The 72089-nt window shown below is 36.6% G+C and overlaps 3 protein-coding genes and 2 long non-coding RNA genes across 6 annotated transcripts; 1 reads left to right on the top strand and 4 right to left on the bottom strand.

Moving 5' to 3' along the window:
• Window positions 1–22679: 22679 nt before the first annotated feature.
• On the bottom strand, window positions 22680–25466 carry LOC11442440 (uncharacterized). Its single transcript, XM_003622566.4, has 9 exons — window positions 25410–25466; window positions 25064–25325; window positions 24077–24687; window positions 23809–23985; window positions 23623–23727; window positions 23467–23530; window positions 23270–23365; window positions 23067–23169; window positions 22680–22959 (listed from the first exon to the last, which is right to left on the bottom strand). The coding sequence occupies exons 2-8, from the start codon at window positions 25142–25144 to the stop codon at window positions 23110–23112; spliced, it is 1194 nt and encodes a 397-aa protein (XP_003622614.2). The 5' UTR covers window positions 25145–25325; window positions 25410–25466; the 3' UTR covers window positions 22680–22959; window positions 23067–23109.
• Window positions 25467–25552: 86 nt separating this feature from the next.
• Window positions 25553–29066, bottom strand: LOC120576865 (uncharacterized). Its single transcript, XM_039827457.1, has 3 exons — window positions 28597–29066; window positions 27498–27553; window positions 25553–26524 (listed from the first exon to the last, which is right to left on the bottom strand). The coding sequence occupies exon 3, from the start codon at window positions 26513–26515 to the stop codon at window positions 25664–25666; it is 852 nt and encodes a 283-aa protein (XP_039683391.1). The 5' UTR covers window positions 26516–26524; window positions 27498–27553; window positions 28597–29066; the 3' UTR covers window positions 25553–25663.
• Window positions 29067–35311: 6245 nt separating this feature from the next.
• On the bottom strand, window positions 35312–37636 carry LOC112418485 (uncharacterized). Its single transcript, XR_003006517.2, has 2 exons — window positions 37310–37636; window positions 35312–35591 (listed from the first exon to the last, which is right to left on the bottom strand). It is a non-coding gene; the product is annotated as an uncharacterized lncRNA (long non-coding RNA).
• A 680-nt stretch (window positions 37637–38316) lies between these two features.
• Window positions 38317–43750, bottom strand: LOC112418493 (uncharacterized). Of its 2 annotated transcripts, XR_005642940.1 has the most exons (4): window positions 43423–43750; window positions 42196–42582; window positions 41929–41977; window positions 38317–38516 (listed from the first exon to the last, which is right to left on the bottom strand). It is a non-coding gene; the product is annotated as an uncharacterized lncRNA (long non-coding RNA). The 2 variants fall into 2 exon arrangements; XR_005642939.1 differs by lacking the exon at window positions 43423–43750 and having other exon boundaries at window positions 42196–42627.
• Window positions 43751–59835: 16085 nt separating this feature from the next.
• Window positions 59836–67211, top strand: LOC112416606 (uncharacterized). Its single transcript, XM_039827914.1, has 3 exons — window positions 59836–61230; window positions 61285–63258; window positions 63639–67211. The coding sequence occupies exons 1-3, from the start codon at window positions 59836–59838 to the stop codon at window positions 67029–67031; spliced, it is 6762 nt and encodes a 2253-aa protein (XP_039683848.1). The 3' UTR covers window positions 67032–67211.
• The last annotated feature ends 4878 nt before the right edge of the window (window positions 67212–72089 follow it).

Below are 72089 nucleotides of genomic sequence, written 5' to 3'. Positions count from 1 at the left end.
AGCGACCTAGACGACTCAGTGAGGCAAGGCTACTCACAACAACAAACTGCACACTTAAGCACGATCACCTGCAAGTTACTCACACGAAGAGCAACATTTTCAAGCAGAAGGGGTGAGATTTCATAACACAATAATATTAATCAATATAGTTCAAAATCATAATTAACATCATAATCAGTCTTAATCAACATTGCATCTTTGATAAATATTTATCACATAATCACAACTTCAATCATCATCAACAACATAAAACATCTTTAAACTCGACAATGCGACAATGCAACTTAGACAATTATATGCATGTGGTACCAATCGTCATCATAGTATTAATATACTTTAATCGTGCGGAGGTCAAAGCTCCTATCGTGTGGAGGACAAAGCTCCGAACATGGTGAGGACAAAGCTCAATGAATGCTAATGCATGGGCTCTAACAACAAAACATCTTAATCAACTTATCACTTATACATCCAATAATTTGGAGTTCCTTGTCAACTTATTTCAGACTCATGCAACATAGTTTAATAACAATTGCAGCATAATCAAATCACATCAAGCTTAATAACAAATCATTTTCAACAATTTCTTGATCATTCAATAATAATTCAAGTAAATACAATCAATCCATAATTCACTTCTGTTATACCCTGATTTTGGACCTAAAAATACTCATTCAAATTTCTTTTTAACACTGATATTTGTCAATTTACTGTTGTTTTACTCTGGATCTTTACTCTCTTTACTCTCTTTTCATCTGCATATTTTACTGTCTCTGTCTCAAAGTATGTTCAATCATGATTTTCTTGCATAAAACTATCCAAAGTGTTTTTCTTGCATTACAAGTCATTTGAAAACTCTCTGAATCATTGCATTACTTTTCTTGCATTTTTCATACAAAAAGGGTATTTTGGTCATTTCCTGCATTGGAGCCCATTTTAGTCCCTGTAACTGTCTCTGAGTCTCTTTAATTTGTTTTACAAATCACTGTTGAGTCTTTGTTAAAAAAAACCCATTTCAAAAAATTGCATCTGAGTCAGTTTGAGTCAGTTTAGTCCCTAGGGGCATTTTGGTCTTTTCCTGTCAAAGTTTCGGCAGAGAGGTATTTTAAAATACCTCATGTCAGTAATTGGTTCATTTAGTCCTTTTGTTGATTTTAATTTTAGGCTTCACTTTACGTTTCTTCCAATTTACCAATTTTAGTCCAATTTTTTTTTTTAATTGCATTCTGGTCCCTCAAACAGTTTCCAGAATTGCATTTTAGTCCAAAACTTTTTAAATTTGCTTTTTAGTCCTTTTTTCTTATTTGCTGTTTAGTCCTTCAAGTTTCTTATTTTGCAGAAAGGTCCCATGTTCATTTTTTAGCCCAAGGCCGAGCCATTTTTATCCAGGACAGATGTCAACTTTTCATTGGATTCTAGGCACACTTGGCAGCCTATAAAAGGTCCATTCAATGCACAAGTCAGAAAAAAAGAATTCAGTCAATGCCACATCACAAACAAAGTTCTCAGTTTCTCTCTCTTAGAAGTTAGATCAAAACAGAAATTCACCAGAAAAATCACAAACCCTAAAATTTTCCAGAAATCAAATTCATCACAAATTCATCAAATTCATCAGTTTCTTTTCGATTCTCAGAGATTCATCAAAGAATCTTCATCATTGAATTGTGTTGCTCTGCAATTCAAGTGCGAATTCACCACTGAAAGCGGCGAACTCAAGCACGATCGCAAAGTCTTTTTGAGGAAGAAGAAGAGAGAAAGAAGATGAAGATCTAAACCGGTGAAGAAGAAAAAGGGAATCAAACCAGCAAACAACATCGATTTATTTTCGATTTCAAGCAAAAATCAACAAACAACATCAAATCGAAGATTTCTGAAGAATCATTGATTCAAAATTTTCCAGAAAAATCAATGGTAAACTCAAACCTCATCTTTTCTTTCTTAAGAACAACAACGAGAACGAATCAATGTAGATCTTAGGGTTTCATGAAATTTCTTTCGAAAAACTGAAAACCCTAAAAAATGTTTTCAAAATCGTAACCCTAGGTTTAGATCTATAAAGATTCAAGCTTCTTATGTAAAAACCAGTGCCGAAATCATGCTTAGAATAAAGAGACGAATCGATTGGAGTGAAAATTTTAGGTTTCTGGAAATTTAGGTCAAGATTCTGGGTTTGCTCACCGGAGAAGATGAAGATTCCGGCGAACCTTGAAGGTTCCGGCCGATCTTCATCTTCCTCAGCCGTTTATTTCAGAAACCGGCGAAGGTGAGAAGAGAGAGGCGAGAGAAGAGGAGCTTAGAGAGAGAAAGATTTGGTGCAAGTGAATAAATCGGCGCATTAGGCTTTTATATAGAGCGCTAGACCGGACCGGTTCAAGACCGGTCCAATCCCCTTGCGTTGTGAGCCTTTAGATCTAGGGTTTGGGATCTTGGATCAATCCAACGAACCCTGAGCGTCTCTGTGAGATCCGTATCCATTGGTGTTGGGCTTGGGCCTTTGCATTTCGTTTTTCTGAGTTTTCTTGTTTTTTTGCTACCTGCACCTTATTTTCCTGCTATATGAACCTCTATTTGTTCTAAAAATTTCCTAAAAAATTCTATATGTTTCTTGTTGCATTTTTGACATTTTTTTTTTGTGATATTTCTACCTGTTTAAAATGGTAAAAAATATATGTGATATTTTCTTGATTAATTTGTTCTTTTTGGTCTAAGTTTGTGAATTTCTTGTCATATTTTCTTCATAAAGTTTTGGCATATGATGTGAATGATTGATGTGCAATTTCATGATGAATATATCCCTGATTATATGTGTGTTTTGTTGTTGGTGTGATGTGTGTTTTCATTCCTTTATTTTTGCCAATAATATGTGTTTTTTTTTGTCAAAGAAAAAGTGTAAAATATCCCTATGAATGTGTTATAATGCTTGGCTTGAATATGTCCTTGTTATCCTCACATTATAGCTTAAAATCAAACCTCTTTAAAATTGCTATGATGAGAGAATTATAGGTCATGTGCATGTCTAAGTGTTATAACAAATTTTAGGTATATTTTGCCATTTTATTTCACTTCATTGCTCTTTTCTTTTTTGCTATCCTATTCAATATTGTTTACTTTTTCTTACCATTTTATGCCTTATATTACTAACCATTTCATTTCATGTTTCATCCATCTCATGAGCATCTTACCTTTTTCATCTCAATTTCTCATAGTTTAGGCAGTTTTACCTTTTAATTTCTATGTTAAAATGTCATGTAATATTTTAGGTAGTTTAAATTTCCTTTTAATTTCTTGCAAGACCATAGAATGTAAATTAGGGCAAATGTAAAGGACAACGGACTCTCTATAGTGATGTACACCGACACAAGCACCGACACGCACACACGTTACGCGATACTTAGAAAAACATCAATTTTCCAAAATAAGCAAATTCCATCACTTGAAAATTCTTTCCTAATAAACCTTGGAGTCAAAACTCCATTGAATTTTCCCTTTATTTTCTTAATCAAACTCAAATGAACTCTAATTCCAACTTAGACCTTTTTTAATAATAATTGAACCAACCATTCACCATTTTCTTCTCTCATGCCTTTACGGCCTCTTTCTCTTCTTCAAAACTATTTTCCAAAACTTAAAATCAATTGAAACACACAAAAACATTTTTTGAAAGAGAACTACATGGAATTTTGATCCCTTAAAAGGGTATGTAGGCAAGAGGTCAAAACCTCTCCAAGTCCAATAAAATAAATCTCAAACACTTCTCCCCCCATTCTTAACATAAGCAACTTCTTTTTTAATAAATAGCATTAAAAATAAAGCGTAGACATAAAATTAGGAAAACGGTTCCTATAGAGTACTATAGTCGTTGTGGGTGCCTAACACCTTCCCGTAACGAAAGCGACCCCCGAACTTAAAATTTCTAAGGGTTTTCTCAATTTTACCCTTCCCAAGAAAAAATAGAGATTATCAATGATTGAAAGGTTCAAGCCTAATTAATGACTTGATACCCCAAAATCGAGATAAAAGAAATGGCGACTTCACTTGGGACGCTTTAAGCGGGTCATACCTAGTTTTCCGTAGTTTATGTTTACGCTTTGTTTTATTGCTTATATATATGTGAATACTTGTTTATTTTCCTTTAACGTGTGGGGTGAGAATATCAAAGTCCTATACCCGGGCTGAGTGAACTTATGAATAGGTAGAGATATATCGACAATTCGATCCGAGGGTTGCCTCGTGTATTGGGTTATGCGATCAATCTCACATAGCTGAGGCATTTTGGAGGCGATGTTGTCGGCGTGTGTTGTCATGCTTAGGCACTTAGTTTCAATTGTTCGACGATGCTATGGACCGTAGTTACCAAACCCATCCCTGGCCTTTTTAGGACGTAGTGCGGTGGCTAAATTGAGTGTTGTCTCAAGTTTTAGTCGTCACGCGATACTACACTCAAACTAGACCTTCTTGCGAATAATCATGGAACGGACGTTGTCCTGTGCCACCATGATATACGTAAGAGAGGTTGCAGTTTGGGAACTTTATTAGAACCTTGGTTACCATTATCCTAAGCCTTAGTTTATCGACATCGTATCCACCCGTGGCCCCTCGACTTTGAATCTCAACTCTCCATGTTTTCTCTGTAATTGAAAAACAATCATGCATACATGCATTCATGCATAAATTTTTCTCATGCATTCATCGAAGGACTAGACGAATTAAAAACTTTGTAAACATTACAGGTATGAAGAAGACTAAATCCTACAAGTTTAAGGAGGTTGATTTGGTTAGTTTGAGAGAATTGGCACTCAAGGTTAAGAATCAAACAGGTTTCCGACTCCGATATGGTGGTTTGCTTACTATTCTCCGGACCAATGTTGAAGAGAAGCTAGTGCAATTCTATGACCCGAGCTTCGGTTGCTTCACTTTTCCGGATTTCCAGTTAGTCCCTACTCTTGAGGCTTATTCCTACTTGTTAGATTCACCTATAGCTGAGAAGACGCCCTTCACCGGTCCCGGGACTTCTCTTACTCCTTTGGTTATTGCTAAAGACCTCTATCTCAAGACTTCCGATGTCTCCAATCATCTTACTACTAAATCTCACATCCGAGGGTTCACTTCAAAGTATCTACTTGAGCGGGCTAATCTCGAAACCACTTGTCAGGACACACTCGAGGCTATTCTCGCATTACTTATCTATGGGCTCATTCTCTTTCCGAATCTCGACAACTTTGTGGATATGAATGCTATTGAGATATTCCATTCCAAGAATCCGGTTCCTACCATGCTATCCATGATCGAACTCTCAAAGGTCGTGGGTACATCTTTTGTTGCGCACCTCTCCTATATAGGTGGTTTATTTCTCACCTTCCGAGTTCTTTCCATGACAACTCGGAGAATTGGTCTTACTCACAGCGGATTATGGCCCTCACTCCTAATGAGGTGGTCTGGCTCACTCCCGCCGCTCAGGTTAAGGAAATTATTACCGGTTGTGGGGATTTTCTCAATGTACCTCTTCTTGGTACCCGTGGAGGAATCAACTACAATCCTGAACTTGCTATGAGACAGTTTGGGTTCCCAATGAAGGCAAAGCCCATCAATCTTGCTACATCTCCAGAATTCTTCTACTATTCGAATTCCCCCACCGGACAAAGGAAGGCTTTCATAGACGCTTGGTACAAAGTTCGTAGGAAGAATGTGAAACATTTGGGTGTGAGATCCGGTATTGCTCATGAGGCCTATACTCAGTGGGTAATAGATCGAGCTGAAGAGATTGGTATGCCCTACCCTGCTATGAGATATGTGTCTGCATCTGCTCCATCTATACTTTTACCTCTACCTCTCACAACTCAGGGGATGTATCAGGAGCATCTAGCCATGGAGAGTCGTGAGAAGCAGATGTGGAAAGCCCGATACAATGAGGCTGAGAATCTAATCATGACTTTGGATGGTAAGGATGAGCAAAAAACTCATGAAAACCTGATGTTGAAGAATGAGTTGGCTAAAGTTCGAAGGGAACTTGAAGAAAAAGATGAGTTGCTCATGCGGGACTCCAAGAGAGCTAAAGGACGACGTGATTTCTACGCTAGATACTGCGGTTCAGATTCAGAGTCCGAGTCCGAGGACTACCCCACCTCTTCCTATGCTTGAGGATTTCATTTGTCTGTTTTGTTAAAATTTCAAAGTCTTCCCTTGGCTTAGTACTTCAAAGGGGTTCATCTTATAAAAATTCCGTTTAGTTTTGATTGTTTACAAAGTTCCTAATTTGTCTAAAAAACCCTTCGATGAGAAAAAAAAGCTTTTTACATCTGCATTTGTACATATCATGCATCATATGCATCATTCATCAAGTCACAAAAGGTTTCCAAGTGCTCACTGCCTCCCGGTTCTTCTGCCACAGTTTGAAAGGTGGCTCGTGCTCGAAAAGTCTACGAACCTGACAGAATCCATCGGACTAGATCATATAGAAAGAAGAATTTGGAAGCTATGGAAGAAGAAAATGTGCAGCTCCGTACCGAGTTAGCTTCTCTGAGGGAAGAATTGGCTAAGGCCAATGATACCATGACTGCTCTGCTAGCCGCCCAGGAACAATCAGCCACAGCTATCCTTGTAGCCACAGCTATCCCTATAGCTACAAGTGTGATCCCAACTGCATCTACTGATGCTCGCTTCGCTATGCCAACTGGGTTTCCTTATGGACTTCCACCGTTTTTCACTCCTAGTACTGCAGCAGGCACTTCTGGTACTGCTAACAATGGCCTGATTCCTGGGACGAACCCTGTCTCCATCAATACCACCTTGCCTCAAACAACGGCAACTGTCACTGAGCCTATTGTGCATGCCATATCTCAAGGTGTTAACATCAACGCGCATCACGGAAGCATCCCCGTGATTAGAACCATGGAAGAAAGGATGGAGGAACTTGCTAAAGAACTCCGTCGTGAAATCAAAGCTAACCGAGGGAACGGAGACCCTGTTAAGACTCATGATCTCTGCTTGATACCAAAGGTGGACGTCCCTAAGAAGTTCAAGGTCCCAGAGTTCGACCGATACAATGGGCTGACTTGTCCCCAGAACCACATTATCAAGTATGTCCGAAAGATGGGTAACTACTCCGACAATGATTCGCTCATGATTCACTGCTTCCAAGATAGATTAATGGAAGACGCTGCAGAATGGTATACTAGCTTGAGCCGAGACGACATTCACACTTTTGATGAATTGGCTGCTGCTTTCAAAAGCCACTATGGGTTTAATACCAGGTTGAAACCAAACAGGGAATTTCTCAGATCCCTCTCCCAAAAGAAAGATGAAAGCTTCCACGAGTATGCACAGAGATGGAGAGGGGTAGCTGCCCGCATCACTCCCGCTCTTGATGAAGAGGAGATGACTCAGACATTCCTGAAGACTCTGAAAAAGGATTATGTCGAAAGAATGATCATTGCTGCTCCAAATAACTTCTCTGAGATGGTCACCATGGGGACTCGTCTAGAAGAAGCTGTCAGAGAAGGCATTATTGTATTCGAGAAAGTTGAATCCTCTGTAAATGCATCAAAAAGATACGGTAACGGTCATCATAAGAAGAAAGAAACAAAAGTAGGGATGGTATCTGCCGGAGCCGGTCAATCCATAGCTACTGTTGCCCCTATTAATGCTGCCCAGTTACCTCCGTCGTACCCGTACGCGCAGTACTCTCAGCATCCCTTCTTTCCACCATTTTATCATCAGTATCCTTTGCCATCGGGTCAACCTCAGGTACCCATTAATGCCGTCGTTCAGCAAGTGCAACAACAGCCACCAGCTCAACAGCAACAGCAGCAACAAGCTAGACCTACCTTTCCTCCGATACCAATGCTATATGCCGAGTTACTCCCGACTCTACTTCTCAGAGGGCACTGCACAACCAGACAGGGCAAGCCTCCACCTGATCCTTTGCCTCCCAGGTTTCGTTCTGACCTCAAGTGTGATTTCCATCAAGGTGCTCTGGGTCATGATGTCGAAGGATGCTACGCTTTGAAGTACATTGTGAAGAAGCTCATTGATCAGGGAAAGTTAACTTTTGAGAATAACGTCCCTCATGTCCTCGACAATCCTCTTCCGAATCACGCTGCTGTGAACATGATTGAGGTATATGAGGAAGCTCCCAGACTGGACGTCCGTAATGTTGCAACTCCTCTGGTGCCTCTACACATCAAGCTATGCCAAGCCTCTCTGTTTGACCATGATCATGCCAATTGCCCAGAATGCTTCCGTAATCCTTTGGGTTGCTACGTTGTTCAGAATGACATCCAGAGCTTGATGAACGACAATTATTTGACTGTCAGCGATGTCTGTGTGATTGTGCCGGTCTTTCATGATCCGCCCGTTAAGAGCATGCCTTCGAAAGAGAATGTTGAGCCTCTAGTGATAAGGCTGCCCGGACCAGTACCTTATACTTCAGAAAAGGCTATCCCTTACAAGTACAATGCTACGATGATTGAGAACGGAGTAGAGGTGCCTCTGGCATCCTTGGCCATGGTGAGCAACATCGCTGAAGGATCTACAGCAGCGCTGAGAAGCGGAAGGGTCCGTCCACCGTTATTCCAAAAGAAAGCTGTTATGCCTACCACCACACCCGCTGATAAAGTGACTCCATCTGACGTTTCCCCTGTTACTAGAGGTGCGAGCCAACCAAGCCAGTCTATAGAGGATTCCAATCTGGATGAGATCTTGAGGTTAATCAAGAGAAGTGACTACAAGATTGTAGATCAGCTGCTGCAAACCCCGTCAAAGATATCCATCTTGTCTCTGCTCCTGAGTTCTGAAACTCACAGGAACACCCTTTTGAAAGTATTGGAACAAGCCTATGTTGATCACGAGGTCACTGTGGATCACTTCGGCAGCATAGTTGGAAATACTACTGCTTGCAACAACCTGTGGTTCAGTGAGGAGGAGCTGCCTGAAGCAGGAAAATATCACAATCTGGCTTTACATATCTCTGTGAATTGCAAGTCTGACATGCTATCAAATGTGTTGGTGGACACTGGCTCATCCCTGAATGTGATGCCTAGATCGACTCTGGATCAGTTGAGCTATCGAGAGACTCCTTTGAGAAGAAGTACTTTTCTAGTAAAAGCCTTTGACGGATCCCGTAAGAATGTTCTTGGGGAGATAGATCTGCCAATGACTATCGGTCCTGAAACCTTTCTGATCACATTCCAGGTCATGGACATCAATGCTTCTTATAGCTGTCTCCTGGGAAGACCATGGATACATGATGCTGGCGCAGTAACCTCTACCCTGCATCAGAAATTGAAGTTTGTAAAGAATGGAAAGCTTGTTACGGTCCATGGAGAAGAAGCATATTTGGTTAGCCAGCTGTCATCTTTCTCTAGCATTGAATCTGGATCTGCTGAAGAAACTACCTTCCAAGGTTTGACTATTGAAGGTACAGAGCCTAAGAAAGCTGGGGCTGCTATGGTTTCTTTAAAAGACGCTCAGAAGGCTGTTCAAGAAGGACAGGCTGCCGGCTGGGGCAAGTTAATACAACTCCGTGAGAATAAGCACAAAGAAGGTCTCGGGTTTTCCCCAACATCAGGTGTCTCCACAGGAACCTTCTACAGTGCCGGGTTTGTCAATACAATTACTGAAGAGGCGACTGGATTTGGTCCTAGGCCTGTGTTTGTTATACCAGGAGGCATTGCGAGAGATTGGGATGCCATCGACATTCCTTCAATCATGCATGTTTCCGAGTAATGTGTCTTGTTGCTTAAGTGTTTTGTTTTTCAAAATAAAAATCCTCTCGCTCTGCCCGAAGCGAAAGTGATATTTTCTGTAAGGGCATGTTTGTTTCGGCATCGCCGTTATTAATAAAAATCGTCGTTTCTTTCACGACTTTTATTTTTAGTGCTTTTTCCTTGGAAATAATGGTAATGCCAGAAAAAACCAAAACACCGTATTTTCTTATTAATTTCAAAAAAATCTGCATAAAAACCTCTTTCTAAAAATCATCCAACCATTTTACGCAGATTAAGCCATAATAAACCCGTTGGGCACAGTAACCCTACGTTTCTTCCGAATTCTGAATTCCCGGTGTATGAAGCCGAAGATGAGGAAGGTGATGATATACCATATGAGATCACTCGACTTCTCGAGCAAGAAAGGAAAGCCATTCAGCCTCACCAGGAAGAGATTGAGCTTATCAACATAGGTACCGAAGAGAACAAGCGAGAAATCAAGGTCGGTGCTGCTCTAGAGGAAAGGGTTAAAAGGAAGATCATCCAGCTCCTCCGAGAATACCCGGATATTTTTGCATGGTCGTATGAAGATATGCCAGGTCTAGATCCTAAGATTGTGGAACATCGGATCCCCACAAAGCCTGAATGTCCTCTCGTCAGGCAGAAATTGAGAAGGACCCATCCAGATATGGCTCTCAAGATTAAGAGTGAGGTTCAAAAGCAGATTGATGCGGGTTTTCTCATGACGGTCGAGTATCCTGAATGGGTTGCCAATATTGTACCTGTGCCAAAGAAGGATGGAAAAGTCCGGATGTGTGTTGACTTCAGAGACCTGAACAAAGCCAGTCCAAAAGACAACTTCCCATTACCTCATATTGATGTGCTTGTTGACAATACTGCTCAGTCCAAGGTGTTCTCCTTCATGGATGGCTTCTCCGGTTACAATCAGATCAAAATGTCCCCTGAAGATAGAGAAAAGACGTCTTTTATCACCCCATGGGGTACTTTCTGCTACAAAGTGATGCCGTTCGGCCTAATAAATGCTGGTGCTACCTACCAAAGAGGAATGACTACTCTGTTTCATGACATGATTCACAAAGAAGTCGAGGTATATGTGGACGATATGATTGTGAAGTCAAAAGATGAGGAGCAACATGTCGAATACTTGACAAAAATGTTCGAAAGGTTGAGAAAGTACAAGCTTCGATTGAACCCTAACAAATGTACGTTCGGCGTCAGATCCGGAAAGTTACTAGGCTTCATTGTCAGCCAAAAGGGGATTGAAGTCGACCCTGATAAAGTCCGGGCCATCCGAGAAATGCCAGCTTCGCAGACCGAGACACAAGTAAGAGGTTTCCTCGGGTGATTGAATTACATCTCCCGATTCATATCTCACATGACCGCAACCTGCAGGCCGATCTTCAAGCTACTCAGGAAGAATCAGACTATTGTATGGAACGATGAATGCCAAGGGGCTTTTGATAGCATCAAGAATTACCTGCTGGAACCACCTATCCTTGTCCCACCCGTGGAAGGAAGGCCTTTGATTATGTATTTGTCAGTGTTTGATGAATCCATGGGATGCGTACTTGGTCAACAAGATGAGACTGGAAAGAAAGAACATGCTATCTACTATCTGAGCAAGAAGTTCACCGACTGTGAAACTCGGTATACGATGCTTGAAAAGACTTGTTGTGCTCTGGCCTGGGCCGTTAAACGCCTGCGTCATTATTTGGTGAATCATACAACTTGGTTGATATCCAGAATGGATCCGATAAAGTATATCTTTGAGAAAGCTGTTGTTACTGGGAAGATTGCACGCTGGCAGATGCTCTTGTCTGAATATGGTATTGTGTTCAAAACTCAAAAGGCAATCAAAGGTAGCATCCTTGCTGATCACCTTGCTTATCAACCTCTCGATGATTACCAGCCGACTAAGTTCGATTTCCCCGATGAAGAGAACATGTATTTGAAATCAAAAGACTGAGAAGAACCATTGATTGGTGAAGGTCCAGATCCCAATAGCAAGTGGGGATTAGTCTTTGATGGTGCTGTCAATGCTTATGGTAAAGGAATCGGGGCAGTCATTGTATCTCCGCAGGGGCATCATATTCCTTTTACCGCCCGGATTCTGTTCGAATGTACAAACAATATGGCTGAGTACGAAGCATGTATCTTTGGGATCGAGGAAGCAATTGACATGAGAATCAAACACCTCGACATCTATGGAGATTCTGCACTTGTCATCAACCAGATAAAGGGTGAATGGGAGACTCACCATGCCAAGTTGATTCCTTACCGTGATTACGCGAGACGTTTGCTGACATATTTTACAAAGGTTGAGTTGCACCATATCCCTCGTGATGAGAACCAAATGGCTGATGCTCTTGCTACTCTATCCTCCATGTTTCGAGTAAACCATTGGAATGATGTGCCAATAATCAAAGTGCAACGCCTTGAAAGACCTTCGCATGTGTTCGCTATTGGGGACGTGATCGATCAGACTGGTGAAAATGTGGTTGACAATAAACCTTGGTATTACGACATCAAGCAGTTCTTGCTAAGCCGTGAGTATCCACTGGGTGCTTCCAACAGAGACAAGAAGACCCTGAGAAGATTGGCCAGTAGATTCCTGTTAGATGGAGATATTATGTACAAAAGAAACTACGACATGGTATTGTTAAGATGTGTTGGTGAACACGAAGCGGAGCAGTTAATGCATGACGTACATGACGGTACCTTCGGGAGCCATGCTACAGGGCATACTATGTCATGGAAGTTGTTACGAGCAGGTTACTACTAGATGACCATGGAGCATGATTGCTACCAGCACGCCAGAAAGTGCCACAAATGTCAAATCTATGCTGATAAGATTCATGTGCCTCCGCACGCTCTCAATGTTATTTCATCCCCATGGCCGTTCTCAATGTGGGGCATCGACATGATTGGAAGAATTGAACCGAAGGCTTCAAATGGTCATCGTTTCATCTTAGTGGCAATTGACTACTTCACCAAATGGGTTGAAGCGGCATCTTATGCCAATGTAACTAAGCAAGTGGTAGCCAAGTTCATCAGGAACAACATCATCTGTCGATATGGTGTTCCCAGCAAGATCATTACCGACAATGGTACCAACCTGAATAACAATGTGGTGCAAGCTCTTTATGAAGAATTCAAAATTGAGCATCATAACTCTTCTCCCTATAGACCTCAGATGAATGGTGCAGTTGAGGCCGCCAACAAGAATATCAAGAAGATTGTTCAGAAGATGGTTACTACTTACAAGGACTGGCATGAGATGTTACCCTATACTCTACATGGCTACCGTACTACAGTGCGCAGTTCAACCGGGGCAACCCCTTTCTCTCTTGTATATGGTATGGAAGCAGTTCTTCCTTTGGCAGTGGAGATCCCATCTCTCCGTGTGATCATGGAAGCCAAGTTATCCGAGGCTGAATGGTGCCAAAGCCGGTATGATCAGTTGAATTTGGTTGAGGAAAAACGTATAGATGCCATGGCTCGTGGACAGTCATATCAAGCAAGAATGAAGACTGCCTTTGACAAGAAAGTCCATCCTCGAGAATTCAAGGAAGGTGAACTTGTATTGAAAAGGAGGATAAGCCAGCAACCCGACCCAAGGGGCAAGTGGACGCCTAACTATGAAGGTCCTTATGTTGTCAAGAAGGCCTTCTCCGGTGGTGCTTTAATTCTTACACACATGGATGGTGTAGAACTTCCAAATCCTGTGAATGCTGATATAGTCAAGAAATACTTTGCCTAGATATATGAAAAGAACAGCGTGGTAGGTCGAAAACCCGAAAGGGCGGCCTAGGCAAAAATGCGCTTCCCGGTGGATCAAAAACCCAAAAGGGCGGTCCAGGAAAAATAAGGGACAAAAAACAAAAACAAATATGAAAAAGCTCGCTGAGATTGTATGCAACTCAGGCAAGAATGAGCGTCTCGATGAGCCGAAAACCCGGAAGGGCGGTTCATGCGAAAATGAGATTGAAACAAAAGGCAAGTAACTATATCTGGCCAACCACCATCCCCTTGGGGCATCTGCAGCTGTTAACGACCATCTTCGTCTGAAGCTTATGTGCTTGCGAATTCAAAGTTTCTAAGAAATGTAGTCGTTACTGTGTTCAATGTACCACCAACCAATAAAATTACCATTTTCCAAGCTTTGTAAATCCGTGGAGTCACGCCTTCGCCTGACCACCACTCTTATACATCAATTTGAGCCTTTGCTTTTGTTTAAAACTCTACTTTCTTTCTACTTTCAAAGCTATGTACAAAAAACATTTTCTTTCTATCTTGATAATGACAATGCTTGAAACAAACATCTTGAAAATTGAAAAAGTTTTTGTCTATTTTGAAAGCAAACCTGAGCAACAGGGTACATTCAAACGAAACATGCATGAGCGAGCATATGTTGATGTCTATTTCAATATGTGTTACAAGCAGGCTCTTCCCCAGGATAGTCTGTGGTCAATGGCAAGAATGAAAAAACAGAATGAAAATGCATGAAAATGAATAGGCTCGCTAAGTTGAAAACCCGAAAGGGCGACTTAGGCAAAAATGAGCACCCCGCTGGATTGATAACCCGAAAGGGCAGTTTAGGCAAAAATGGGGCAAGCAAAAGAATTTATTTCCCCGGTGGATCGAAAACCCGAAAGGGCGGTCCAGGCAAAAATGGGATGCAACAAAAATGAAAAAAATTGAGAAAATGACATGCAAAAAGCATTGACCACAGATGCAACATCCACAGTACACCCAGCACTGAAATGCCCAGCAATGACGGCATTATCCCCAGCAGAGTCTTCCGAGATTCTATCCCCAGCAAGTTGCATAGCTACCTGCCCTCAGCCATGGCTCCGATACGTCTCCCAACGACGTTATCTCCAAAGAGGATTTCCAGGAATGTGTAATATAGCACGAGCCACTACATGCCCAATACTTCAATGTCTTGTCTGTCTCTGCGAAACTGTGTCTACAAACTGCCAACAGTCATGCATTACAAGCATTCATACATGCATAATCATGCATACTACGTGCCCATACATTTAATAAAACTTTTATATCATCCATACATATTGCATTTCCAATATCAGCATTAGTCTCAATTCAATACTCATGTCAGGTTCTCTGTCAAAATCTTGTGAGCCAACAACGTTGGTTAATTTCTACCTTTCAAATCAAATCGACGTCAAGTCAGTTTCAATCTATATTTTGTCAAAAAACTAATCCCCATTGAATTTGTTTCTGTTCGGTCAAGTGGCTAGTTCAAGTCCAAGAACAGCTTGTACCTGTCTATCTGTTTCTGTTCGGTCAAGTGGCTAGTTCAAATCCAAGAGCAGCTTGCACCTGTCTGTTTGTTTATGTCTCCAGTGGAGTAACCAGTTCGCATCCAAGAACAAGCTCGCACCTGTCTATTTGCCTTTGCTTTCGGTCGAGTGACCAGTTCGAATCCAAGAACAACTCATACCTGTCTACTTTTCCATGTCCCCGGTCGAGTGACCAGTTCGCATCCAAGAACAACTCGCACCTGTCTGTCTGCCTTTATTCCCGGTCAAGTTCCCAGCTCAATCCAAGAGCAGCTTGTACCCGTCAATTTGCTTCTAGTTTCCTGTCTACCCTGTCATCTGTTATCTTGCCAATGTCTACCAGTCCCGCAATGGATACGACATCTTTTGTTAGTTCCAACTCTCGTTTGTCTTGCATTCATAATCCAAATGTTGCATGGCATTCATGATATTTGAAAATGTGTAAGCGTATTTTTACGTCCAAAAAACAGTGCAAATGTTGATATTTAAGTGTCTTCGTCCCGTCAAGCCAAAGACTCCGTCTCTTGACCCTCCGGACAAAGAAACTTAAATAGGGGCAGCTGTTATACCCTGATTTTGGACCTAAAAATACTCATTCAAATTTCTTTTTAACATTGATATTTGTCAATTTACTGTTGTTTTACTCTGGATCTTTACTCTCTTTTCATCTGCATATTTTACTGTCTCTGTCTCAAAGTATGTTCAATCATGATTTTCTTGCATAAAACTATCCAAAGTGTTTTTCTTGCATTACAAGTCATTTGAAAACTCTCTGAATCATTGCATTACTTTTCTTGCATTTTTCATACAAAAAGGGTATTTTGGTCATTTCCTGCATTGTAGCCCATTTTAGTCCCTGTAGCTGTCTCTGAGTCTCTTTAATTTGTTTTACAAATCACTGTTGAGTCTTTGTTAAAAAAAAAACCATTTCAAAAAATTGCATCTGAGTCAGTTTGAGTCAGTTTAGTCCCTAGGGGCATTTTGGTCTTTTCCTGTCAAAGTTTCGGCAGAGAGGTATTTTAAAATACCTCATGTCAGTAATTGGTTCATTTTAGTCCTTTTGTTGATTTTAATTTTAGGCTTCACTTTACGTTTCTTCCAATTTACCAATTTTAGTCCAATTTTTTTTTTTTAATTGCATTCTGGTCCCTCAAACAGTTTCCAGAATTGCATTTTAGTCCAAAACTTTTTAAATTTGCTTTTTAGTCCTTTTTTCTTATTTGCTGTTTAGTCCTTCAAGTTTCTTATTTTGCAGAAAGGTCCCAAGTTCATTTTTTAGCCCAAGGCCGAGCCATTTTTATCCAGGACAGATGTCACCTTTTCATTGGATTCCAGGCACACTTGGCAGCCTATAAAAGGCCCATTCAATGCACAAGTCAGAAAAAAAGAATTCAGTCAATGCCACATCACAAACAAAGTTCTCAGTTTCTCTCTCTTGGCAGTTAGATCAAAACAGAAATTCACCAGAAAAATCACAAACCCTAAAATTTTCCAGAAATCAAATTCATCACAAATTCATCAAATTCATCAGTTTCTTTTCGATTCTCAGAGATTCATCAAAGAATCTTCATCATTGAATCGTGTTGCTCTGCAATTCAAGTGCGAATTCACCACTGAAAGCGACGAACTCAAGCACGATCGCAAAGTCTTTTTGAGGAAGAAGAAGGGAGAAAGAAGATGAAGATCTAAACCGGTGAAGAAGAAAAAGGGAATCAAACCAGCAAACAACATCAAATCGAAGATTTCTGAAGAATCTTTGATTCGAAATTTAGCAGAAAAATCACAGGTAAACTCAAACCTCATCTTTTCTTTCTCAAGAACAACAACGAGAACGAATCAATGTAGATCTTAGGGTTTCATGAAATTTCTTTCGAAAAACTGAAAACCCTAAAAAATGTTTTCAAAATAGTAACCCTAGTTTTAGATCTATAAAGATTCAAGCTTCTCATGTAAAAACCAGTGCCGAAATCATGCTTAGAATAAAGAGACGAATCGATTGGAGTGAAAATTTTAGGTTTCTGGAAATTTAGGTCAAGATTCTGGGTTTGCTCACCGGAGAAGATGAAGATTCCGGCGAACCTTGAAGGTTCCGGCCGATCTTCATCTTCCTCAGCCGTTTCTTTCAAAAACTGGCGAAGGTGAGAAGAGAGAGGCGAGAGAAGAGGAGCTTAGAGAGATAAAGATTTGGTGGAAGTGAATAAACCGGCGCATTAGGCTTTTATATAGAGCGCTAGACCGGACCGGTTCAAGACCGGTCCAATCCCCTGCGTTGTGAGCCTTTAGATCTAGGGTTTGGGAGCTTGGATCAATCCAACGATCCCTGAGCGTCCCTGTGAGATCCGTATCCATTGGTGTTGGGCTTGGGCCTTTCCATTTCATTTTTCTGAGTTTTCTTGTTTTTTTGCTACCTGCACCTTATTTTCCTGCTATATGAACCTCTATTTGTTCTAAAAATTTCCTAAAAAATTCTATATGTTTCATGTTGCATTTTTGACATTTTTTTTTGTGATATTTCTACCTGTTTAAAATGGTAAAAGATATATGTGATATTTTCTTGATTAATTTGTTCTTTTTGGTCTAAGTTTGTGAATGTCTTGTCATATTTTCTTCATAAAGTTTTGGCATATGATGTGAATGATTGATGTGCAATTTCATGATGAATATATCCCTGATTATATGTGTGTTTTGCTGTTGGTGTGATGTGTGTTTTCATTCCTTTATTTTTGTCAATAATATGTGTTTTTTTTTGTCAAAGAAAAAGTGTAAAATATCCCTATGAATGTGTTATAATGCTTGGCTTGAATATGTCCTTGTTATCCTCACATTATAGCTTAAAATCAAACCTCTTTAAAATTGCTATGATGAGAGAATTATAGGTCATGTGCATGTCTAAGTGTTATAACAAATTTTAGGTATATTTTGCCATTTTATTTCACTTCATTGCTCTTTTCTTTTTTGCTATCCTATTCAATATTGTTTACTTTTTCTTACCATTTTATGCCTTATATTACTAACCATTTCATTTCATGTTTCATCCATCTCATGAGCATCTTACCTTTTTCATCTCAATTTCTCATAGTTTAGGCATTTTTACCTTTTAATTTCTATGTTAAAATGTCATGTAATATTTTAGGTAGTTTAAATTTCCTTTTAATTTCTTGCAAGACCATAGAATGTAAATTAGGGCAAATGTAAAGGACAACGGACTCTCTATAGTGATGTACACCGACACAAGCACCGACACGCACACACGTTGTATGTTGATTTACCGCTTTAGATGTATGCTGAGGAAACGCGATACTTAGAAAAACATCAATTTTCCAAAATAAGCAAATTCCATCACTTGAAAATTCTTTCCTAATAAACCTTGGAGTCAAAACTCCATTGAATTTTCCCTTTATTTTCTTAATCAAACTCAAATGAACTCTAATTCCAACTTAGACCTTTTTTAATAATAATTGAACCAACCATTCACCATTTTCTTCTCTCATGCCTTTACGGCCTCTTTCTCTTCTTCAAAACTATTTTCCAAAACTTAAAATCAATTGAAACACACAAAAACATTTTTTGAAAGAGAACTACATGGAATTTTGATCCCTTAAAAGGGTATGTAGGCAAGAGGTCAAAACCTCTCCAAGTCCAATAAAATAAATCTCAAACACTTCTCCCCCCATTCTTAACATAAGCAACTTCTTTTTTAATAAATAGCATTAAAAATAAAGCATAGACATAAAATTAGGAAAACGGTTCCTATAGAGTACTATAGTCGTTGTGGGTGCCTAACACCTTCCCGTAACGAAAGCGACCCCTGAACTTAAAATTTCTAAGGGTTTTCTCAATTTTACCCTTCCCAAGAAAAAATAGAGATTATCAATGATTGAAAGGTTCAAGTCTAATTAATGACTTGATACCCCAAAATCGAGATAACAACTTCATAATCACTTAACATTTCATATAAGCTTCACAGTTCTCAGTCCATATCTTTAATAGGTCTCACTAGCACCTAAAGTTCCTTTCCTAACCAATCCAAACAGCTCAGGTCTCACAATCCTCAAAAGCACTCAGTTCAGGAAGTGCTCGCGAGGCGAGAGCATCTGCTCGCCATGGCGAGTACAAGCCAGAATCCCAACTAAGGTTGTTTCAGGTTTAATCTCATTCTAAAACATTCCCTAATCAATAGTAGATACCTAAAGGTACTCAAAGGCATCTAAGGTTCAACTCAAAAGTTAAAAACTCAGAAAATGACATGCTCTCTAGTCAAGCTCGCTATGGCGAGTAGGGTTGCTCGTCGTGGCGAGTTACGAATTGTAACTCGCGAGGCGAAGAGAATGGCTCGCGTGGCGAGCGATGAACTTCATCACTCGCGAGGCGAGGATCATAGCTCGCTATGGCGAGCGATGAATTTTGGCTCGGACAGAATGCAGTTTCTACACGAAATTCATCAACTAACATGGTTCTAAGCCTAATTTCAATTCCAGAATTCATCCTAAACATATTCTAAGGTTATAGGACGGTTTCTACATCAATCTAAACAAGTTTTACCGTTTGATCATCAATTTTATAGATTTGACCTAATTTCAAAAATTTTCTAAATCAATCCTAACTTTGTCAATTAATCATCAGAATTATATCAATTAACATTACTGAATTATTAGTCTCACCCTTACCTTGTGTGAAGAAATCGCAGCTCTCCTAGGTGATTCTCTCTTCTCTTGGCTTTTTCTCCCTTTTTCTCCAAAACAGTCGTACGTACAATGTTTTTTCTAAAACTAGGTCTATCTCTTATATACCTCTTCCTAATATCTTATCTTATCTCACTTTCTCCCCAAAAACTCTCTAAAATCTCAAAACAGCCCTCAACTAAATATTTTTATTTTCTTATCAAATCTTATTTTATTTAAAAATAAAATAAGTCTCATAATCTTATCAAATCATCAAAACACATCAAATCATCCGAATCAACTTAAATCATCTTAAATCAACAAAACTCACACATATATTATAAAAATATAATATAATCGCCTAAACTCGATTAAATAAATAATTAAACGAAAGTGGGCGTTACACTCTGATACGTAACGGAATGAGAATTTTGTTGTTGCTTTCTGTTCCTTACGTATTATTTTATGAAGTTTTATGAACATGTTATTGGAATAATTTTATAAGATTTTACATTGAGGCTTTTGTGCCAAGGTTGTTTTAAAATGTTGAAATAATTTCCGCTGCGAAGTAATAAAGGCTATGTTGTTAAATTTGAAGGATAAATAGTTAATTTATTCTGTTTATGATTTTATGAAAAGAAGTGTGACATTCCGTATATGTTGAAATACTCTGATTTATATGTGGAATTTTTAAGTTGGAAAACGGGGTGTTACATGCCATGTATCTTGATTATTTGTACGCGTGCCTTTATTATTTAAGGAAACCATATGTCCTTATCTTATTGATCAAGCAACGCACATATCTTTGCAGGATCAGTTGTGGAATATTCCTAAAGTTGTGATTATATTTTAGGAAATATTTGAAGTTGTTTTGGACGTTCCTAAAGATGTTCCTATATTTTAGGACTTTCCATATTTGTCTTTGATTCCTGTTTTGTAGATCAGCTGGAAGATCTGTTTTGTTCTGAAGCCCAGCAAGAATATTTGACCCGTGCTGCTTCAGTATAAAAGGAAGACATCAAGACCTAATTGATTATTCAAGCCATCATTCTAAAAAGTTTTAGCTTTTAGGGTTTTAAGTCTTCATGTGTTCTATTCTTGTATCATGTTGATGCAAGTTTAGTACCTTTTATTGCGAGCCTTTCTTGTATCGTATGTGATACATGTTTAGGACTGTGTGTAGAGTTGGAAACTCTTGTGTTCTACGCCAAAGCTTTTAAGCAAGGTTGTAGTTTTTGTTTGAAGGTAACTTCATCTTTGTGTTTGTTGTTGTTAGTCTGATAGATCACAGGGGCTGTGATTGACTGTAGGATAGTGAGATGGGATGTCAGATCTAGGAGTTCCTAGGTTGAAATCAATACGGGTAGGTCCTAGGTCTTTAGTGTAAATGAGGAGTTTGTTGAGAGCTACAGAATAAGGACTACACTAGTGGATTTCCTTCCTTGCTTGGTAGCCCCCATAGTAGGTGTGTTTGTCACCGAATTGGGTCAACAAACTCACTGTGTTCTTTACTTTCTTGTCATTTACTTTCATGTTTTTATTTCTGTTTAATTCGTGATGTTGGAAAAATGAACGGAACATTATAAACGTTGAAACATCTTACAGAACATTTTAAAACAATTACGCTAGAATTTCAAATTTCACATGATTAATAAATTCAACATCATCATAAGCCAACAAGTATACAAGCACAATCAAATAATGTATACAATTAGAGTCTGGTTCAAATATTCACAAAAATCACTAAATGTCACCAATGCACATATACACCGATTCACATAATCAAGTAAGACTCGACTCACCAATAGATAAATGCATGCTATGTTCTAGACTCTTCTAGATGCATGTGGTATCATAGGATTCCAGAGATAATTTTACCGTTAATGAATCCTCCAGCATAATAATCACCCCGCATCTATGCTCTGCAAAAGCTATGTAATAAACACCCCGCATTTACATACTTCAAATCAACTCATTTATGACTATGAATGCATGGACTTCAAGTAAGGACTCGAAAATGCATAATTCACCTCATAGACATTAACATAACAATCACCCCGAATTATGTTATTCACAACAATTGCATTATCAAATACTTACATCCTTACGATCAATAAGTCATCATTAATTCATCTATTCATATCACCAAAAGTATCAATATTATAATCATTTCTCTACTCACTTTCTCTCTCTTCAAATCAGAATTTCCCCTCCTCTCTGTAACTCTCTCGACCTCAACCTCATCTCACTCAATTTCATCAATTCATCCATTTAAATTCAACTTAATCCACATGCAATTTAACTCACTTACTAAGTCCAATTTTACCTTCTTCTCCCTTCCAGTCGAGCTCTCCCCTTTTTCTTTGTTCTTTGGAATTTCTGCAAGGATGGATTCATGTGATTTCTGCATGTGTAATGAAGCCTTGCTTAATATTACAATTGTCATCGCTAGAGTTCACATGAAATCCAACAATAATTTTCCTTTTTTTTTTTTTTTGAAAGGTTATGGAATAAAAAAAAACTTTGTAAAATAAGAATGAATTCTTATAATTGATAAGTTTCTTTATTTGACCTTGTTACTAAGGGTGATACAAAACAAACACAACATTCACTACTACAGAATGGAGTTTTTACATCAGTTGGAAATGAGTTTTTACATCAGTTGGAAATGAGTTTTCACATCAGCTTACCACCGATGTAAGGTGTCATGATGTGGTAAGTCCACACCCTTTCACATCAGGTTGCGGCTGATGTGAAATATTGAATTTCTACATCAGTTCCGCTTCCACTGTTGTAATAGATCCACTTTGAAATTTACCACTGAAGTTAAATATGTATATTTCACATCAGTTTTCAAAATCACTGTAGTGAAACAAATTTTTTTTTTTTTTTTTGGTGTAAATATTTCTATTAAATGGCTTATCAATTAAGCTTGACACCTGCTCTTTATTTTTTTTTAGTAACAAAATGAAAACAAATTATGGATAATTTGTATGCAAAAAAAAAAAGTTATATTATATAATTGGATATTACATAATCAATCCTCTATTTTCCACGCCAATATTCCAATCTATAAAAGAGGGATATGAATACAATATAGCTAGAAATAATCCAATAAAACAACTTTAGGCAGAAATTTCAAATAAAAAAAAAATCCACAGCAAAATCATCATTGTAAATATGCTAAGCTTCAGCTGCAAAAAGCATCTCATTTCATCTCAGACGTAAGCACCGACAATGTCTCATCTCAGCCACATCATAATCAATTTTCATCTACAAAAAATAAAATCAATTGAAAAAGTTATCTCAACTGCATAAACGCACTTGACACACCAAAACCACCACACATTAAGACAGATACAAGTCCGTTCAAAACATACCATGTAAATCCTACGTGTTATACAAGTCAAGAAAACAAGTTGCTCATTGGTTTCGCAAATCATATAAGTCATCTTCAGTTAATGTCGTTGGATCATTGAATACCTACAATGTGTAGGTTAATATAAGTAATTAATATTAATAAGGATATGTTTATATTTGGCAATACATATAGTATAAACATGTTATCATAAAATTAAAATACCTCCATCCAAGACTTAGTAATATTAGCAGAGATGATATCTAGCATATTCTTCATCACATAGTATCCACAATCATTGCCATTAGGTTGCTTTCTTGGCTACAAATGAATGGCCATTTTTATATAGTGATTAGTTCATATAATAAAAAAAAAAATCATTTATTAACGTAAAAAAATGACAAAATCTACACCATACTTACTTTGGGACGAAACCATTTAGCCTTCTTTCTATTGCCCTGACAAAGTTGATGAACCTCTAAAGCTCTGTGTCAACCAAATTAAAAAAATCATCAAAGTTATACATTTTAGTGTTGTAGGAAGTAATATATCAAATACAACGTAAAATATACACTTACTTTGAAACAATCTTAATCATTCCTTCATTAAGATCTCGGTGCATTGAACAAAGGACAACTAAACTATTGTCCTTGGGACAAATAATTATTAACTGCCAGTGTCCTCTGCATACGTAGAAGAACAATTATTAAGGTTTAAGCTATCAAAGATAAATAAGAAAAATATTAATTTAAATATATACTTACTTAAATAGATATGGTGCTAAGTAACACACTTTGTTCAAATCACGCAACCTAGTTTGTATGTGTCCCTGAACTTTAGATTTAGTACTAGGATCAGCTGGATTAAAATCCAAGCATACTGGGTCCAAAATGCCAAACACTTTCGATCTATTTCTTGAGATACAAAGACGATGCATACACCTAGACAAATTTAAAATTAACACTTAAATATTGAATTGTGGATATACTACTAATCCATATTGATAATAGTAAAAAAGAAAAATGTACTTACGTGCACCACAGTTGTAGAATAGAAAAGTCAAGCCAAGCATTACCCACCAACAACTCTCTAATACACTTTGCTGGAATAAAAAACCTTGCGGTATTTGGCTCATGTTCTAATGGTATGCGTATATCTTCTTCACTTCTCAAAACCATGCATAGCAATTTTTGAACATTGTCGATGGTTAAGTCCTCCTTGTAATTTTCTTGTGCAGCGGTACAAGAACCTTTTGTGCTTCCATGCACATCAACTTTTTGAGGACTACTATGTTCAATTTCTTCATTTATTTGCAAGGTTTGGGTGAAACCCATAGTCTTAAGTTTATCCAGAAATGTTTGTTGCATCAACTCACGTTCAACGGCCATCTTTTGTTCAAACTCTGCATCAAATTTTTCTTTAATCTGTCTTTCGAGATTTGTTTGAAGTTGTGAGAGATGCTGGTTAACATCTATGGTTTGGGTAAGACGTGAACACCTTCCAAAGTAATTGCTCAGAGTATAACCTGGTCCAACACCACGGACACGACCACCATGCTCTTTTGTCCCAATTGCCCTTGTTAAGATATCGTCACGTCCTTGTGGAACAAAGGTGCCTTTGGCAGTCTCTTCAACTAGAGCATCCTACATATTTTGTAAAAAATTGATGGTTTAATTATCACACAATATTAGATATCTGTAGATGTGTCAAGCCATATATCAGAAATATCTGCTTTAATCATCACACAATATTAGATATCTGTAGCTGGTAATTCATCAGTGTTTAGCAGAATTTGAATAATGAACATTTAGTTTAACCCTTTAATCTATATACATGTTTTATTTCAATCCAATTTAAAATAGTTACATTTTAAAAGGACAGTGCGAACATGTCAACAAACTATGAGCAACATCATATGCAACTTCTGCCAACTAATTGATAGAGGTAGAGACAGACAGAGAGAACACTACATATGAACTGTGACATAAATATTAGAGAACACTAAAATCACCAACATACAATTTTCTCAGCAACAACTTTTGCAGCCTCTGATGTTATACTCTCCCCCTTTCTTTTGTCTTGCTCTCTTCCATGTATCATGACGTGATGGAGGAGATAGACTTAGATCATCATTTAATATATCATCTACATCTCCTGATTCTTCTAGCACTTTTCTCTTTTCCTTCATCATTTTCTCCTGAAGCAGTTCATATCCTCCACGAGATAATGTATGTCTATAAATATTTTTAGCCACACAGTCCCTACCCTTTTGACTTTTTGCCTATTATAAATAAAAATCATTACTAAATTGATTTGATTAAATAAAAAAAATGTACAATAAAAATCAAATATAATTACTACAAACCTTAAATTCATTTGTATTTCGAGACTCAACGAACCTCTTCCATATATGTTCTTTAATCAGCCATGTATCTGTTGACAAAACAAGAAAACTTTTTCATAACATATAAAAAGGATGAATGTTGGTTGAATCAACCATGTATCTATTTAACTCAATTCATTGAATTCATTTACCAAATATAATTTACATGTACACATACACAGATTTTAAAACATCTCATATTACAAATGTGACTATTAATAAAAATTAAAACCTTATTAGTCCTCCCATATCCCTTCTTCATGATCCGAACGAGTAGCGTGCACATCGTCTACTTCGTTCTCATCAATAGATGTAGTAACATTTGTTGAGCAAGAAGGAATCTCAGGGATATCAAGAGTTTCATCACTACCATGAGTATTTTTTGTTTGTAGAACCACTGACCACCTTTTGTTAGAAGGATCCGTGACATAAAACACTTGTTTTGCTTGGGATGCCATAATGAAGGGTTCGTCCCTATAAGCTGCCTTGGAAAGATCGACTAGTGTATATCCTAATTCATCAATTCTTACACCATTGTTAATATCAATCCATTTGCATTTAAATATAGGCACTGTAAATGTAGTATAATCAAGCTCCCAAATCTCTTCAATTACCCCATAGTATGGTGTAGATGCCATTATAGGGTTTTTATCTTTCGAACTAGAGAAGTGCATCGACTCAGCCACAACCATAACCCCACTATTTTGCATGGTACTTTTATCATCCTTTGCTTTTGTATAAAATGTAGTTTTATTAATATCATATGCACTCCAAGTTATAATGTTAAACTTAGGCGTACGTGCCAACCATTTAATTGTATCAGAGGCACTTTCATCATTAGCAAATCTTTCTGTAAACCAATCGGAAAAACTCTTATTATGCTCTCTTAACAACCCTTTCTCATTCATCTTGGGGTAATTTCTCTTTACAATATTTTTGTGAGTAGATAAGTAAGGTTGAACTTCATCAGTGTTATTCAATATAAAGAAATGTGCTGGATGGATCACATCCCAAAACTGTAGAAATTCTATCACTCCATTATCAAACTCTTCACTTAATCGATTAGCTTTCATCCAACTACGATCCATAATAACGCACTGAAAATGAACACACGCTAAATCAAAGAATTGTGATGCCTACATAACTATTAGAACTTAGAAGACTTGGAGTTTGACCAAGTAAAAAACTTGGTGCTTAAGCAACATAACTACTTACACGGAGGTACGAGATTAATACTAGCTAGAAATTTCTTAGATGACACGCAAAAACTGTCATTGTGAGTATGGTGGCTAAGTTTTTTTTTAATTACATAGGGCCGAAGCCTGAAAAAGAAGACAAACTAAACGTGGGGCAGTAAATCCCCTAACATCAGCATCAACCAAGAGAGAGAGAGAGAGAGAGAGAGAGAGAGAGAGAGAAAATTGAACTTATTATTACTACTTTGGTTGCATTTTTATTTTATGCATTTTGAGCTGAATCAACGAAGAAAATGAAAGAAAAGAAAAGGATCAAAGTTGTGATTTCTAAAAAAAGATTGAACTTTTTAAACAGGGGACAAGAAAATTATTTAATCAAAGTAATATTACAAAATTCATTTAATCAAAGTTTCTCTTTTAGTAGAAAATTATTTCAGAGCATCTAATCTTTTAAATCATGAATGGGAATATAACAAGTTATATATGAGAAGAGAAAGAAGCAAACTAGTTGAGTATCAAACCAACAGAATAATGTGGTAAACTTTACAAAATAAAAACATTTGCTTTGCTAGTAATCAAACTTACAAAAAGCACATTGCTATTTTGTTCATATTACTCATACCGGTCACAAAATCAAAACAGGCCAATACTAATACTAACTAGTAGGCATACATATGACCAAGAGTACACACTACACAAAGGACTTAGTATTCAATGTAATGCAAACATTAAACAAAGCAAAGCAAAAGGCAATTGCTCGAAATAGCGCCATTCTGCTAACAAAAGAGTCTCATTTTCTTGACTGATGTAAACAAATAATGTTATATACTAATGCATCAAAACATTGTAATTAAAAGGATAAGATAAAACTCACCAGCTAGCAATTAGAGTTATGAATCCAACAATTCAGTTGTAAAGATCAGAGTGCTCCTGACAATAAATAAACAGATCAACAATATAGAAAATATTAGTTTAAGATTCATATAATTATTGCATGGACATAATTGTACTCTCTCTCAAGACACACAACTACCCAATCGCATTTGATTACCAAGAATAAACAGTACTGTATTCAACTAATTGGAAAGAATAAACCAATTTTATTTTGTTGAGTCTACGAACTGATCTCATTACTCAGAATTAAAACAATCTAAACTGATCTAATATTTGATGAAAACTAACATTTGTTTTGTGTGTAAATTTACTGTCACTATGAAGTTGGTTTGGAAAATTTCTTTTCATTTTTTCAATGTATTGGTTGATCAAATTTTATTGGATAAAATTACAAATATTATAGCTTTCTTTAGAATTTTAAGAGTATTATTCATTTATTGATAAAACGAAAGTTAGCACACCCTTGATCAAATATCAAATCAAAATTTATCCAATCTGTCCCTTGAATATTAAAAATGACAACAGGGTCAGGTGGTATGCTTGTTTAAAATGATCCATGAAAGGAATGAAACAAAGAATTATTGAAGTTATATATATCACCTCAAAACTCTAGAATTGTATTGACAGAACACCATAAGCCTTCTCAGGTAAGTGGGGTAAATTACTTCAGAAAGCATTCATTCCAATTCCAAATCAATCCATCACTTCATCGAGAAAAAAAGAAAGACAAGCATTACATTACATTTACACTTATTTCAACTATACTTTTAGAATATTAAAACTGTAAAGTTTCAAGCCCCTTATACTTTACAATTGTTGTCCTTCCTTCCATCTCTAAGAAATAGTATTATTATAACAACCGGTGAGTGATTAGATTAAAGTGTGTTTCTAACATTATTCATCAAATCACACATGAATTCAATGACAAAATCAGAATAACTGGAAAAGGGATTAGGGATTAGGGTAAACCATCTAAATCCTAACCGCAATGAAAAACAAAAACGAAAATTGAATTACAAAACCCTAACCGTAACCCAATTTGAGAGAGAGAGAGAGAGAGAGAGAGAGAGAGAGCTCACTGGAGGAAAACAGAGAGTTTGAGAGTTTGACCGGATTCTTTGAGAGTGGGATTGAGTTCGACGGATTCTTTGAGAGTGAAAGAGTTGGACGGTGTGTTTCTGTTTGAGAGTGAAAGAACAGAGAGTTGGACGTTGGACGATACGTTTTAGGGGTGAACATTTGTTTTTACCTCAGGCACTTGTCACCCACTGATGTAGTAATAAATTAGCCAAAGTTTTCACTCAAATTGCAAAAATGCCACCGCGTGTCTTTCCCCTCATTTCAATAATCCACTGATGTAAATGTTATATGCTACAAGGAATTCCCCTCATGTGCTTATGTCAACTGATGTAAAAACTCATAGTGTGTATCTTTCCCTTCAGTTATTTTCCGTGCTGATGTGAAAACTAAAACCCCCTTGATGTTAAATCTATATTTTGTAGTAGTGATTTTCATGTACTCAAGAGAGGTTTAATTATAATGCTTTATATCACCACTTTACTATTTGTGCTAAAAGAAAACATACAACACATTTAATAGTGATGAGGAATGAGAATGAGAACGTGCTCTTAATAAATTTAATGTATTTAAGGTGAGAGTAGGATTTATAAATCATATGCAATAAATGCACTAAAACTTAATTTTTAACATGTTCAAGATTTATGATAAACTTGGCAAGTGCACTAAACGAATCCAAGTAATATATAAGTAATTTATCCTCTACACATAGATTGTTGTTTCGATTAGGCAATTTGATAAATTTATAAATTAAAACATTAAATTGGAGTGAATTTGCAAGTTTGGTTTGATTACGCAAAACGAGTTGATTTGATTGCAGAAATAATAAAAGGATATTGATTCAGATTATTAGTGACATCTAGGATTATTTGAATCCCCTCTACCTCTTTGTTGGATTATTGCAAATACGTCAATCAATTATGAATTAATAATTGTATTAAAGTGGTTAACTTCTTGGGACATTATCCCTTTAGATGTTATGTTCTCCTCATCACACCTAAAGGTCATACATGCAATATGGTAATGGGTAGTCACTCCTCTAGACTTCCATACACATTTATATTGTTATTAAAATGAGGACTTGCACTCTAACATGTTATGTAAATGAGTAAACCGTTGAATTTCCTAATTTTTCATCTAAAGGAAGCATACCATACAAGAATCTTATAATATATCCATACACCCTAAATTTCCCTGATTATTAAAGACAATAGAATAAAATTCATATGTAAATTTTCTATTAAAGCAAGACTTCAATTTGAAACCCTAATCATGGGGAACGAAGTAGGATTTTATAACAATATATATATGGTTTTGATGATAACAAAGTATAAAATAACAATTTGGTACTCTAAAGTTTGTTCAAGTGTCCAGTACCATATATATCCTTTAAAGTCAATGATCTCAACAAAGAAGAGAAACTCTGATACCCAAGAGAAGCTCTAACGACAAATCTCTATCTAAAGATGGTCAATAAAAAGACTAAGATTTGTCTCTTCTTAAGAAACATCACTTTCCATGTTCCAGGAGTACATTGTCATAGGTGGAATAAAAAAGGACATGTGTGCAACAACGGATAATTCTTTCGGAAACACAATTGGTTGAAACAGATAATGCTAAAAGTAGAAAAAGGAATTTTGAAATATCTTTTATCGGGAAACTACGTAAATGCTAAAGAATTTTGAATTTCAAGAAACTTTTCAAGGAAGATTCATCCTCAGGAAAATCTTCGAACAACGACTCTATTCGAGTCTCTTATAAAAAGACCTTGAGTGTTTGAAGACCTCAAGAGCGACACTTAATCAACTATGCAAAACTCTCATATAATCTTAGCGCAAACACATTTAGAGAAATTCTTACAGATTTCTATCTTCCAATTGCTTATGTGTTTATAAATATTCTTAAGATTCAAAGTCTTTTGTAGTGTGCTTAAATTAGTTTACCACTCATTGAGTCCTAAGTGTAAATAAACATCAAGTTCTTGTAAACTCTTAGTGTTTTTAGATTATAGGAAGTCCTCAAGGTGGGCACGAAAGATTAGACGTGGTGTCTAAGAAATTTTGTAATCAGGATTAATTTTAGTGGAGAAATATCTCAAGTTTTAGGGGACTAGATGTAATTCCATATTCTTGGGTGAACCATGATAAATATTCGTCTTGATCTTTTCTCTCTATGTTGCTCTCTTTCCATGCATTGTGATTTTATTTTAATTAATAAAGGATTTTTTTTTTTAAAAAAAAAAACACACAATTCAGCCCATTACTTATGTTGTTCCCACCTTCAAATATAAGTTCAATCAGTTGGCTAGGTATGTCACACACTCAAGTGCAAGAGTGCATTAATGAATCAAACATGTAAATTAAATATAACTCATCATAACGAAATAAATGACTTGTATGAATAGAATAAAACGATAAATATAGATTCATAATAGAATCATAATAAAAGTTAAAAGTGTTTATTTACTCATGGTAACAAAATGCATAATCTGACTGAAATAAAACATAATAAAACACAAAAAATGGAGGAGGTGTGAGATTCCTCTTTGATGATCCAAGTATTTGGATTCCTCTTAAAACTCCAAGTTCTAAATGAATATTTTTTTGTGGGGAATGAGCACAGTTTATAGGCATATTTTTTGCAGGGTGTTAGTTGAAATTTTGGACTTTTTCCCTAACCCGAAGGGAAAACAGGAAAATGCTATTTTTTCACAGCTCAGAGAATGTGGGATACGTGAGGCTATGTTTGGGGCACGTGGCATCTGACAGAGAGAAAACGTCCCTATCCAATGCGCATGGGGCGCGTGAGATAAATGCAAGGCACATACCCTTAGCCCTAGGTGTGGATTTTGCATTTTTTTGTTGTTGTTCTTTAAGTGTTTTCTTTCTTAGACTTGTTTGAGGGACTTGAGACAAAATATTTCTAACTTGTAATGTCTTTAAATATTTATTGAAACTTCCTAATATTTATTCCATGTCTTCCAAAACTTCCATGAGGTGTCTTCCTAACCGAATTACATCATTTGCCAATTAAAGATTCAAAATACCTATGAAATTATCTAGTTTATAGAAGAAATAGAATTACATGACTTTATTCAAAACAATACCTAATGTCCCTTAAACTATGAGAAACTTCTACAAAACTCATCCATTATGATACAAATTGTCCACTAACCGATTAAAAAACTTATGGAATATCCAACACAAATTATTCTATTTATTGTCATTGTTGATTTATTTCTATTCCAACTATAAAAATTAAGAGTAAATTACACTCCCCTCCCCTAAGAGATGCTTCAAGTATACTCCCTTCCCCTCTTATGTTAAAATATACACTCCCCTCCCTTGAAAAGTAATATTTATACTCCCCTCCCCTATGAGATGCTTGAAATACAACCCCATCCCCTTAATAATTAAATATGCACTACACTTTAATCTATTTTAACATAAATAAATATTTTTATAATATATACTAATTTTGAATCACCATTTAAAAATAAATAAATTCATTTCTTTATAAATTAAATGTCAATGATAATTAAATTTAAATATTTTGTTATTAATTTTATAATTTGAAGTATAAAATTCACTTTTAAATAACCATACTTAATTGACTTTAGTAATTTTTCATATATTTTAATTATATCTTGTTGTTTCGTATTTGATAATAGGGTTTAAAATTACATGTTAATAAAATTGTGAATAAAAAATAGCGGAAAATATGAATTCAAATTTTGAATATATTAAAATGGACCCGCAATACTATTTTTTTTTGAAGTGTGTTAGATTTTTTTTTCTATAGTATTATAAATGAAAAAAAAAAAACAAATATTGAGGGACTTAAGTGTAGATTTGAACATAAGAGGGAAGGAGAATGTAATTCAAGCTTCTCTCAAGGGATAGGAGTGAAATATTTTCTAGTATGTTTTGAATAAGAATGGAGGGAAGTGTATATTTTAACATAAGAGGGGAGAGGAGTGTAATTCAAACTTCTTTGATGGGAGGGGAGTGTAATTTACTCAAAAATCAATGATTACGCTAACATGTACATTAGCTATACTTCTGCTATAGCCTAGAGTTCACATGAAATCCAAAAAACTTTTACTCTATTGTGATTTTACCTTCATGTCATGAAAGGTTAGAGGATAAAATAAAGTATGTAAAATAAGAATGTGTTCTTATGATTTTGGTAAGTTTTTTTTATACTACCTCTATGAAGTACTTAAGAGAGATTTACTTATTAGTTCTATAAAAGGACTAACATAACATAATCAATTACTTAAGAGACATTTAATAAAAAAATTATTGTAGGAAGGTTGTTTACTTCTCCATTATCTCTAAGAACTCGCTCTAAATATCCTTTGTCTTTTGCATTAAAAATATTTAATATTCATGATGACAATATATTGTATAGAATTTTTACTCTATTTTCAAAGTCATTTATTTAAGAGATAAAGTAATTAGTTTGTATGTAGTTTTTCGAGTTTTGTAATAACATTTTAAAAAATCATAAAAGAAAAAATAAGGGAAAAAGCGTTTAAAGCAAGGAAGTGAACCCGAACCACATAACTTTGTGACCATGTTATTCATTTTACAACGGATAATTCTTTCATCAACCAATGATCATTTCCTCACGTATTATATTCATATATATTTTTTATATGTTTAGGAACTTCCCTGTAATTACTCAATTATGTAACTTGAAATTATTCTTTGAATTTCCGTTGATTACTTTTCGAATTTTATTCTTTTAATGTTGTTCTTAATTCCTTTTTTGCGCCTATGGATGTTTGTAAATTTAACTAGGTCACCATGAGTACTAATCTTAACGTCGCTGGCAGGACTTATTTTAATTGTTCTATTATTAATTAGACTATAGACATAAACTAACGATAGTTGTTACTTAATTTGGAATTCATAAACCTTCGAGGGTTGTGGTGGGCTTCACCGAGACATTGAAGGGTGGTAATCCTTGAAGAAATTTATCGACCAATGCATTGGCCTAATTATTATGATCAAATGTATTTAAATCGAATAATCAATAGGATTGTAATAATAGATTATAGTTAACTAAACAATTCAACGAATAATATCTGACATGACTTGGTCTCTCTCTCAACGAATTAAAATAAACCAATTTTCCCCAAAAAAAAAGTCCATTTTTCAAAACAAAATCTTAATCGTATTCACAATAGTGATGTTCAAACTAGACAATTTTGTATGGAGATGAACCTTTTAGATATACTAGTGCACTTGTTAGTATGATGTCATCATTCATTTTGTGCAAAGATAATGTGCATCACCATTGAACAAATCAATGCTCTATCCGTGACTAAGTTTGCATATGCATGAAATGCATTGAAATTTACATTTTAACACTTTTAAGATCCACCACTAAATATTTTATTTATTGATATTTCTAATAGATTCCTCTTAAGATTATAAAAAAAGTAAAACACTAATAAGTACAGTAGTTATAGCTTTGTCATCGCCTTGAGTTCACATGAAATTCAAAAATAATTTTCCTTTTCTTTCATTAAAGGTTATGGATTAAATAAAAAACTTTGTAAGATAAGAATGAATTCTTATAATTGGTAAGTTTTTTATTTGACCTCGTTACTAAGGGTGATAGAAAAATAAACACAACACTTTCATGTACTCAAGAGAGGTTTAATTATACTGTTTTATATCACTGCTTTACTATTTGTGCTAAATGAAAACATACAACACATTTAATGGTAATGAGGAATGAGAATGAGAACATGCTCTTAAGAAATTTCATGTATTTAAGGTGAGATTAGGCTTTTATAAATCATAAAGTGATAAAACCATATTATATCTCATATATGCAAACGGGAGAAAGTATGACTAAAATTATAAAGTTTGTTTATTTTATGACTATCTTTATTTCTCCCTTTGTTGTTGCAAGCCTACACGAAAGTAAGCCACTTTTTATCCTTCAAATGTTTTCTTAGGTACATACTACATAATGCTTTATCTCATTTTACTAACATCATTTATTCAATAACTACAGTAAGCGGGTATGTCCTAGGACTTCCTGCGGGCTATTGTACTTCTAATCATCATTGTCCAGTGTATAATTGCACACATCCTAAACAACCTTGGTGTAAATTAGTTCGTCTACAGTTACTGTTTCATGGATCCCTTATAGGTCTTTGTGATTGTATTTGAGTATTGTGCTGGTAACATTCTACTAGAAAATTCGATAAGTTTTCATTTAGTAATTGTATTGGAACCCAATAATTTGTATCTTTTACACTTTCTATATTAACGAACTATATAGCCGTGATTTTGTACTCTAAGATGATTGTAATGAATTAAACAAAGTGTTGGAAAAAAATATGTTTTACATTGCCACCTTAAAATTTAACGATAACAAGGTATTAAAAGTTCAATTGAATATGCTAGTATTTGTTCAAGTATGCAAGACCATAGACTAAAATTTATATTTCTTAAAAAAAGTATTGGTTCTGAAAGAACAATTAAGAGCAAAATAATTTTCAAGGGAATCTTTGTTGCAATCAAAGTCTCAAGACATCAGAGTCTAAAGACCATCACTACTAGAAAAATTTCATTTAGAGACGGGAGATATCTGTAACGACCCGATTTTTCAGACGTTAATTACCAAAATTCTTAGTGAAAAGACGAATAATTTCTTTAAAAAAAATAATAATCTTAGTAACGTGAAACCCATCAATTCTAAAATAACAATAATAATCTTCTCCTTGAATTTCCAAAATAGTAAATTTTACATAAAAAAATATAATATCCCTAATAACAAGACACTTGCCTTTTTCCTACCTAAGACTACACCTAGCTCAAAGTTCTAGATGCTTGTGAAAAGTTTTCTCAACAAGGCTAATACCAGTGTCGGAATATATCGAGCCTCCAAATGTGCACCACTAGCGTCTTCTTCTACTGTATCACTTTGCCTCCCTGACGTCACCGCCAAGGAGGAGACACGGATAGACGGTCATCTGTCCAAAAGTAAGGGTCATCTCCAACTATTAAACATAGTACAAATATGCATGCTTATATAAATTTACACAAAAGATAACCAAATAAATAAATAGACCGTACAAGAAACCTCACTCAGTTCCATAATCACCACACCTCGTCTTAAGTTACAACCTGACTAAAATGCGTTAATTCCTATTGGTCAGTCTATATGCAAATGCTCATGATCCAGATTTCACCTCTAAACGGAGCCAAATGTCCCACCATTGGACAATATACCCCACCATTGGGCAATACCCCACCATTGGGTAATAACTCCTAAAAATTCGATGTTCAGTACCCCACCATTGGGCATTATTCTGAATCACCTAATTCATATGAATCGCCACTATCCCACCGTTGGGTAGTAACTCCTAAAACTCGATGGTCAGTGCCCCACCATTGGACATTTGTCTGAGTCATCTAATGCATGAATGTCTCCGTAAATACCCCACCGTTGGGTAATCTCCAAAAATCAAAAGTCTAATATCCCACCTTTGGATATAGTTTTGAATCACCATTTTAGTTACTTAAGTTTATTCACCCATAAACAAATAGTATTTACATTAAAACAACACCACAAAAATAATAACATAATATTCATGCCAAAACAACACCACCAAGATAATTATCACATCACCAATATATAACACATAGCATTCACTTCAAAACAACAACACTATGATAATCATCACAACACAAATAGTCACACATACACGTACGGACGTGCGTGGAGTGATGCCCTTACCTTTGCAACAAGAACTCTTAAAATTCCCATGAAACATTCTTTGTTCCACTACGTCTATACCTTCACAAAATAATTCACCACTAATTCTTAATACCAAAACTAACTAACATTTTAACATTCAAGGCAGGGTTTGGCTAAGGAATCTAATCAAAATATGAATATTTTACTTAGATATTCACAACGACTACTTCTGTAAAATTAAGTCCAAAAGATAAAGACATGTAAGATGATCTTTTAAGTATTTGATGATAAAACTTGTTTCACTCAACTCAGTTAGTAGTGTACCTCCAACAATCACATTTTCAAAGAAAATTTACCCAAAGATCAATTCCTAAATCAACAAAAAAACTCATTACGTAAATGAACAATGCTTTCAAATAATCTTTCTTAAGTTCAAAAAGTATACTTCTGGAAATAAAACTATATTTTTTAACTCAAAATTTACTCAAGGTTATATTCATCTAGTCAAACATATAGATAGTAGCATACTCTATTGTCATATCAGGTCTTGTTAATTATAAGAAAAGTTCAATTATATTTGCTTTAACCATAAAATTTTGATCGACTAATCATTCTAATAAACCATTTTAACTCATTCAAGATTACTAGAACAAGGGGCTGATTTTGCTCATGATTAAACTCATACAAATATGGCCCGTTAAAATAGAATTTCATCAAAATACTGAGATAATGATTCAAATATAACTTTTAGATCTAAATGAAAATTGGTGTAAAATTTAACAAAGCAACATCGATTTCTTAATCCCATCTTTTGTTTCAATTTACGTTTTAAAATTACTACTTTAAGGTCATAATAATAATTATAACATAGGTTTGTAAGAGAGAAAAAGTTTAAGGACTCTACATGCTACATTTTCTACAAAAATATGATTGATGATTTTGATTCTTTAATAATAAAAATGACAATAAGAATACTAGTAGGATTCTTACTTGGTAATGATAATTTTGTTAAGATTGTCTTTTCTCTCTCTTGGCTCTTCTTTCATTGCTCTTCCTTTCCTCCTTCAGACTCCCTTTCCCATTCTCTTTCTCTTTCTCACTATGTATTTTGTTTTTGTTCTTCAAAGTATAGAAAGGGGTGTGTGTGAAAAAGAATAGGAACCGGTTACTAATAATTCTCCCACTAACTTATTTCCTAACAATATGGAACATAGTGGAAAATGGGATTGGGAAGAAACGTGGATCTTTATTTCCACACGCCAATCACTTCCTTTGCTCTATGCTTCCTTTTGTTTTCCTACTTTCTTGCTAATCTTATTATATTACTCTAATAAATACTAGCTAGTAATATCTAGTGGCACATATTTTTCGACTAAAATAAATAAAACAAGACACCATATATTATATAAAGAGAGAGATTAATCAACTATCGACAACCAATCAAAGTATCAAGAATTACCTATTAAGATATATATGTTTTTTTTGGATAACATTTTTATACATTGTAAATAAGTGGAATAAAATACTGAAGACATAGAAACATCATCCCTCGCTTAATTAATATCATAAGATGATAAAATTAATTTGTAGTTTATAAGGTTAAAAGTAATTAATATATAAGTATTAATATATATACTAGAAGAAGAATCTGGGATGTTACAATATCTGTCTCTAAATTGCAAAATTTCCGTCACTAATCCTGTTAGAGACGGAATTGGAGACGGATCAAGTTCCGTTGTTAATTTCGTCGTCTTTAAACTTGTTAGAGACGAAATTAATATTTCCGTCTCTGACTGGAGACGGAACAAATTCGGTCTCTGATTGGAGACAGAAAAATTCCGTCACTAACAATAAAAAAACCGTCACTCAAAGATGAAACTGATCAATATAAATCCGTCTCTAGGGTATATAATTCTGTCTCTACAAAGACGGAACTTAAATTCCATCTTTAAATATAATGTTTTTTTAAAAAAATAAAATGCCTCTGAAATCAAATCCACAATAGCAATTTTAAACTATATTGGTCTAAGCAAGCATTTAAAATTTATAAACTTTACTTGCTTGAGTCAATACATAATATTCTAATAGAGTTTAACTTATCATAAAATAAGTTGTCATTTATTTACACTTGCATCTTATTTAAGCTTCACAGGTTAAATTCTAGATAATGTGCACTCCATAGCATCCATTAGGAAACCTGCACCCAAGAAAATTAGTAAGCTCTAAATAATAAAGACTAATACTGTAACAGCCCGATTTTTAGCTAGTTTTATTTAATTACTTTTATTGTGTGATTGTATGTGATTAATTGTGCTTGTGTGTATTTAATTGTCATTTGGTGCATTTAATTGGATTACCGTATTAGAAGGGTATTTTGGTCATTTGACGTGTAAGGGTAAAATGGTAATTTTGGTGAGAATTATTTTAATAATTAGTGAGAACCCTTATTTTACTAAGTTACTAGTGTAGTGATTAGTTTTTACCGTTTAGTGACCGTTGGTTATAATTTACCGTTGTTAGTAATTACCGTTGAGTGTATAGAAACTTTTTAGAATTGTGGTTTGAATAGAAACGGGTTAAGCCCACTAAAACTAAGTTAAGCCCACTAGGGGGAGATAACATTAGGGTTGTGAGAGCAAATTCATTCATTCCTTTTCATTTCACTAAGTTAGAGAGAGGTAGAGAGAGAAGTGAGAGGTGAAGGAAGAACAAGGTTAGAGGAAGGGGGAAACTTGAAGATTGAAACAATTAGGAGCTAAAGTGAAGCTTTAGTTAAGATTAAACATCATCTAAGGTAAGGGGGTTTGTTTTCATCATAATCAATTTCAAATTTTACATCTTCTCATGTTGTATGAAAATGGGTTGATGAACAATTCATGTCAAATTCGTGCTCTTGTTATGTTGCTGTTGCTTATACATGAATTGATGATTATGGTATGTTTGTGGATGAAATTACATGGTTCAATGTATGTATAAATGTCAAGTTGTGAAATTTTGCCTAATTAATGATTTGTGATAAGTTGTGTTGAATTGAGGTGAGAAACAAGTTTCAATGGATGTTGTTGTTGACAAACCATGTTGTTGTGAGTGAATTATGACTTGGGTATACATAATTATGGATTGATGATGAAAAATGAGATGTTGTTGTTGTTTTGAGAAAATGGGTCAAATGGTGATTTTGTTTAAAATGATGTTTGATTCAAGTTTGTATATGGATTTGAGTATCTTTTCATGTCTAAAAACATTTGGGTAAACCTTTGGAATCAATTTGGGTATTGGGAGGTCAAAAATTGGGATTTTGGGGTGAAAATGGATTTTTCACGAAAACAGAATTTTCTGCAAACTGTCATCCTCGCGAGGCGAGCTGGAGGCGAGTTGGTGGCGAGTAGCCACTGGAATTGCTCGCCATGGCGAGTAACATTACTCGCGAGGCGAGCAGCCCAGTGACAGCTTCCCCTGTTTCGCGCTCTTGCATCGTTTTCGCATATTTCTATTTTGATTTGGACTTTTTGGTAAACATGAAAGTTGTAGACAATTATGTTAGCTATCTTTTGGTTTTGGTTTGACGTCCAAATGATTTTTTAGAACTTGAGATATGATTAAATTACTACACATGGGTCATGTGGATTTTTGTGAAAACTTATCATAACTTTCTCTATGAGCCGTGGAACTTTTCCAAACTTGATATTGTGTTTAATGAAGTACTTAGAGTGAATAATTGAGTATGCATTTATGTATTTGGGAATGTGAATGTGTTGATGGTTTAAGAAATATTTCGGGCGGAGTTGAATCGGTGAAAACGGGTTTTGAGCTAAATGTCGTTTTGTCTTGGTTTTTCTCATACGAACTTAAGCTATCCTTTGAACTAATGTCTAATAGTTTGTAAGTGGCTTGAGTCCTTGACTACATGATTGATTAAGATTGAATTGTAGGATTTCAAGCTTAAATAAGTTGTGCTTTAAAAATTGTCAATGTTGGCCGTTTGCCACATGTTTTGGATTTTTGTTGGAAATGTTTCTTAAGCAAGTTGTCTTGTGGGTTATTGAGATTATTCTTGTATGACTAAGTGAAGTTGTATGAATGAATGATTGTATTGAATATGATGTTTATCATGAGATGTGTATGTTATCTTACTTAGAATGTAAGGAATGCTTGAATGGTGAAACTATATGTGATAGTTGATGTTGAATGGTTATATGTTGGATATGATAATTGTCATGAGATGTTGTATGTTCTCTTACTTGGGATATGAGAATTGTTTGGAATGGTGAAACTATATGATATAGTTGATGTTGAATGACATTGTTGATTATTGATAATCATGTTGATGTGTGATGGTGAATACTATAATTTATTTGTGTGGGCATGTTTTCTTGATAATGCAATGTTGTGGAGATAATCAATATAATTGGGTGTCGTCCTATATATTGAGTTGAGATTGTGAATTGTTGTCGCATTATCGAGTTCTTACACATGTCCATGCATCATAGTCGTTGTTGTTGTAAAAGGGATGACTCTTTTACTTCGAGATTATTGTAAGGCAGAGGTGAGCCTTACATGCGATGTTGACTTGCCCATCGGAGGTGACGACCTTGTTGAGATTTGGTACCACATGCATTTATGTGTCCATAAGTGCATATCATAGCATGAGTCTTATGTGAAATATGCGATTGGTGATGAATTGAGATGAATGATTATTGATGATGTTTGTGATTGACGATTGTGAATGAATATTTGTGAATTGATAATTGTTCATGAATTATGATCGGTGATTGTTCATGATGTATATGATTGGTGATTGTTCATGATGTATATGATCAGGATTGTTCATGATGTATATGATTGGTGATCGTGTATGAAAACTGTGAATTGATATTTATTTATGATACAAGTAATTGGTGATTGTTCATGAAATGTGATTAATGATTATTCATGAATAAACGTGATTGGTGATTGTGAATGAATAATTGTAAATTGATAATTGTTCATATGATTGACGAATATTGATGTGAGATATCGGGGTGTGATGTAAGTATTAATGTGTAATTATTATTGATCAAGTGCATGATGTTTAAAATGAAATATTCATGTTACCTGTTATTTGGATTATGATAATGTAATACTTACCCCCAGTGGATCTGTTATGGACCGCCTGCCTATCTGTATGGATGGGTAGACGTTGTGCAGGATTAGATGCTTGGTGAGTTCTTGTGTAGGTGGATATCTGGAGCTTCCTCCAATATCGGTGTCGTGTCCGCTCTGATCTAGGCTTGTCGTGTCGGTCTAGATTAGGTTGTTTATATTTTCGTTTGGATTATTATTTTGTTGATGACTAACCGATGTTTAGGTTTTGAGATTTATCTTTTGGATATGATTTATTTTCTCATGGCATGTATATATTTGATCACTCTGATTTATATTCCGCTGTAACTGTTGAGGTTTACATACATGTCTATCGGTTTTTGAATTTTGAATAAGACGTAATCTCTATTTCTTGAATAAATGTATTATTCGCATGTTTAATTGCTTTAATAGAAGTAGGGTGTTACAAATACTATTTATTAATGAAATTTTAACAAATGAGAGAATTAGAGACTAATGTAACTTACATCTTTGGTAAAACATAAGGGAGCTGATTTCTGAATACAATTCCATAACCTTTTAGAATGGTAACAGAAAAGCTGATTAGTGACATTGAAAATTGTTAAAAATATGGCTTAAATGGCTGATTTAGATCAGATTTCAAGCTCTAAATCTGGTTTAAAAGTAATTATATAACTTGCTCCAAATCTGAGACCCTAAACTTATAAGAATGCATGGAATCCTTGACTGCTGAAAATGCGGAAAAACTTAGCCTATAGGGATCGAGACTTTACCTTTTATTTGGTCCATCACCTGTGGTGTTTCATCTTTGGCTGGCATTTTAAGTTCACAGCCAGTGACAAGTTCAACTCCAAGCATCAAACCTTTTCCTCACATCAGCAATTATCATAGAATAAAAAACAAGTTTATTAGAGACATAAAGAGAGAAAAACAAATTCTGATTCTTTTGTAAACATAATTCATCTCAGCTATAACCTATTGTCCTCCACTATGTTACTCTCCCTAGAATGAATTCATGAATACTTTCTTATGCATTAATCTTAGATGGAAAAAGGAATAGAAACCTTACATTTATATTTGTCTTTGAGTGCGTTAAAGCCCTCTTTCAAATGGGATCTCACTCTTTTCTATTATTACTTTCAAAACAGCCAATCCTACATCTATACAAACAAGATTTCCACCAAAGTTAAAGTAATATCTGCGAGTCAAAACCTTTGCAATCTTAGGAGTAGTAACAGTATCAAGAGGAATGCCATTTCAAATACCAACCAAAAACAAAATCAAGAAAACAAGCAAACAACAATGAGCACACATACTTGACTAGGTGGTATATATTTTTCATGTGTAGATATAGTAATTCTATATTCTTTGGTGTGGAGAGTTAGGTTGTTCTGAATTTTTCTAGTGTGTAATAATATAATAATAACCCATGCATGAGTTACTTTGCAAGAGATATAGACTATCAAGTAATTAACTACTTGACAACCATAAAGGCCTTTTTTTCTAGGTTGTTCTGTTTTTTCCTTGCTTTCATTTTGTAATTGAAAGATAGTGATGGAGAATGTATGGAATAATACTAGAGGATATACAAAAATGAAACACTATAAGAAATTGATATGATGATAATATATTAAAAACTATATGTACATGATATGCAACGAGCCATCAGCTAGGTGGGACACAACACACATTGGAAATATCTTCAAATTAATGAATATTGTAGGCTGATCCTTTTAAAGGTTTACTGGCATATCACTACCAAAGATTGCATTTAAAAGCACCCACAACAGAGGTTTGAATCACAGTATCATGTTATCTTCTAGCTCAGTCTAAGAATATTAGTTCTTCCTTTTTATTTATTTCACAATTCGATGCATTGTGTCTTACAAATATTTTACAATTCGATGCATTGTGTTTTTCAAATTTTAGGAAATAATATTCAAACTCAATCAGTTTCATAAATAAATTCTAAGAGAAAAATGATGAAAACATATACTAACCCCTTTTGCTTCTTATTTCTCTTCCTCTTTCTTGAACTGTAAATGATCAGAAATAAGTGGACTACATCAGCCTATGAAATAGAAAATGTTTCAATCTAATTGAGTCCAACTAAACTACATTGGTCTATAAGTGGAATCATGTAAATATAAAGTCTTGAAACCTAAAACTTGGCTAAAACTTAAGCATTGCAACAAAAAGAGAAAAAGAGATAAAAGAGTAATATCAAATGCATCACTACTCAAATTCAATCCCAATCATTGATATTCAAATTCAAAATCAACCAAGAACTCACTAAATAATAATGATAAATTGAAATCATAACTCAATATAGATCGGGGTACACAGAGAATTAGTAGGTGCCCTGCACTAACAGTGGCTCACTCAATCTAAATTAGTGAGTATTTTACCTTATGACGAATACGGTAAATCATCCTTCTATAGTTACTACTGTACTGACGAATAAATCCACAACACCATAAACAAATATATACCTATAGATGCATAGTAGATTGGTTGATTTTGTTTGGTCTGCCACTTGCTCGCTCTACTGTTATCTTGAACTTGTACACAAAAAAAATAAAAGGAAATAAAAAATTAGGGATTTAGACATAAGCATCTGATAACACCCAGAAGGATGATTAAACCCACCAATAATATTTAATGTTAAATCTGTTAAACTAAAACACCTCAAAATAAAATAAAAGGTGGAGAAACAAAGATTGAATTATAATACTAACCACAACCTAAAAAAATTAAAAATTAGCAACAAAATTAGGAAAATTATTAATCCAATTCACTTTTTTCAATAATAGAAAACTTCTTTGTGAGATTTTGGCTAGTAACACAGTTTTCCCCAAATCAAAAGAAAAACCCTAAAATCTTCCTAAACCACCAGAATCAAACTCATCAATAGAATTTTCAAAGCAAACAAGAATAAAAAAGAAGACAATAAAACAACAACAGAGAAAAACACTAAAAAATTGATGGTCGTGAAAGTGGAACTCACGTGAAGAACAACCCTTGGGTGCGAAAGAGACCGATGAAGCTTTGAATCCCAAGTGTGAGTGAGAAAAAGAGGATGAACGAGGATGAACGAGGATGGACTGGAAGAGGACTTTCAGCTGAGCAAAAATCGCAAACGGGAGTCAAAATAGGAAGATCTATCGAAATTAGAGAGAAACGAAGGTGAACGAGGGTATTTTGTGAGTGAGGGAAAGTGAAGGAATAGGATTATTGAAAGGGTTTTTGGCGAGTGAGGGAAGAAATTAACATGAAAGGTGGGAAATTTTACTTGAGAGGGAACCTGAAAATTGATTTAGGGTTTTGTGCAATGTGAATCGATGGGGGGAATTTTGGGGTGAATTGAGTTTTTGAGCCAACATAGAGGTAAAAAGGGTTAGATTTTGTTTTTAAAAAAATAGATATATAATTACTTAGAGACGGATTTTGACATGGAAAACATTTGTCACGGAAAATTCTGTCTCAAATATCTGTCTCTAACCTTAGAATTTCAAATCCGTCTCAAACTATAAAATTATGTCTCTGATTCCGTGTCAATTAGTGACAGATCAAATTCCGTCTCTAAATTCCGTCGTTATTTAGAACTTTTCTAGTAGATCAGAAGCTGACAGTCAGAGTCTAAAGTCACTAGAGTCTGCACAAGTTTGTAGAAGGAATAGAAGCCAGGAGCAACGACTATTTCAGAGGAATTGGATGCTTATCCATTGAAGAATGTCAGTGAAAGGACAATAGTACAATTGTACAACCACAACTCCACTACTCCACTATTGTCTGCGCGTAGTGCTACTACAGCTATCTCTCGGTTAGTTAATTCTCCATACAAGGAATGAATTTCATATTATTCCTTCCTAGGAAATTAACCAAATCAAGGAACAAATCATTTGTGATTGAGAAAGCTTCTACAACGACTCTTTTGATGTGTTGGCACCTCGACAACGTCTCTTTAATTCCTCTATATAAAGGAATGAAGACTTGAAGATTAGAATGTTGGAAAAAAATGTGTTTGACAATGTCACCTTAAGTTTTGATGATAATAAGGTATTAAAAATATCAATTGAATATGCTAATATTTGTTCAAGTGTGCAGAACCATAGACAAAAAATTGAGTGTCTTTAAATCAAGCATAGGTTCTGGAAGAACAAATAAGAGCAATGTAATCTACAAAAAGGATGCTTGTGTTGCAAGGAAGCATATGAAGAAAAGAGGTTCTGAAGACAAAAGGTTATGAAGATCATCAGAAGCTGACATCGTCAGAAGCACTCTCAGAAGCTGAAGACTACAATCAGCTGACGTCATCAGAAGTTGAAGATCATAAGAAGTTGTAAGACTAGAAGCTTCAATATTTGTCAAGAGTTGTTATTATCATGCCTATCATTGCAGAAGGAATAAGAAGCCTGGAGCAACGACTATTTCAGAGAAATTGAAAGGCATTGGATGCTTATTCTTTGAAGAGCGTTCGAAAAGGACAATAGTACAATTGTACAACCATTATCTCCACTACTCTATGTTGTGTCTGCAATAGTACAAGAACAACAATAATGACTACGTTGTTATCTCTCTATACAAGGAGTGGATTTGAACTTGTTCCCTATTAGGACAATAACCACATCAAGCAACAGATCATTGGTGATTTAATCAAGCTTCAACAAAGACTCTTTTGATGTGCTGGCAATCAAGAACGTCTCTCACATACCTCTATATAAAGGAGTGAAGACTTGAATATTTCTAAGAGACTCACAACAATTTTACAAGAGCCAAACCTCAGCAGAAATTGTTCCACATCAAAGTTCACTTAGAATTTCTTAACAAATTTCATATCTTTTAAATTCTAGAGTCTTATCTGATTTGTATTTGTGAACACCACTGATTGTATATCAAGTGTTCAACCTCAAACATTTTCTTTTTAATTCTGTTTGAATAGAAGTCTCTTGCAGTTGTGCTTGAGCATAGTAAGTCTCTTGAGTGTGTTCTTGAGCATAAGAATTCTCTTGCAGTTTTGCTTGAGTAGTTTGAAGTCTCTTGCTATTGTGCTTGAGCAATTGTAATCAGATATTGATTTTAGTGAACTCTCCTTGGAAGTGCAAGTGGGACAGGACTACTTCCGGATTGTGGAAGGAACCTGTATAATTTCTCTGTGTCTTTCCTCTCTGTAACGCCCTCTTTGAATTATTTGATTTATTTAATTATTTAATTGAGTCTAAAATTTATTAAGAAGAGTTTAAAATATATTTATTTGATTATGTGATTTATTAAGTGGCTTATGTTGTTATTTAATAGATTAAGATTTGAAAATAGAAATAAGATTGAGTTGAGAGTTTGTTATGAGATTTTAGAGAGTTTTGGGGGAGAAAGACAAATAAGAAAAAATAGAATAAAGGTTTATAAATAGGAGAGATCTAGTTTAGAAAAAACATAACGTACGATCAATTTTGGAGAAAAGGGAGAAAAAGCCGAGAGGAGGGGGAAGACCTAGGAGTGCTGCGATTTTCATCTATAAGGTAAGGGTGGGACTAACATTCAATAATCTTAAGTCATTGATTCTGAAAATTGGATTTAACATGTTGTAGGTTTTAGTTTTTGAGAATTTTGGAATTAGGGTTAAAAGTGATTATTTGATGATTTTCTAAAATAATGTTTTGGGTCAAGTTTAATATGGTTTTGAGTCTCTTTTGATGTATATAAATGTTTAGACAAACTTTGGGATCAAATTTGGGCATAGGGAAGTTAAAATTGGGATTTTGGGGTGAAAAGTGTGTTTTTTCCCGAGTTGCTCTCTGACAGCATGTCCTGTTTCACGTTCTTGCATCTTTTTCACACGTTTCTGTTTTGAATTAGCCTTTGGTGTAAACATAAAAGTTGTAGATAATTGTGTTAGCTTTACAGTGGCGTCGGCTTGACTTGAAAATGATTTTTGGTTTATGAGTTATGGTCAAATTACTGCACGTAGGTCACAGTGAATTTTTATGAATTTCAGCACAACTTTGTCCGAATTTGAAATGAAAACTGGTATTGATTGGTACAGAATTGGTCTTAGGTGTAAACACGAAAGTTGTAGGTATAAATGTTAGCTTTCTAATGCCGTTGGTTTGACTTCAAAAGGATTTATAGAACTTGAGTTATAGTCAAATTACTGCACGTAGGTCACAGTGAATAATTGAATATGATTGATGAATTAGTATATCAATGTATATGTTGTGAATACGATATTGTCCATGATTGATGAAGTGTTATATGTATATATGATGTTTTAAGATGTTGATTATTATTTGATGTTGTTATACTATGATATAATTGTATATGTATTACTTGAATTATATGTGAATAATTGAGACGTTGTTGACTTGCATTTGATATTATTATGTCATGCTGTTTTTGTATACTGTTGTGTTGCTGTTGTTATTTAACTAAGCTGCATGAGTCGGTCTAAGTTGATTAAGATGATGAAGTTCCAAATTATTGGATTATATAAGAGGTTGTCGATTTAAGATGTTAAGACGTCGAGTCCATGCATTAGCATTTCATTGTTGGGGGCTTGATGCCCTGGAGCCTTTGCTCAATTAAGTTGAGGGCTTGATGCCCTGGGAGCCTTTTTACGCTCAAATAAAGTTGAGGGCTTGATGCCCTGGAGCCTATTTACGCTCAAAGATTGGTACCACATGCATGATTAGAAGATTAAGTTGCATAGTCAAGAGGTTAAGTTGTCAAGTTATCGAGTTGTCGAGTTGTTAAGTTGTTAAATCATGAAATTGTTTAAAGCTGTGATTCTTTATATGAACTATTAAAGAAGTGAATTATGATATATTATTATCTATGATGAATATTATGATGATTACATGATGTTGTCTATGAGTTGTTAAATATGATTGATGATGCTTATGTTGTTAAATGTAATTGATGAATTATATGCTTAATATTATTGTTTGTGAAATCTCACCCCTTCTGTTTGCCCACCATGGATAACTAACAGGTAACCAAGAATAGTTGATGTCGTGTGAGCTTTCCTTCTCGTGTGTCTTAGGTGCTCTGATACGTAACGGGATGGGAACTTTGTTATTCCTTTTCTATTCCTTACGTATTGTTTTTGAAGCTTTATGACTAGTTTTTAGATTGGATTTTTATGCGACATTTATGAAGAGGCCTTCGTGCCAAAGACTGTTTTAGTTATTGAAATAAATTCCGCTGCGAAGTATTAAAGATCTTGTATTTGAATTTTAAAGGATAAATAGTTATTTATTCAGTTTATGATTTTAAGAAAAGAATGTGACATTTCGTTTATGTTGAAAAACTCTGATTATTTATGCGAAATTTTTATGTTGGGAAAACAGGGTGTTACACTCTCTCTCTCTCTCTCTCTCTCTCTCTCTACTTAACCGCTGCAATTAGACTCTGAACACTACTTTAGAAGCTGAACTCTATCAGATTTTGAACAATGAATTATGTTTTAAGAGAATAAAAAGAAAACACAATTCAACCTCCCCCATCTTATGTTTTTCTCACCTTCATTTGGTTTCAAGAGCCTTGGTATGTTGTCTTAACACTTAACAGTGTAACACATAAAGATCTGAGAAAAACATGGCTGACGAAGTTCCCATTCCTAGAAATAATTTTGTTCATTATGACTATGGTACGTCTGATGAGAAGAAATCCGACTCTGGCAAAGCTCCAAAGTTTAATGGAAACCCTGAAGAGTTTTCTTGGTGGAAAACAAATATGTATAGTCATAACATGGATTTAAATGATGAGCTTTGGGACATACTTGAAGATGGTGTTGGTGACTTGGTCCTTGATTAAGAAAGAGTTGATGTTGATAGAAAGAAACACATTCCTGCTCAGAAGAAGCTTTACATGAAACATCACAAAACATCACAAGATTAGAGGAATCATTGTTGCTTCTATACCTCGCACCGAGTACTTGAATATGAGTGACAAATCTACTGCAAAGGCAATGTTTGCTTCACTTTGTGCAAACTATGAAGGTAGTAAGAAGGTTAAAGAAGCAAAACCTACTATGCTTGTTCATCAATATGAGTTGTTCAAGATGAAAGATGATGAAAGTATTGAGGAAATGTACTCAAGATTTTAGACTTTAGTCTCTGGACTTTAAATATTAAAGAAAATCTATGTAGCTTCTGATCATGTGAGCAAGATACTGAGAAGCTTACCTGCTAGATGGTGACCTAAGGTTACTACTTTTGAGGAAGCTAGGGATTTAAACAGTACTCTAAGTGTTGAAGATCTTATGAGCTCTCTCAAGGTTCATGAGATTAGTGTAACACCCCGTTTTCCCAACATCAAAATTTCTTAAAACATAACATTTATCAGAGTAAGCATCAAAACAACGGGATATCACATATAACGTAATCCGACGGTTAAATAATAATTTAACCAATATCTTAAACATTGCAGCGGAAAATCATAATCATAATTCATAAAACGTTTTGGCACGCAGGCCCAACAAGTATCTCAAAAGAGTTAATCAAACAGAAATTATCATAGCAGTTCACGTAAGAGAATGAAGCATGTTATAGCATATAACCCCATCCCGTTACGTATCAGAGCGACCTAGACGACACAGTGAAGGCAAGGCCACTCACGACGGCAACTGCACACTAAGCACGATCACCTGCAAGTTACCCATACGAAGGGCAACATTTTCAAGCAGAAGGGGTGAGATTTCATAATAAAATAACATTAATCAATGTAATTGTGAATCATAAATTAACATCATAATCATTCCATTATTAACTTTGCATAAATACTAAACAGTTATCACGTAATCATATATCCAATCATTATCAACAACATAACATAATCAATAATCACTTATCACGTAATCACATATTCAATCATTATCAACAAGGCATCTTAATCATGACAATGTGACAATGCTCTTAGACTCCTTATATGCATGTGGTACCAATCGTCATCATAAGTATTAATATACTTTAATCGTGCGGAGGACAAAGCTCCTATAAAACGTGCGGAGGACAAAGCTCCTATTATTCGTGGTGAGGACTAAGCTCAATGAGATGCTATGCATGGACACTTATGAATAAAAACATCGTAATCAACATATCAACATGCATCCAATAATTTGGAGCTAACTTCATCATAAACTTATGCACTTAGTTAAATAACGGAAGCAGCATAAACAGGTCACATAAACAAGATGATATCATTATGTCATTAGCTTATAAATATCAGGAATATCAACCTTCGTATCTTGCATGAATATACAATACATTAGTTCATGTCCATTTAATATCAACATAACTTAAACAACTCTACAGACTGCATTAAACGTCAACATTAGGTCTTAATACCAACTAGGGGTTCGCTCTTGATCAACACGTGCGACACAGATCGCACAAACACTCAAGCAAGTACATTCTGGTTGTACTCGCGAGGCGAGAGTTCTTACTCGCCATGGCGAGTACCACTCATCTCCCAAACTAACGTTGTTCTGGGTTCCCTCTGATCCTACATTCATTCCTAATCAATACTAGGTATGTTCAGGCACCCTATGACATCCAAGGTCCAACTAAAAATGTCGAAACACAAAATATGACATGCACTCTGCTTAGGCTCGCGAGGCGAGAAAGGGTTGTTCGCCATGGCGAGCTGTATCACACAACTCGCGAGGCGAAGGGAAAGGGCTCGCGTGGCGAGCGATGAAGTTCATCACTCGCGAGGCGAGGATCATCGCTCGCCAAGGCGAGCGATGAACAGAAGCTCGGGCAGGCTAGGGTTTTTCTCAAAAATCCATCATACGACATGTTTCAAAGCTTGGTTTTGATTCCAGAATTCATCCTAAACATATTCTAAGGTTAAAGGACGGTTCTTTCATCAATCTAAACAAGTTTTACCGTTCGATCATCAATTTTTAGGGTTTGACCTAATTCCAAAACTTTTCTAAATCAATCCTAACTTTGTCAATTAATCATCAGAATTACAGCAATCAACGTTATTGAATTATTAGTCTCACCCTTACCTTGTTTGAAGAAAATCGCAACACTCTTCCTAGGTTCCTCTAGACTTGGCTTTTTCTCCCTTTTCTCCAAAAACAGTCGTACGTACGTTATGTTTTTCTAAACTAGGTCTAACCTTTATATACCTCCTCTTAATTACTTATCTTATCTCACTTTCTCCCCCGAAACTATCTAAAATATCAAAACAGCCCTCAACTAAATATTTTATATTATTTTCAAATCTTTATTCTATTTAACAATAAAATATTTCTCATATCATAATCAGATCCTCCAAAACTCATAACTTATCACGTCATCAATCAAATCACTAAATTTACCACAAATCATCAAAACATATCAAAATCATGCATATACTATATAATTATAATATAATTGCCTAAACTCGATTAAATAAACGATTAAGCGAAAGTGGGCGTTACAATTAGTCTCAATGGACATGATTCTGTCAAGAAGTCAAATTCTATAGCACTTAATCCAAAGGGAAGCAGCCACAAGCTCTCGAAGCAAATGAGTCTGGAGAGGAGTCACCTGATGGAGATTCTGATGAAGACCCTGCAGCTGTTGAGAAGATGGCAATGCTTTCAAACAAGCTTGAGTATTTGGATAGGAAGAACAATAAGTTCTTAAGCAGAAGCAGTGGCTACAAAGGTTCTAAGAAAGAAGATCAAAAGGGATGCTTCAACTGTAAGAAGCATGGACACTTCATTGTTGATTTCCCTGATCTTAAGAAGAGCTTAATGGCTACCTGGGAAGGTCTTGATAGTGAATCAGAATCTGATAAGGATGATGCTTCAAATGAAGTCAATCTAGGTGTTGGGTTAGTAGTTACAGTGACTTCATAAGTTGAACCATAATCAGATTCTGAAGATGAAAATGAAGCATATTCTAAGATAGATTCCTAGAGAAGAACTTATTGAGTCACTTAAAGAGCTTCTCACACACTTTGAACATAGAACTAATTAGTTGAGTGATTTAAAAGATAAATATGTTGCTTTGATGAAACAACAAGAATCAACTCTATTGGATCTAAAAGCATCTGACGAAGGACTTAGAGGTTTTGACTTCATTTGTAAAACTTATGAAGACAAACTCAACTTTCTTTGTCAGAAGCTTCAAGAAAAATGTGAAGGAAAACGTTTAAGTAAATATGCAATTGCTCTTGATGATTTCATTATATCTAGCATTGACAGAAGCAAAGTAGCTTCTATGATTTTTAGCATTTACAAGAACAATGGTAAAGGGATTGGGTTCTCAGAAGGGAAACCTAATGAAATATGTCTTAAAGCATGTTGTGAATGCATTAAAGGAGGATTGAAAACTTTCTTTGTACCTGAAGGTGCTAAGGTTGAAACTGTTGCTAAGTTAGAACCTAAAACTTCTAGTTCTAAGACTAAGAATATTTCAAAGTCAAAGAACAGTAAGCATAAGGCAATGACAAACTCTGATTCTAATACTCAAAAGATCAAGATTCTGAAGAGTTGTTAAGTCATAAAGATATGGGTACTCCAAGGACCCATAAAGATATGGGTACCTAAATTTGAAATTGTAATGTTAGAGATATGCCTAAGGGTAAAAGAGGATCACAAGTCATGGTACCTGGAGTGTGGTTCCTCACGACACATGACAGGAGAAAAGTCTATGTTCCTAACCCTAACAATGAAAGAGGGAGGGAATGTAGGATTTGGAGGCAACCAGAATAGCAAGATCATTGGATCAGGAACTATTGGTAACTCTTTTATCTCTATTAATAATGTGTGGTTGGTAGATAGTCTGAAACATAACTTACTTAGCATCAGTCAATTTTGTGATAGTGGTTATGATGTGATGTTTGATAAGACCAATTGCACAATAATCAAAAAGAATGATAAGTCCATAATTTTTAAGGGAAAGAGGAAAAATAATGTCTATAAAATTAACTTCTCTGAACTGTTTGATCAGAAGGTAGTTTGCCTTCTATCAGTGAATGATAAGAAATGGATATGGCACAAGAGGTTGGGACATGCTAATTGGAGATTAATCTCTCAGCTTAGAAAGTTACAACTTGTCGAAGGCCTTCCAGATATTGACTATCATTCAGATGCACTTTGTGGTGCTTGCCAAAAAGGGAAAATTGTCAAGTCTTCTTTTAAAACAAAATACATTGTTTCAACCTCAAGACCTTTAGAACTACTTCATATTGATTTATTTGGACCAGTTAGCACTACATTCATATATGGAAGTAAATATGGATTAGTCATTGTTGATGATTATACCAAATGGACTTGGGTTAAATTCCTTAGAACTAAAGATGATGCATATGATATATTCAGTAACTTCTGCATTCAAATACAGTTTAAAAAAGAAATAAAAGTTTTAAAGGTCAGAAGTGATCATGATGGAGAGTTTGAAAATGAGCCATTTGAAATTTTTTGTACAAAACATGGAATTCTCCATGAATTCTCTTCTCCTAGAACGCCACAGCAAAATGAGATTGTAGAGAGAAAGAATAGATCTTTACAAGAAATGGCTAGAACCATGATTCATGAAAATAATTTGGCTAAACATTTTTGGGTAGAAGCAATGAATACAACATGTTATGTTCAAAATAGAATCTATATCAGACCTATATTGAATAAAACAGCATATTAACTCTTTAGAGGAAGAAGACCAAATATCTCTCACTTTCATCAATTTGGATGTACATGTTACATTCTAAATAACAAAGTCTACCTAAAGAAATTTGATGCCAAAGCCCAAAGAGGAATCTTCATAGGTTACTCTGAAAGGCCAAAGTCTACCTAAACAAATTTGATGCCTTAGCCTGGCCATTTCAGCACCATGTCTTTGTTGTTCGGTGCTTATTCTTTGAACTTTGGTTTGCATCCATGCCCACCGTTCATCATTATAGTTCCCACCGGCATCTTGTTTATGGTGCAAGTGTGCACCTACCTCCTCTTCATCACCATCATCTTGTACCTACTCCTTTGCTTGTCATCTTTAAAATTGATGCCATGGTTCTTCGTTGTTGCTTTCTTTTTCCCTGCACTACTTCTAAAGCTTTTCAATCTCCTTGACTTTCCTTTTTGATGCCATTGACCTAGTTGACTTGGTGTGGGTTTTGTGGAAGGTTAGGGTTTGGTAAGGTTTTGGTTTGGAAAGGTTGATTTAGTGATGCGGTTGGATTGTAACACCCCGTTTTCCCAACTTAAAAATTTCATAAACATTTATCAGAGTAAACAACATATAACGGGATATCACACTTCTTAAAATCTCAAATAGATAAATAATAATTTATCCTTCATCAACAAAATAGCAGCGGAATTAATTCAACATCATAAATAGTCTTGGCACGCAGGCCTCATAAAAGTCATCTCATAAATTCAGTTAAGCAACATGAAAACAACACATCAGCAAAGGAAAGAGAAATAGCCACTAAAGATCCCCTCCCGTTACGTATCAAAGCAACCTAAGACTCAGTGAGGCAAGGCCACTCACGACAGCACATCAGCAACCTACTCTGGATTACCTGCAAGTTACTCATACGAAGAGCAACATTTCCAAGTAGAAGGGGTGAGATTTCACAAAACAATAATATTAAGCATATAATTCAACAATTATAATTAACAACATAAAACATCTTATTATTCAACATTGATAATAATATATCATAAATCACTCCATTCTTTAATAATCACAACTTAATCATTTTATCATCATCGACTCGACAAATGCAACTATGCAACTTAGACCTCTTATATGCATGTGGTACCAATACAGGGCATCAAGCCCCCATCGTTATTTGAGTATTAATATACTTCCAGGGTGTCATACCCCAAATTTTGACCTAAGGTCCCACTAACACACGTCCCCGAACTCGGACCAGACTCACGTTTCAGTAAAAAATTCGGCAGGGAGGTATTTTGAAATACCTCATAAAGTTCCGAATCGGGCCCTCTTCTCTCAGTCTTTAATTATTTATTTCCATCTTTTATTTTTTTTATTTGTTTATTTTATTTTATTTTAGAAATTCTAATTTTAATTTTAGTCCAAGATTAGATTAAATTTTTCTTTTTTATTTATTTTATTTAAAACCAAAAATATAGATATAATCCTTTTATTATTAATTTTTTTTTCTTTTTATTAAATCCCAAAATTGTCCAAAGTCCCAAAAATGTCCATGAGTCCCAAGAACAGTCCAGGTTCATGCGTAACAAATCACGAACCATCATCCTCATCCTCATCCAGTCTGTTACGCGCCTATCTCCGTCTCAATCTCCTAAAATCTGCAATTTTTGTAACAAATCCTTGTCCCCAAACAGCACTATAAATACATAACCTGCATAACAAAGAAAAAACACAACAGAATACGGGAACAACAGAATACGGGGACAACAGAACACGGGAACAACAAAAAACAGAGGACGGCATCGCAACACAACACACAACAGAAGCCAGAGAGACGCGCATAAGAAGCAAAATCGCACAACACACACACAGAGGCGCACAACCGCAACACGGCAACACAACAAACACATCGCACAGAACCGGCACGGCAACACAACACACGCACACACACACAGGAGCAACACGACCCCAAGCACACAGCAGCGCAAGCCAACACCATAACAAAACCAGATTCACGGAAAAAACAAAAAGAGGTAGTATTTTCTTCACCTTTAGATCTAGGTCTCTGTGTGTATATTTTTGAACATCTAGGTTTAGAAGTGAACGGAGGGAGAGAAGTGGAAGAGAAAGAGCGAAAAAAATAAAAAAAAAATAAGCTGTTAGGGTTCCGGCGCGGTGGCGCCGCCGCACTGGCCGGCCAACCACCGCCGGAACCCCCATCCCCTTCGCCGGAGAAGAAGAGAGAGAGGAGAGCTAGAGAGAGAAAGAGAACGGAAGAGAGAGAAGGAGGGAGAAGAAAATGAGAAATTTAGGGTTTACAACCCTTATATATCCCCCAAACGGGTCAACCCATGACCCATGACCCGCGACCCGGTTCGTTTCCTTAAGCCCAATTCTTTTTTTCTGCTTTCTGCACACCCCTGTTTACCACTGCACCCCACCATGTGTTTGGACCTTTTTTTTATTTCTTTTTCGTATTTATTTATTTTTCTTAGCATTTTAATTTTATTGCAGACCTTAGAATGTAAATAGGCTTTTTATGTAATAGTCATAGATTTTATATTTCTAACTTAGGGTAGCCGCGCTTTTATTCTTTATGCTCCGTTAGTTTATGTATTTATTCAAAAATCACAAAAACATGCAAATAACCAAAAAATCACAAAAAAAAAAACATTTTTCCATAATAAACCTTGATCCTAAATCAAGTGATCGTCCTTTTTTCATTTTATTTTCTCAATCAAATATCAATCAATTTAATCATACTTCGAGTTATCTTTTTTTTAATAAAAAAACACAAACAAATTCTTATTTGCCACTTGGCCTTTATTTTTAAAACCTTTTTCAAAAACTAATAAAAAACACAAAACCAATCAAACGTCGTTTTCTACCCCGAACTACGAGGTTTTGATCCCTCACGGGTACGTAGGCAGAGGACCATGTCCTTCCAAATCAATAAAAAATGTAGATAATTAGGCCTTTATTTTTCCACTTTAATTCCTTCTTTTCAAAAATAAGCAAGCAAGTTATAGCACACTAATTAAATAAAATCAAGAGGTTCCCGTAGAGTACTACGGACATAGAGGGTGCTAATACCTTCCCTTTATGTAACTAACCCCCGAACCCTAAATCTTTTCAAATAGGGGTAGTTTGAACTTTTTTCCCCTTTTCTTAATAAAATTAAATGTTCAGTCGTGAAATATTTAGTGAGTCAAAAGCTAATCAAATAGCCTTGATCTCCAAAAATGACGCGACAGAAATGGCGACTTCACTGGGGACCCCCCCCTAAGAGGGTTGAGCCTAACTTGGCTTTATTTAATTCTTTGTGCTATAACTTGCTTAAAACAAAAACAAAAAATAAAGATGGAAATAAATGTATATATCTTTTATCTTCTCTCTTTCTTCCTTTCTTTTTAAATATGAGTGGTGAGATAAAGCCCTACACCCGGGTTTGAGAGAAACATAAGATAGGACGGTGGTATAACCAAAGTGCCTTTCCGAGAGTCAAGTCTCGTGTTTAGGTTCATGTGGTATAACCCCACTCAATGGAGGGATCTTGAAAGTAATTTGTGTTGGCATGAATAGTCGTGTTGGCATTATATTTTCAAGTGACCGTCGAAGTTGAGAACCTTTAGTTACCCTTAACCCATCTTAGCCTTTTAGGACGTAGTGCGGTGGCTAATCAAGAGTAGTCTTGAATTAGTTGACACGCGATACTACACTCAAATGAAACTTTCCTACGGATATTATTGGATCAAGAGTAGTCTTGTAACCTGATAACATTCGGAGGTAGTTGATGACTTTGGGAACTGGATAGAACCCGTGATACAGGTACAAATGAAACCATAGTCCTTACCAAATGGGGGTTATTACCTTTAAACTCCAACATGATGAGCTTAACCTACGCATAATCATGCATACATGCATTCATTCATAATTTTATCTTTTTTCATCAAAAAATATCGAAGGGCTTATACTTGTTTTTGTAAATATCATAGGCATGGAAAGAAGAAATACTAGGAAGTTTACATTCAGGAAATTGGATCTAGAGAATTTAAAGAAGCTTGCATTTGAAGTAACTAGCTTGGAGAACTTTTGTGATCGTCATGGGAATTTGCTTGGTGTCCTCTGGACAAATATCGAGAAGGGGTGCTTGGAGACCTTGGTCCAGTTCTATGACCCTGCTTACCACTGTTTCACCTTTCCCGACTACCAGCTTATGCCTACCCTCGAAGAATACTCTCACTTAATTGGCCTACCCGTACTTGATAAGGTACCTTTTACTGGCTTAGAACCCTTTCCCAAAGCTGCCACCATTGCAAATGCCCTCCACCTCAAAACCTCTCTCATAAAAGAAAAACTCACCCTAAAAGGGAATCTCCCAAGCTTACCTACTAAATTTCTTTACCAACAAGCCTCCGATTTCTCCAAAACAAACAATGTTGAGGCCTTCTACTCTATCCTAGCTTTACTCATCTATGGCCTAGTATTATTCCCAAATATTGATAACTATGTTGACATCCATGCCATCCAAATTTTCCTCACAAAGAACCCAGTCCCCACATTGTTAGCTGATATATATCATTCCATTCACGATCGAACCCAAGTAGGTCGTGGAGCTATCCTTGGTTGCGCACCCTTACTATACAAATGGTTTACCTCTCACTTACCTCAGACCCACTCCTTTCAAGCCAACCCAGAAAATCTCTCCTGGCCCAAAAGAATCATGTCCCTTACCCCATCCGACATAACCTGGTACCGTACCACTTGTAACTTCACGAACATCATTGTCAGTTGTGGAGAATACTCAAATGTACCCCTTCTCGGTACGCAAGGAGGAATAAGCTACAATCCTATCCTTGCCAAACGTCAGTTCGGATGTCCAATGGAAGCTAAGCCAGATAACATCTACTTACAGGGTGAATTCTACTTCAACCATGAAGATCCCTCAAACAAAAGAGGAAGATTTGTCCAAGCATGGCATGCCATTCGCACACTCAATAGAAGCCAGTTGGCGAGGAGATCAGACTCTTTACAGGGGTCTTACACTCAATGGGTCATCAATAGAGCTTCCGATCTGGTCTTACCATATCATTTGCCAAGGTACCTATCTTCAACAACCCCAGCTCCGGCTTTACCCTTGGCCCCCGCAACTGTGGAGGAATGTCAAGAGAAGTTGGCCCGATCGGAATGTGTGGGTGCTACCTGGAAAAGGAAGTATGATGAAGCTATGCTCAAGATGGAGACTATGAGTGGTGAGATAGAGCAACAAGAGCATGAGGTTCACAAGTTGAGACGACAAATAGTAAAAAAGAATGTTCAGATCCGAGCTCAGAGCACAAGGCTATCACAATTTATCAGCGCAAGGGAGCGTTGGGAGTTCTTCAAAGATGCACATTCAGATTCTGATGAATAGTCTACTTCAAAGAGCTTGAGAGTTCCCAGTTTTTCTTTTATTTTTGTTTTTAGCTTTAAGTTAGATATTTATCTTATTTTTTTGCAAAGTCTATCCCTTGGCTTCGTTTGTTTAGAAAGGGAATTATCTTATAATATGCGAATTATTCAATGGAACTCTCAACTATGATATTTACAAAAATACTTTCATAAGTCCTTCGATAAAAAATATATACGTCTATTTTTGCATAAACATCATGCATCATCCTGCATTTCATAGTCTCAAATCAAAGTCTCACACAAACTTCCTTTTCCAGAAAAAGGGTCAACTCGTTTCATACGGTGGCCCCACGTATCATCTACAAGTCAACCCGTACTCACTACACTCGAGCAAACGTAAAGAAGAAGATGGATTATCTTGAGCAGGAAAATCGGGTACTTCGTGAAGAAATGACAGTCATGCAGACTAGGATGGACGAGATGGCTGAATTAATAAAAACAATGGCAGAAACTCAGACTCAAGCTCAAGCACAGATTCAAGCACAAGCGCAAGCATTGGCACAAGCGCAAACTCAAGCTCAGGCCGTAACAGAAGCGCAGGCCCGATCACAAGCACCTCCACCCCCTCCTCCTATCAGAACTCAGGCCGAGGCATCTTCTTCTTGGACGCTATGTGCTGACACTCCAACGCAGTCCGCTCCGCAACGTTCCACGCCTTGGTTTCCACCTTTCACTGCTGGGGAGATATTTCGTCCTATCACTTGTGAAGCTCAGATGCCCACTCACCAGTACACGGCTCAGGTACCCCTACCTGCCATGAGGGTCACTCCAGCCACCATGACCTACTCAGCACCTGTGATACATACAATCCCGCAAACTGAAGAACCTATCTTTCATTCAGGGAATGTAGAGGCTTACGAGGAAGTAAGCGACCTACGAGAAAAGTATGATGAACTACGCCGAGACATGAAAGTCCTCCGTGAAAAAGGGAAATTTGGGAAGACTGCGTACGATCTCTGTTTGGTACCGAGTGTGCAGGTACCTCACAAATTCAAGATTCCAGACTTCGAGAAATACAAAGGGAGTTCTTGCCCTGAGGAACATCTAAAAATGTATGTGAGAAGGATGCCTGCGTATGCCCAAGATGATCAGATTCTTATTTACTACTTCCAAGAAAGCTTGACCGGCCCTGCTTCAAAATGGTACACAAACCTAGACAAAACAAGGGTTCAAACTTTCCGTGACCTTTGTGAAGCTTTTGTGGAACAGTACAGTTACAATGTAGACATGACTCCGGACCGAAGTGATCTCCAAGCCATGACTCAGGGAGATAAAGAGACGTTCAAAGAGTATGCCCAACGGTGGAGAGACACCGCTGCCCAAGTCAGCCCACGAATTGAGGAGAAAGAGATGACCAAGCTCTTCCTAAAAACTTTGAATCATTTTTATTACAAAAAGATGGTCGGGAGTACACCAAAGAGCTTCGCGGAGATGGTTGGTATGGGAGTACAGTTAGAAGAAGGAGTCCGAGAAGGACGCTTAGTAAAGAATACAACTCCTGCCAGTGGGACCAAGAAGACCGGGAACCATTTCCCGAGGAAGAAAGAACAAGAAGTCAGTATGGTGACTCATGGAGGGCCTCAACAAACTTATCCAGCCTATCAACACATTGCTGCCATCACACCCACCTCTCACCCTTTTCAACAAACAAATAACCATCCTCAAATACCACAATATCCTCAAATACCACAATATCCTCAATTCCCACAAAATCCTTCACCACAAAATGTCCAACCACAAAATGTCCAACAACAAAATTTCCAACAACAACCATACCAACAACAACCATACCAACAGCAACCATACCAACAATACCCATATCAACAATACACTCAACAAAATTTCCAACAACAACCTTATCAACAACGCCCACAACAACCTCGACCACCAAGAATGCCGATTAACCCAATACCAGTCACCTATGCAGAATTACTTCCCGGCTTACTCAAGAAAAACCTTGTCCAAACTAGAACAGCTCCTCCTATCCCAGAAAAACTACCATCTTGGTATAGACTTGACCAGACTTGTGACTTCCATGAAGGGGGCCGTGGCCATAACATTGAAACTTGTTATGCCTTTAAAAGCACAGTGCAGAGGCTGATCAATGATGGAAAAATAACTTTCACAGACTCGGCGCCAAATGTTCAAACAAACCCGTTGCCGAATCATGGTGCCGCAACAGTCAACATGATCGAAGATTGTCAAAAGACTTGTCCCATTCAGAATGTTCAACATATCAGAACACCCTTGGTTCCGTTACATGCCAAGTTATGCAAAGTCGACCTTTTTGAGCATGATCATGATCTCTGTGAAATATGCCTTATGAACTCCGGAGGATGTCAGAAAGTAAAAAATGATATTCAAGGGCTTCTGGACCGAGGAGAGCTTGTGGTCGAAAGGAAGTGTGATGATGTGTGTGTAATAACTCCCGAAGGACCTTTGGAGGTATTTTATGACAGTCGAAAGTCAACTATCACCCCTCTGGTGATCTGCTTACCGGGTCCACTGCCATATGCTTCTGAAAAAGCCATTCCATACAAATACAATGCCACCATGATTGAAGAGGGTCGTGAGGTTCCAATACCGCCTTTGTCTAGTGTGGATAATATTGTTGAAGACAGTAGAGTTCTGAGGAATGGGCGCGTTGTTCCCATAGTATTCCCAAAGAAGATTGATGCTACAATAAACAAGGAGGTTCGGACTAAAGATGCTGGTATCGCCAAAGAAGTGGATCAACCCAATGGGGATGGTACAAGTGCAGAGTTTGATGAGATTCTCAAGTTAATAAAGAAGAGCGAGTACAAGGTTGTTGACCAACTGATGCAGACTCCATCCAAAATATCCATAATGTCTTTATTACTAAATTCTGAGGCCCATAAAGATGCATTAATGAAGGTTTTAGAACAAGCTTTTGTGGATTATGATGTAACGGTGGGTCAGTTTGGCGGAATAGTAGGGAACATCACTGCATGCAACAACTTGAGTTTCAGTGATGAAGAGCTCCCAGCAGAAGGAAGGAACCATAATCGGGCGCTGCATATATCTGTGAATTGTAAAACCGATGCTTTGTCAAAAGTGCTGGTGGATACTGGATCATCTTTGAATGTATTGTCCAAAACAACTTATACCCAACTCGCTTACCAAGATGCACCTTTGAGACGAAGTGGGGTAATGGTGAAAGCTTTTGATGGCTCGAGGAAGGATGTCCTTGGAGAGGTGGTTCTACCTATCACAGTTGGGCCACAAGTTTTCCAAGTTAATTTTCAAGTCATGGACATTCAAGCTTCGTATAGTTGCCTACTGGGTCGACCCTGGATTCACGAGGCAGGGGCTGTCACATCCACGCTGCATCAAAAGCTGAAGTTTGTAAAGAATGGGAAGCTAGTAACTGTAAACGGTGAAGAGGCTTTATTGGTGAGTCATTTGTCATCTTTCTCTTTCATTGGGGCAGACGATGTCGAAGGGACACCTTTTCAAGGGTTTACTATAGAAGATAAGAAAACCCAGAGGAATGAAGCCTCTATCTCGTCTCTGAAAGATGCTCAGAAGGTCATACAAGCAGGAGGGTCCACAAGCTGGGGAAAGCTAATAGAGCTTCCAGAAAACAAGCACCGAGAAGGTTTGGGTTTCTTCCCATCTACTAGTTTGTCCACAGCAAAGAAGGGCACTTTCCACAGTTCGGGCTTTATCCATGCAATCATTGAAGATGATCCTGAAAGTGTGCCACGAGGTTTTATAACGCCAGGAGTATCCAGCCACAATTGGGTTGCTGTAGATGTTCCTTTTGTTGCTCACTTGTCCAAGTAATGCATTTGTCTAGTTTATGCTTTTCTTTTTAAAAAAAAAAAAAAAAAAAAAAAACATCCTTTCGCCCCGCCCCAAGCGAAAGTAAGCTTATCTAGGGCTTTTTATTTCAAGAAATTATTATCAATAAAATAAAAACGTCGTTTTTTTCCCGATGTTTTGTCTCATTTTCTTTTATACTTTTCTGAAAAGTGGTAACACAAAAAACCCAACATGAATTTTCAAAAAAATCTGCATGTACCTTCTTTCTAAAAATCATCCATCACATGTGCAGATTAGAAATCGACGAACCCGTTGAAAAACATAACCCTATGATCTCTCCCAACTTTGAGTTCCCTGTGTATGAGGCGGAGGAAGAAGAGAATGAAGAGATCCCTGACGAAATCTCTCGACTACTCGAACAAGAAAGGAAGACCATTCAGCCTTATGGGGACGAACTAGAAGTGATTAACTTGGGCACCAAAGAAGACAAGAAAGAAATCAAGGTTGGGGCATCGCTCGAAACAAGTGTTAAAAAGCAAGTGATAGAGCTCCTCGAAGAGTATGTTGATGTGTTTGCCTGGTCCTACCAAGATATGCCGGGTCTAGACACTGATATTGTGGTACATCACCTACCTTTGAAACCTGAGTGTCCGCCAGTCAAACAAAAGTTGAGAAGAACACGTCCCGACATGGCTCTCAAAATCAAAGAAGAGGTACAGAAACAGATCGACGCTGGTTTCCTCATCACATCAAATTACCCCCAGTGGTTAGCTAACATAGTGCCTGTTCCAAAGAAAGATGGTAAGGTCAGAATGTGTGTTGACTACCGTGATTTAAACAAAGCTAGCCCGAAAGACGACTTTCCTTTACCTCATATTGACGTGTTGGTTGACAGTACTGCCAAGTCTAAAGTCTTCTCATTCATGGATGGATTCTCCGGTTATAATCAAATCAAGATGGCACCCGAAGATAGAGAGAAAACATCATTTATTACACCTTGGGGCACTTTTTGCTACAAAGTAATGCCGTTCGGTTTAATCAATGCAGGAGCTACTTATCAGAGGGGTATGACTACTCTTTTCCACGATATGATACATAAAGAGATTGAGGTCTATGTGGATGATATGATAGTCAAGTCGATTACTGAAGAAGACCATGTCAAGTATCTACAGAAGATGTTCCAGCGCCTGAGGAAGTACAAACTTCGTCTAAATCCCAACAAATGCACTTTTGGTGTCAGATCCGGAAAGCTTCTAGGTTTCATTGTCAGCCAGAAAGGCATCGAAGTAGATCCTGACAAAGTCAAAGCCATCAGAGAGATGCCTGCTCCGAGAACAGAAAAAGAAGTAAGGGGTTTTCTTGGACGACTAAATTACATCTCCCGGTTCATTTCTCATATGACTGCAACTTGTGGGCCGATATTCAAACTACTCCGCAAAGAACAAAGTATTGTGTGGACCGAAGATTGCCAGAAGGCTTTTGACAGCATAAAGAAGTACTTGCTAGAACCACCGATTCTCATCCCTCCAGTTGAAGGAAGACCTTTGATCATGTACCTAACAGTGCTAGAAAATTCCATGGGTTGTGTGCTCGGACAACAAGATGAAACCGGAAGAAAAGAGCACGCCATTTATTATTTAAGCAAGAAGTTTACTGAATGTGAATCTCGCTACTCCATGCTCGAGAAGACGTGTTGTGCTCTAGCCTGGGCTGCCAAACGCCTCCGTCATTATATGATTAATCACACTACTTGGCTGGTATCTAAAATGGATCCAATCAAGTACATATTTGAGAAGCCCGCTTTGACAGGAAGGATTGCACGGTGGCAGATGCTACTATCTGAATATGATATCGAGTACCGTTCCCAGAAGGCAATTAAAGGCAGTATTCTTGCTGATCACTTAGCTCACCAACCACTTGAAGACTATCGACCTATCAAGTTTGACTTTCCTGATGAAGAGATTATGTATCTAAAGATGAAAGATTGTGACGAGCCACTATTCGGAGAAGGTCCTGATCCAGATTCAGTATGGGGTTTGATATTTGATGGGGCTGTCAATGTATACGGCAACGGCATAGGGGCAGTACTCCTTACTCCTAAGGGTGCTCACATCCCTTTCACAGCAAGACTCCGGTTTGACTGCACGAACAACATCGCTGAATATGAAGCCTGCATCATGGGTATTGAAGAAGCCATTGATCTAAGAATCAAGAACATCGAAATATATGGAGATTCAGCTCTTGTAATCAACCAGATCAAAGGAAAATGGGAAACTCTTCACGCAGGACTAATACCTTATCGAGACTATGCAAGACGTTTATTGACCTTCTTCAACAAAGTGGAATTACATCATATCCCTCGGGATGAGAATCAGATGGCTGATGCCTTGGCTACTTTGTCTTCAATGATCAAGGTGAATCATCACAATGACGTGCCACTAATCAGTGTCAAATTCCTTGATAGACCCGCTTATGTGTTTGCCGCTGAAGCAGTTTTCGACAATAAACCCTGGTTTCATGATATTAAGGTGTTTCTCCAAACTCGAGAGTATCCTCCTGGAGCATCCAACAAAGATAAGAAGACTCTCAGAAGATTATCTAGTAATTTCTTCCTGAATGGGGATATCTTGTACAAAAGAAACTTTGACACGGTCTTGCTCAGATGTGTAGACAAATATGAAGCTGATTTATTGATACATGAAATACACGAAGGATCTTTCGGAATTCATCCTAATGGGCACACAATGGCTAAAAAGATATTGCGAGCAGGCTACTACTGGATGACAATGGAATCAGATTGCTACAAGCATACCAGAAAGTGTCACAAGTGTCAGATATACGCCGACAAGATTCATATGCCGCCAACTACACTCAATTTGCTTTCCTCTCCGTGGCCTTTCTCTATGTGGGGCATTGACATGATCGGAAGGATTGAGCCCAAAGCTTCAAATGGACACCGTTTTATCTTAGTGGCTATTGACTACTTCACTAAGTGGGTTGAGGCCGCATCATATGCCAATGTGACCAAGCAAGTAGTGGTCAAATTTATCAAGAATCATATCATTTGTCGCTATGGCATCCCCAACCGGATCATCACCGACAACGAAACAAATCTAAACAACAAGATGATGAAAGAATTGTGTGATGATTTCAAGATCGAGCACCATAACTCTTCACCTTACAGACCCCAAATGAATGGTGCTGTCGAAGCTGCAAATAAGAATATAAAGAGGATTGTCCAGAAGATGGTGGTGACTTATAAAGATTGGCATGAAATGCTTCCCTTTGCATTACATGGATATCGTACTTCTGTACGCACATCAACAGGGGCAACCCCTTTCTCCCTGGTATATGGCATGGAGGCAGTACTTCCTGTAGAAGTCGAAATTCCATCATTGAGAGTCCTAATGGAGGCTGACTTATCAGAAGCTGAATGGGTTCAGAATAGATACGACCAGTTGAATCTAATCGAAGAAAAGCGCATGACAGCCCTATGTCACGGACAGTTATATCAAAAAAGGATGAAACAGGCCTTTGACAAGAAAGTTCGTCCCCGTGAGTTTAAAGAAGGTGATCTCGTGCTCAAAAAGATTTTCTCTTTCCAACCAGACTCCCGAGGCAAGTGGGCTCCTAATTATGAAGGGCCATATGTTGTTAAAAAGGCCTTCTCAGGTGGTGCCATGACTCTACAAACCATGGACGGTGAAGAACTTCCACGACCTGTAAACACGGATGCAGTCAAGAAATACTTTGTCTAAAAACTTTAAAAGAACAAGCTCGGTAAGTCGAAAACCCGAAAAGGGCGACTTAGGCAAAAATGAGCGTCTCGGTGGACTGAAAACCCGAAAGGGCGGTCCAGGCAAAAATTAGAGACAATAAACAGAGATCATTATCCTGATAGAGTGAAAACCCGAAAGGGCAGTCTATGCAAAAAAAAAAAAAAAAAAAAAAAAAAAAAAAAAAAGAGACAAAGTAACTGCATCCAGTCGAACACAAATACACTTGGGGCATACCTGATATCAAAAGTATTCGAGCCACAAGATAACGGATTTCAAAGTTTGTTAGAGAACGATAGGGTTATGAAGTTCAACGTACCTTTCCATTTTTAAATTACCATTACTTTTCAAACTTTGTAAAGAACTCCATGAAGTCATGCCATTGGCATAGCGTCATTCGATCAATAAACTTTGAGCCTTTACCTCTCTTTTGATTCCCATTTGTTTTGTTTCACGAATTTTTCCTCTTTTATTGATGATAATATTTTGAAACAGATTTCTAAAACATTATATAATAAAAAGCATAAACAAATAGATACAGCTTGGCACTCGGGAGTAAAAGAGACATATATCAACTCAAGAGAGGTTAGATCCTGCTAAAAGCGTGGCTCGACACTAAGGAAAGTCTCTGAATAAACAAATACAAAAATAATACAAAAAAGCTCGCTAAATTGAAAACCTGAAAAGGCGACTTAGGCAACAGAGGGCATCCCGGTGGACTGAAAACCCGAAAGGGCGGTCCAGGCAAAAATTAGGGGCAAAACAAAAAAAATATTCCCGGTGGACTGAAAACCCGAAAGGGCGGTCCAGGCAAAAATTAGGGATTTTCTTTTAAAAAAACAAAAGGTATGACTGCGGAAGCATACCAATGGAAGGACACTCTGTGCCGGTTTACAAATGGCGACTTCTTCAGACTTCTTTCATCGACAATGGGCTCACCCCCCAGGAGGCACCAGTGGCTACCTAGTGCCAGGTTCTTACACCATCAACGGCTCGATTTGCTCACAATAATATCATCTCCAAGGAAGGTTGCCGAGTGTTTGTAATGCAATGTCGGTCCGACTCCCATCTTACCTGTCTTGTCTCAGTTCATCGATTCACGTGTCATGTACATTCATATATCCATACATTCATGCAATCATGCATTCACCATTATTTTCACATAATCATACGTTTACGCGTACACGACATATGCATAACATCAATTCACACATAATTGCATCAGTCAAAGCTTACCATTGTGTCAAGCCGCAAGTTTTCTACAAATGAGCGTCTTCCATTTCAAATTTCAATTTCAAAAGTGTCATCCCCGGCGTAAAGCCGTGCTAGTTATGTCACTAATCAATGTCAATTTCAATTTCAAATTTCAAAGGTGTCATGCCCGGCGAAAAACCGTGCTAAGTCATGTCACTAATCAATGCCAATTTCAAACTTTAGATTCGAAGTGTCATCCCCGGCGGAAAGCCGTACTAGTCATGACGCTAGTTAATCTCGATGTCAACTTCAAACTCCAGGTATCATCCCCAGCGTAGCTGTTCTAGAGATGTCACCAATCCAAACTTTTCAAGCGACCGATTCCAACAAACGAATAGCCTATGCCAGTTTTTTTTTTTTCGAGCAACCAGTTCCAACAAACGAACAACTCATGTCAATCTTTTATCTTTATGCCCAGCGACCGGTTCCAACAAACGAATAGCCTATGCCAATGTTTTTTACCTTCCGAGCAACTAGTTCCAACAAACGAACAACTCATGTCAATCTTTTATCTTTATGCCCAGCGACCGATTCCAACAAACGAATAGCCTATGCCAATGTTTTTTACCTTCCGAGCAACTAGTTCCAACAAACGAACAACTCATGTCAATCTTTTACCTTTATGCTCAGCGACCAGTTCCAACCAACGAACAGCCTGTAACGAGTGGCCAATTTCAACCAACAAATAGCTTGTATCCTTCTATTATTTCATTTTCAAAACCAAGTCCACAAATGGACGTTGGAGCCTGAACCATTGCACTGTTGTTTCGAGATGTCGAGACAATGAGGAGCAACCGTTTTCCCCAGTGAAACCAGATTCCCCAGTAAAGTCGGATCCCTTTCTTCGAAGAATTTGGGTATCCTAGTGTCTTTTCATTCCAGTCAAGCCGTCATTGTCATCATGCATTCATAATTAAATCATGAGCATTCATAAACCTCTTAGGTCAAAATTGGTGCACTTTTGTATTTAAGTCTCTTCGGCTCATCGAGTCAAAGATTTTACCTTCGAATCTCTAAGCGAAGAAACTTAAATAGGGGCATCTGTCATACCCCAAATTTTGACCTAAGGTCCCACTAACACACGTCCCCGAACTCGGACCAGACTCACGTTTCAGTAAAAAATTCGGCAGGGAGGTATTTTGAAATACCTCATAAAGTTCCGAATCGGGCCCTCTTCTCTCAGTCTTTAATTATTTATTTCCATCTTTTATTTTTTTTATTTGTTTATTTTATTTTATTTTAGAAATTCTAATTTTAATTTTAGTCCAAGATTAGATTAAATTTTTCTTTTTTATTTATTTTATTTAAAACCAAAAATATAGATATAATCCTTTTATTATTAATTTTTTTTTCTTTTTATTAAATCCCAAAATTGTCCAAAGTCCCAAAAATGTCCATGAGTCCCAAGAACAGTCCAGGTTCATGCGTAACAAATCACGAACCATCATCCTCATCCTCATCCAGTCTGTTACGCGCCTATCTCCGTCTCAATCTCCTAAAATCTGCAATTTTTGTAACAAATCCTTGTCCCCAAACAGCACTATAAATACATAACCTGCATAACAAAGAAAAAACACAACAAAATACGGGAACAACAGAATACGGGAACAACAGAATACGGGAACAACAGAACACGGGAACAACAAAAAACAGAGGACGGCATCGCAACACAACACACAACAGAAGCCAGAGAGACGCGCATAAGAAGCAAAATCGCACAACACACACACAGAGGCGCACAACCGCAACACGGCAACACAACAAACACATCGCACAGAACCGGCACGGCAACACAACACACGCACACACACACAGGAGCAACACGACCCCAAGCACACAGCAGCGCAAGCCAACACCATAACAAAACCAGATTCACGGAAAAAACAAAAAGAGGTAGTATTTTCTTCACCTTTAGATCTAGGTCTCTGTGTGTATATTTTTGAACATCTAGGTTTAGAAGTGAACGGAGGGAGAGAAGTGGAAGAGAAAGAGCGAAAAAAATAAAAAAAAAATAAGCTGTTAGGGTTCCGGCGCGGTGGCGCCGCCGCACTGGCCGGCCAACCACCGCCGGAACCCCCATCCCCTTCGCCGGAGAAGAAGAGAGAGAGGAGAGCTAGAGAGAGAAAGAGAACGGAAGAGAGAGAAGGAGGGAGAAGAAAATGAGAAATTTAGGGTTTACAACCCTTATATATCCCCCAAACGGGTCAACCCATGACCCATGACCCGCGACCCGGTTCGTTTCCTTAAGCCCAATTCTTTTTTTCTGCTTTCTGCACACCCCTGTTTACCACTGCACCCCACCATGTGTTTGGACCTTTTTTTTATTTCTTTTTCGTATTTATTTATTTTTCTTAGCATTTTAATTTTATTGCAGACCTTAGAATGTAAATAGGCTTTTTATGTAATAGTCATAGATTTTATATTTCTAACTTAGGGTAGCCGCGCTTTTATTCTTTATGCTCCGTTAGTTTATGTATTTATTCAAAAATCACAAAAACATGCAAATAACCAAAAAATCACAAAAAAAAAAACATTTTTCCATAATAAACCTTGATCCTAAATCAAGTGATCGTCCTTTTTTCATTTTATTTTCTCAATCAAATATCAATCAATTTAATCATACTTCGAGTTATCTTTTTTTTAATAAAAAAACACAAACAAATTCTTATTTGCCACTTGGCCTTTATTTTTAAAACCTTTTTCAAAAACTAATAAAAAACACAAAACCAATCAAACGTCGTTTTCTACCCCGAACTACGAGGTTTTGATCCCTCACGGGTACGTAGGCAGAGGACCATGTCCTTCCAAATCAATAAAAAATGTAGATAATTAGGCCTTTATTTTTCCACTTTAATTCCTTCTTTTCAAAAATAAGCAAGCAAGTTATAGCACACTAATTAAATAAAATCAAGAGGTTCCCGTAGAGTACTACGGACATAGAGGGTGCTAATACCTTCCCTTTATGTAACTAACCCCCGAACCCTAAATCTTTTCAAATAGGGGTAGTTTGAACTTTTTTCCCCTTTTCTTAATAAAATTAAATGTTCAGTCGTGAAATAATTAGTGAGTCAAAAGCTAATCAAATAGCCTTGATCTCCAAAAATGACGCGACACAGGGCATCAAGCCCCCATCACTAATTTTGAGCTAATGCTCCAACGTGGTGAGTAAAAAGCTCCAGGGCATCAAGCCCCCAACAATGAATGCTAATGCATGGACTCGACCTCTTAAACAACTTAATTCGACAACCTCTTATATTAGTCCAATAATTTGGAACATCATCATCTTCAACAACTTAGACCGACTCATGCAGCTTAGTTAAATAACAAACAACGACATAGGCAGTATACAAAATCAGCATGACATAAATATATCAATTGTATTTCATCAACATCTTAAATATTCAAACAATTCTCAAGTAATGCATAAAACATTATATTACATCATAATCAACAACAACACATCTTAAACAGCTTCACAGATTATAGTTAACCTCTTCATTAAGTCTTAATGTTACCCAAAGGTTCAACTCTGGACAACTCATGCAACAAAGGTCGCAAAATCTAACAAGTCACTCTGTTTCTGGGTCACTCGCGAGGCGAGAGCCACTGCTCGCCGTGGCGAGTTCAGGTTAGAATCCCACAAGTTTAATTCCAGGTTCAATCTCATCCTACATTCTTTCCTAATCATTATTAGACATGTTCAGGCACTCAAAAGCATCTAAGGTTCAACTCAAAAGTCAAAATTACAAAATCTTGCATGCTCTCTGATCTAGCTCGCTAGGCGAG

Source organism: Medicago truncatula, chromosome 7 (genome assembly GCF_003473485.1).
Source record: "Medicago truncatula cultivar Jemalong A17 chromosome 7, MtrunA17r5.0-ANR, whole genome shotgun sequence".
Taxonomy (NCBI): domain Eukaryota; kingdom Viridiplantae; phylum Streptophyta; class Magnoliopsida; order Fabales; family Fabaceae; genus Medicago; species Medicago truncatula.
Note: the sequence above shows the minus strand (reverse complement) of the source record. Positions and strands in the feature narration are given on the sequence as shown.

What these genes read in the sequence shown, in the direction of transcription:
- LOC112416606 (XM_039827914.1), top strand. Translation starts at nt 59,836, where the DNA reads ATGGATTATCTTGAGCAGGAAAATCGGGTACTTCGTGAAGAAATGACA. An exon ending in AAAATGTCCAACCACAAAAT is followed by an intron (nt 61,231 to 61,284) that starts GTCCAACAACAA and finishes CCATACCAACAG; the next exon opens with CAACCATACCAACAATACCC. An exon ending in CCAGCCACAATTGGGTTGCT is followed by an intron (nt 63,259 to 63,638) that starts GTAGATGTTCCT and finishes CCTGTGTATGAG; the next exon opens with GCGGAGGAAGAAGAGAATGA.
- LOC120576865 (XM_039827457.1), bottom strand. Translation starts at nt 26,515, where the DNA reads ATGGATCGTAGTTGGATGAAAGCTAATCGATTAAGTGAAGAGTTTGAT.
- LOC11442440 (XM_003622566.4), bottom strand. Translation starts at nt 25,144, where the DNA reads ATGATACATGGAAGAGAGCAAGACAAAAGAAAGGGGGAGAGTATAACA. An exon ending in TTAGCACCATATCTATTTAA is followed by an intron (nt 23,728 to 23,808) that starts GTAAGTATATAT and finishes CTACGTATGCAG; the next exon opens with AGGACACTGGCAGTTAATAA. An exon ending in TTACTAAGTCTTGGATGGAG is followed by an intron (nt 23,170 to 23,269) that starts GTATTTTAATTT and finishes TACACATTGTAG; the next exon opens with GTATTCAATGATCCAACGAC.